The 69,621-nt window shown below is 52.9% G+C and overlaps 2 protein-coding genes across 8 annotated transcripts; both read left to right on the top strand.

Annotated features, from left to right (window-relative positions):
* The first annotated feature begins 27,401 nt into the window (after positions 1 to 27,401).
* Positions 27,402 to 32,112, top strand: SRSF6 (serine and arginine rich splicing factor 6). Its single transcript, XM_036418507.2, has 6 exons — positions 27,402 to 27,664; positions 27,862 to 28,010; positions 29,301 to 29,425; positions 29,568 to 29,776; positions 30,003 to 30,086; positions 30,180 to 32,112. Exons 1-6 carry the CDS (start codon positions 27,558 to 27,560, stop codon positions 30,538 to 30,540), a joined length of 1,035 nt encoding a protein of 344 aa, XP_036274400.1. The 5' UTR covers positions 27,402 to 27,557; the 3' UTR covers positions 30,541 to 32,112.
* Positions 32,113 to 39,982: 7,870 nt separating this feature from the next.
* L3MBTL1 (L3MBTL histone methyl-lysine binding protein 1) lies at positions 39,983 to 68,776 on the top strand. Of its 7 annotated transcripts, XM_045574231.1 has the most exons (22): positions 39,983 to 40,250; positions 47,066 to 47,211; positions 47,370 to 47,590; positions 48,163 to 48,304; positions 48,473 to 48,629; positions 48,757 to 48,886; positions 49,505 to 49,589; positions 50,271 to 50,359; positions 50,856 to 50,960; positions 51,838 to 51,973; positions 52,280 to 52,374; positions 53,573 to 53,724; positions 54,612 to 54,688; positions 55,188 to 55,273; positions 55,466 to 55,576; positions 56,245 to 56,359; positions 57,338 to 57,437; positions 57,563 to 57,754; positions 57,816 to 57,862; positions 60,772 to 60,929; positions 61,339 to 61,401; positions 66,024 to 68,776. In XM_045574231.1, the coding sequence occupies exons 1-22, from the start codon at positions 40,114 to 40,116 to the stop codon at positions 66,156 to 66,158; spliced, it is 2,679 nt and encodes an 892-aa protein (XP_045430187.1). In that variant the 5' UTR covers positions 39,983 to 40,113; the 3' UTR covers positions 66,159 to 68,776. The 7 variants fall into 7 exon arrangements, 6 of the variants coding, with proteins under 6 accessions (XP_045430187.1, XP_045430183.1, XP_045430181.1 ...); XM_045574227.1 differs by having other exon boundaries at positions 53,597 to 53,724; positions 57,563 to 57,862; positions 60,798 to 60,929; positions 66,060 to 68,776; XM_045574225.1 differs by having other exon boundaries at positions 57,563 to 57,862; positions 60,798 to 60,929; positions 66,060 to 68,776.
* Positions 68,777 to 69,621: the final 845 nt, after the last annotated feature.

The raw sequence follows: 69,621 nt of genomic DNA, 5'->3' as shown, positions 1-69,621 counted from the left end.
AAGAGCCAGTGAACCCAGTGGTCAGTGTCAGACCACACCAGATTACAACTGTACACATCCATAAGCAACACACACAAGGGGCAGCTGATCGATGTTTCTCTCTCATTGATATGTCTCTCTATCCCTTTCCTTTCCTTTCTATAAAAAAAAAAAAATCAATAAAATATACTTTAAAACAAACACACACACAAAAAAACCCTAGCCCCTTCTCAGCACTCAGTTGCTAAAGGAATCCTGGGAAATTTGAGAGAAAGAGGATCTTTCCTGGAATAGGGTAGAGGTAGACCAAGGCTACCCTATGTGACCAAGGCCAGTCAGTTCACCCATTGGGCCTCAGCTTCCTCAACTATGAAATGGGGGTAAAAGTGCCCATCCTGAGGAGGGCGGTGAAGATTAAAGGAGATAATCTGAGTAAGGAGCCTGGCTCCTAAGTGGACACAGCACAGGGTCACTGCCGCCCGACCCCCCACCCTGCAGGGTCCGGGGACCCAGAGGGAACCGTGGGAGAGAAGCATGTGTGCAGCAGGACTCGCCCTCCGCTGCCATCTCCACACTTGCGCTGCCCTTCGGGAGATTTTATGGAAGTTGAAGTGCGAAGGCCCCAGCCCTCTCAGCTGTTCTCTTTGTGACTCAGCCCCGGGCAGCGAGTGTGGAAATATCACAGGCAGAGCCTGTTCCGGCGACATTTCAAATCCAGAGCGTCTTTCACGCCCCCTCCCCAGCTGTGTGGTCAACACTCATCGCTCAGAAACCCCACGAGCACTTCTATCTCCTTTCCCGAGTCCTTTCCGCCACTTCACGCGGGGATGGCACTTGGTGTATGGACCACTGGCAATGCCTCGTCTTCCTCAGTCCTCCCAGCCAGACTGCCAAGGAGGAAACAAATGCTCACAAAGGCCAAATCGATGGCCCAAGACTCCCCAGCTGGTTTGTGGCAGAGTCAGGATTGGCACCCAGGACAGCCTGGCTCACAAGCCATGTCTTTTATGCACACTCAGACAGGAACCAGGTAAATCCATGGTTCCTCTTGCTCTTCGGACCTCTCCTTAGCACTGAATTAGGACCAGCCCTAACCAGTTTGGCTCAGTGGATGGAGCATAGGCCTGTGGACTGAAGGGTCCCGGGTTCGATTCTAGTCAAGGGCATGTACCTTGGTTGTGGGCACATCCCCAGTGGGGTTGTGCAGGAGGCAGCTGATGGATGTTTCTCTCTCATTGATGTTTCTAAATCTTTATCCCTCTCCCTTCCTCTCTGTTAAAAAATCAATTAAAAAATATATTTTTTAAAGAAGAGCTGGAGCAGACACTGGACAAGGACCTGGAACTCCCAGCCAGGAAGGCCAGAAGCCCAGAGCATCCCACCCAGATCTCCTCCCAGGCAGGATAGCGGGAACCTCCCGATACCGGCTCTCTATAGAGCCAAGCATCAGCTCCTCAGGTGCCCAGAGTGCTGATCCTCTGGTCCCTGTCCCCTCTGATACCTTCTTCCCACCTGACTCAGACTCGGCTCACCAACAGGCTGAAGATTTTTATCTCTGAATAGTGAGATTTTAGAGGGAATGGTGCTTTCTCTTTTACTTCAGTTTCCCATAATAAGAATATAGTATCCTTTCCAGGCAGAACATTGTATAAATCGTGTTCCCCAAATGGGAAAAGTCACATGATACAGGTTAGGTGGGAAGTACGACGTATTATACAAAGAAGATGCTTACTACACACAGCCCATAGCCCAATTAAAACAACTTTTGAAATTTCATGTGGAAAGTACTAGAAAAAAAGATCAGGGGGAAATCCACCACATTTCAACCGGGGTGATTCTGAGGGTGTGGGAGGAAGGAGTCAGACCTCTTTATCGTTTTCTCCTCTGAGAGAGGACCCGAATGTTTTCATTGATTTTATTCCTTGAAACTGAAATGGGCTCTCCGGCCTGGGGGCTACTGTATTGAGAGCAGAGCGCCAGCGTGGACAAATATCTTATCCACTTAGAAAAAGAGGCCTCGATGTGATTTTTAAATTAATAAGTAATGTGAGATTCTCCTTCCCCCTAACTGGTGGGCAGAGTTATGACCTTACTGGCATCTGCCACAGAGACATGTCCAGGACATTGAACCACCAATCAGTGCGTGCCAAAGTGCCCTGGAGCCCACCCCTTCCTGTTCCCCCTTGGGTCCAACCCTTTCCTGTTCCTCCCCTTAAAAAGATCCCCAGACCAGCCATGTGTTGCTTCTCTCCGTGTCCATCTGGAGGCAGCCTGGCTGGGTTCCCCTCCCCCCTCCCCTCTCCCTTCTTCAATTCTGATTTCTCTACCTCCGTAATGAGTCCCGCTCATTACTGGGGGGTAAACTTTACTTTAATATGTCTTGGTGGTCTCTGACTTCAGTTCCTGTGACTCAGACCTTACAAGTAACAACTCAGAACAGCCTATCCAAATGCTGCCCAGCAAATGCAGTGCTCCGCACCGGTTCAGCGTGAGATCTGAATGCCCCATCCAAACTTTCTTGGCAGCTGTACCATTTTCTTTTCTCCTTTTCAAAAACTAGAGGATGATTCCTTCGTTTCTCATTCAGCTTGTGGAAGTGAAGCGGAGTCGATGAACTCACACGTGTTCCGGAAGCTGACGTCCTCAGACCTTAGCTGGAGTGCCCAGATGGTGGCGGGTTTTAAAAGGAGGCCTTGCCGCGCGGGAAGGAAACAGTCCCCCTGATTTTTTTTTTCTCAATTTGTTTTAAGTTGGTAATGAAATCTGTGAATCTGCGCTCCCTTTCTTCGGGGAAAAATGGGATGTTGATCTCTTTTAAAAATCAGAACGCAAGGGGAGAATGGCAAAATCAGCCTCAATAGCGCATTTCAGAGCTGGGATAGAAACAGGAGCTGCTGCAGGCGTGGGGGTCTGAGGGCTTTGCCACAAGCACAGCCGCTCAGGTGGAGCACTGCCTAATGAGTGCTTCTCCGGTAGACGTGTGCCAGCAAATTGCACGTCTGCTCATTTGAAATGGAATCATGAAGTTGTTAACGTCTTTGCACAAAAACCGCTCCTTACTGCTTGCCCCGGGGAAGGAGACTTTGTACTAATCACCGAATTCTCTTCTGGAGTAAAGAGCTTCAGAAGGAACAAAAAACCCACATGGATTACTCTTACCACGAGCCAACCAGTCACACCCACAGGAGGGCTGAAGACGTGGCTCCTCAGGGGCCACCGTACAGAACAGTGAGGCACTGCGTGGCCTCTGGGCCCTCAAAATAATAATAAAACGCCGGCAACTTGTGTCTTACTCACCACCAGCACGCATGCACTCTGTGGATTCAGCATTCAAAAACGCAGAACAGGCTAATGGGGGGGAAAGTTTCCCCGAATCTCACCGCCTGGAGACGATTACCATCCCCTTTCAGAGAGCATTTGTCCTCCTCTCTCTCCAGCCAGGGGCTCACGGATGGCAATGTTGTCCTCCAGGGGACATTCAGCCATGTCTACAGTCATATGTGGCTGTCACCCTGGGAGGGGGTGCCGCTGGCATCCGGTGGGTGCAAGAAGCCGGAGAAGCTGCTAAACTTTCTGCCATGCGCAGGACAGCCCCCACACATACACAGTGAGTTATCCAGCCCAGGTGTGAGCAGTGCCAAGGCCGAGGGACGCTGCTATATCCACAGGGATGTGAGCATTGCGTCACTGAGTCTACAAGGTGCCGGTGGCGTGTCGTCCTGCAAGACCACATGTATTGCTCATGATCAAGTGCTGCCCATTTCCTAGGAAGGGCCTCATTTAATTTTTAACAGAACTCCGTAAGAGGAGGAAATATTACAGATTTTATTGCTGGAGAGGAGGAGGCTCAGAGAGGTGAGGTGTTCTGCCCAAGGCTGCACAGCGTTGAGTCATGGTGCTAACTCTGAAGTCAGGTCTGTGGGGTTCTAAACCCCACCTTTCCCATCACTCACAGATGTGCTCCTTTCACCCCGGGGCATAGCTTACAAAGAGCAGTGATGGGCCTGGGAGTGAGGCCCTTGACTCCAGAGAGCACCCTTACCCCCTCCACCAGGTAAGGATGCACAAGTTGGCAGTCTGCTACCAGAGGGGCCTTTACCAGAACTTGACCATGCTGGCCCCCTGCTGTTAGACTTCTGGCCTCCAGAACTGTGAGAAATAAACTCCTATTGCCTAGAAGCTACCTAATAGGTGGCATTTTGTTATGCCACACAAACTAATATACTTACTTTGTTCCATCATGGAGAAAATTATGAACATGAATGGAAAAGATAAGTTTCCATTTCCTTAATATAGCTGCAAGTTAGCTTTGGGTCTCATTGCCCTGGGGCAGTGGTCCTGGACCAGCAGCCAGCAGCATGTTGGCATCACCTGGTATCAGTAAGCCTCTCGGCAAACCTACTGAATCAGAACCTCTAGAGGGAGGACCCCATCCATCCCTGTTTGAACAAGTCTTCTAGGGGCGATGCACACTCAAAGTCTTCCAGGTCTGATCCACTTCCCCAACCAGTGACCTCTGGAAAAGTCACACCAGAAAGAAGAAAAAAAAAGAAAAATATAACCTCAACGTTAAAAGGCCAGCGTCCCGCTCTGTCCCAGGAATCCCTTCAGTAGACTACGGCAGACAGTAGCTCCTTTCCCTCTGGTAGACCACTGGATCACCATAGCAACACAGATGCTCTTGGTGGGTCTCAGACATTCACTAGGACATCTTTTCTTCATAAACGGAAAAATCTGCATGTAAAATCAGACTCCTGTGACCTTTGTCTCTTTGCCTGCCTGTGACAACTCGTTCTGTCTCTTCGCCGTTCCCTTCGGCATGCTGAGAACTTATTTTTGTCTAACCCACTTTATCCTCTCAAATCGGTGCAAAGTCCTCCACATTTTGACAACGGATCACCTTGATGGTCCTAGTCGCTGCCTACTGTTGTGGCTCTTGCCCCGATGCTTTCATCAATGCTTCTGATGCCCTCGCTTTGGGGAGGGTCACATCAAACTGTTGACACTAATTGAGCTCGGAATAAACTAAAGGCCCTGGTTTCTTTTCCATCAGTGGTGCTTAGCGACATGGTCTCATCCTGCATCCACCGGACCGAGGTATACGGTATCATAACATCTTGTGAGTGATGGCAAGCCACTGTGTCTTTTATATATATATATATATATATATATATATATATATATATATATATATATATTATTGATTTTTTACAGAGAGGGATAGAGAGTTAGAAACATCAATGAGAGAGAATCATCGGTCAGCTGCCTCTTCACACCCCCTACTGGGGATGTGCCCACAACCAAGGTACATGCCCTTGACCGGAACTGAACCTGGGACCTTTCAGTCTGCAGGCAGACACTCTATTCACTGAGCCAAACCGGTTTCGGCAAGCCATTGTGTCTTGATCAATTGCGCCCAGGTAGCATGTTTTGTTCATACTGAGGTGCCAACTGTTTTAGTTTGCCAGGGGCTAAGGGGTTTCCCAGGAAACAGAACTTTCAGGACTAAAACCAGAAAAGCCCCATAGAAGCAGTTTTCAACCAGCAAACATGGGATCTGGACAAATCAGCAACCTAGTTCCTTGGTGGGTGTGCTAGGCACCCAATGGTCCCACCTCTTGCTATTCATGCTCTTGCATGACCTACTGCCCTTGATGGGGGGCTGGACCTAATGGTTTAATTTTAACCCAGTGAAGGCGCGGGGGGGGGGGGGGGGGGGGTAATCACTTCTGAGACTAGGTACAAGAACATTGAAACTTCTAGGCTGGCTTTCTCTCTCCCGTCTCCCTTGCTGGCTCTGAGGGAAGCCAGTTGCCGTGTCGAGAGGTGCCCCATATACAGGTTCACATGCCAAGGAGCTCACGTCTCCAGAAAACTGTTATGGGTTGAATTGTGTCCCCAAGGAAGATGTTAGAGTTCTAGCCCCCTGTACCAACCCAGCTGCCCTCTTTTCTGGGAATCTTCCCCGCCATTCCCAAGGTTACTGCGTCAACTGCCATTTCCTATGCGGTGACGTCACTCCCCTGGCCACAGCTGGTGGGCCTGGAGTGGGTGCTGGACCTAAGTCGAACCTTTCCCTGGGAGTTGGGACTGGGACAAACAGAATTAGACCTGTCCCTTTTTAGGGGTTGAAACTGCAACATTACAAGTTCTGGAGCGATTGGCCTCCATGTGGTGCTTTTTCTACTATTACCAGCAGGTAAGTCTCTTTCACTTAAAACCAAGGAGACCTAACTCAAACAGGGCTCAGATAAAAATGAGAAAGTCCCCGTCACCACCATAACCAACCCGGAAGTGACAGTAACACTTTCCATAACATTCAGGAGATGAGGGGTAGTAGTGTAGGACTGCCCCCTCACCCATAGCTCTGATTGGTTCTGAGCTCCCTCCAGTCTCCTCTGGGCCTATGGCCTCTGAAGGTAATCTTACCTTCCCTGAAAAACAAGAGCCACACCAGACCCCCTGGCCTCAAAAGTTATCCTTGATCTCCCGCCGATGGCCAGCAACAATACCTCAAACTGGCTGCAAAACTTTACATGGGAAGGAGAAAGGGAAAATATGAATCAAATAGACTGCAAATTACTAAAGGATGGAGATTGGTTCAATAGGTAAGGAAATGCGTGGATATGGAGAAATCAGAGGAGAAATATTTATTGGAACAGCTGTGACTTCAGACCTTCCCTGCCTAAATGGGGGCCCAAATTCACCCCCATAATATTCACTTTTGTATAGCCAACAACAAAAACAGCCTAGGGTAGCCATGAATCAATGCTTTATGGATGTATGGATGGAGGATGGATAGATGGACAAATGCCCAATGAGAACACGGTAGTTCTCTACAAGCAGAATTAGGAGCACCCAGCTGAGGTGGGAGGGGAGGGCTTTGGTTGACTCTGTCCACACTGGCTGACAGGTATCTTAGGTGAGTGGCACAAGTGGTTGTGAGGGGTGTAGGAGACAAAGCCTGCTTTTCCCCTATCCACTGTGTGACTCTGGGCCACTCTCTTTGCCTCTCTGAGCCGGTTTCCCCACCTCCACAAATATAGGGCTGCCCTCACTCTGCCTCTCTCAGATCGGAGGAAACCTTATGGGGCTGGAGTGTTCCCGAGCTGTCCAAGCAGAGCTACGCTCCGGGTCCTCTGCAGAGCGGGTCTCACCGCCCCTCTGCCGGCTCTGTTTACAGAGTGACACCGGGATGGGTGGGCAGTTGGGAGGTCTCCAACTTCTCTGAGAACATCTCTGCAGATGCTTCTGAAAAGGGTGAGACGTGGGCCTTACAGCGAGTGAGAAGTTTGGAATGCTGCCACTCGGTCATGCCTGGCCCCTCACTCACCAGGCAGGCGCCGTCCCCCAAAGACAGGGCTCCCCATGGGGCTCTGCGTCCTTCTGGAGCTGGCAGGGGCTCCATCAGAGATGCCCTCCCCGCCCTGTCCCAGTACCAAAGGAAAGTACCCGGTACCCGGACCGCTGGGAGGATGGCGATGATGGCAATGACGCAACTCTCCAGGCGAGATCATTCGGGGCCACACTCGGCCCACTCTCTGCACCGCAAAGGACACCGTCGAGTCTCTTTTTCAAAGATTTCCTCCGCCTCCAGGTAATTGGTTAATGTCGATGTATACCAGCGAGGGGCTCTCAATTCTACAGACTCAAGCTTTCCTCAAACCCAGCCAGCACCTCTGGGTGCATATCACTCACACAGAAGGCCCTACAGTTAGCGCTCACTGCGTCCTGGGGGCAGTGTTAGGGCAGTGTTAGGCTTCTTTCGTTTAATCCCCAATATGACTATGTGCAGGAGGTAGCTGATCCCCAGTGTAACACTGATGGGGAAACTGAGGCTCAGAGAAACTATTCACTTGCCCAAGGCCACAGAGTGACCCAGTCAGTAGCAGCACTGAGATGGAAATGTGGACCAGTCCATAAGCAGAGCCTGTGCCCTAACCACAGGACTGCACTGCTTCCCAGCACAGCCCAGACCTTAAATACAGAGACTCTGCCAGCCCGGACCACCCGGCCCACACTTGCTTGCTGTGTGGCCGCAGCCTCACTCTACCCACTGCAGCTCCCAGTCTAGCCAGTCTGGCCCCACCTCTGCTCATTCTACTTGCTCGCCCCACAACGCTCCAGGCGCTGGTCCCCTCCTCCACGAAGACTCTGACCCTCCAGACCCGCACGGTAGAAAGAACTCATCCCTCCCGCATGCCCTCGTCCACTCTGTACCTGGAGGTATATCTACTCCAGGAAACATCTCACTGTAGTTTCTATGTGGATCTCAGTGTCTGGCCCCCAGGCTTCGGGGAAATACAGTTCATGCTTTATCCGCTTCTGTTTGCCCAAGGCCTAGCACAGAGCTAGGATCACAGAGGCCCTCGGTAAATTGTGGATGGAGTGACAAGAGCATTTACCCCCAACTAACAGGTATCAGAACCGAATGTAAACAAAGCAAGAAGCGGGGGGGCCAGGCAGCGGAGAAGCTGGAACCTTCCATCTGCCCCTGCTCTCGTTCCCGTGGAGTGTGTATGTCTGCCTGTTGCCTTCCCTCCCTCCCCAGCCTGGGATCCATTTTCCCTCTGTCTGAGTCTTCCTCCCCCTCCCCTGCAGGACTTCCAACCACCGCTCTCATCCCTCGTCTCCTGCCTCTGAAGAGCCTGTAACACAAAAATGAAGGAGCTTACTTGATCTTACTTACATTGGTTTGCTTAGGAACGGTGGGTTTTATGTGCGCTGATCTTAATTAAAATCTCGGGGAGTTTCTGTTTGTGGATGGAGAGTCATTCTGCCCGAGCTGGGGGCCTCTGCAGTCTCTGCACCGTCTTCCCAATGCACCCCCAGCACCTGGAAGGAACCCGGGACTCAGCCTTTCCCTGGGGGCCCGGGAAGCTGTCTGCTCCTGTTCTCAGCAGCCCTGATTAGTGCCTGCCCTCCGGGAGGGTAGCGGGTCTCCTTCTCCAAGTGCAGAGTGCGCCTGTGGCTTCCCCTGGGTGGGCGGCCCGACTGTGGCAGGCAGGGTGTCTGCACTTGGTTTGCACCCCAACCACCGTCTACGGTACTTGCCCTCCCCTGCCATTGAGGGGGGCCCCTCTAAACAACTGTTATAAAAACCAAGTCTTCTCCCCGCCTTCCTCACCCTCCCTCCCTCTCCAATTCATTCTCCCGCGGCTTCCTCAAGAGCACTCACACGCCACCTCCTCTGAGAAGCCTTCCCTGGTCCCTCACGCTGGCAGCACCCTCTCCTCTGGGCTCCTGGACCTTGGGGCCACCTGCTTGTATGGCACACACACACACACACACACACACACACACACACACAGTGCTGTCAGCTCACCAGTCTGTGGGCCCATAGAGGACTGAGTCCCCATGCTGGTTAACTTGTCTCACTGTGGGTTCAGCACAGAGTACAAGCTTGGTAAATAAATGAATGAATGAATGAATGAATGAATGAACACCAGGGCTTCCTAGAGCTTCAGACCAACTTGTAAGAACTCGTGGGCTCTTACAACTTGGTCTGAAGCCGGTGAGAAATGTAAAAAATCCAGAGGTCAGGAAGCCAGTGCTTCCGCCCCGGGTGGTTGTGGGTACCAGAGGAGGCCCACATGACTGAGCTTCTCCCCTATAGAGTCTGGATGCTCCACTCTTGTTGGTTTTATATGTTGTGTTTCCAGAATGAAGCCCCACTTATTCAAAAAGTTAGAAAGCCACCGCTCTATAGTTCCAACCGGGGAGCGCAACTTACTCAAGGGAGGCTTAGGACGTGGGTTCACTGACTCCTGGTCCAGTGCTCACTCGGCTCAATCCGCAGCCAAGCAGGCCCAGAGATCCGGTCTTCCTCCAGACGAGGGCCTTGAACCTGGAGGCCCAGCCGAAATGGGAGTCTGGGTGGGGAGCTGGGGAGCCGCAGCAGCACGATATGGGCAGCGAGGCTGGTACCCCTGACCTGGAGCAGCAGCTTGACCTCCAGGTGTGCGGGGAGGTCACGGGAGACAGGATGGAGCTTAGGAGCCCAGACTGGTTCAGAAGGCCAAGACAAGGCCCCGCCCCCAGCCCAGGCCGATGGACCAGGGGTGGCCACAGCCCTGGAGGATAAAGGTCAGGAGCAGCTTGGAACACGCATTTGAAAGGGCAAATGCCTCCTGGACCCAGGTCCTCCCCAATCATGCCCTCTCCTGCAGAGAAGAGCAAGAAACCCCGGGGGCCTCGGAGAAGCTGGGGATGCTATGGAGCTTCATAGGAGCGCAGAGCTTCTGAGCAGCAGCCAGCGAAGAGGCGGCAGCGCCACCTCCTGGCGCCTTTGGGAAGTGCAGCTCATGCTCAGGGAGCCTCAGGGCTCAGGCCTCAGGCAGTACAGGATGGGGTTGGGGGGTGCGGTGAGGAGCTGGGCCCAGAAGAGCAGATCAGCTGTTGATTACTTTTCCTTTTTCTACATCAACATGGAAAACTTTAAACATACAAAAGCAGCTTGAGTTGTAGTCATGAACCCCCACGTACCCATCGCTCACCAGTTACTAGTTCACGGCTAATTTTGCCTCCTCCCCCCTCCACACTTAGCCCTCCAAATGGCTTCAAAGTACATCCCCGGCATCCCATTACTGTACTCCTAAACTAGAGGCCAAGTGCACGTGTGCACTGCGGGGAGGAGGTCCCTCAGCCCAGCCTGCACCCTCTCACAGTCCGGGAGCCCTCGGGGATGTCTGACAAAGCCGCAGTCCGGCCTCCCTCTGCAGGAGGCAGCCCAAGGGCGCAGGCAAGGGGTCAGCTCCAGTGAGTGGCCAGCCCCACCCCCCCAACCCCATGACCCGCAGCTGGTTGCTGCTATCCAGATTGCCATCTCCTCCCTCTGCCCGCTGGCACCCGCCTTGGCTGGCCTGGCACCCACAGTTCGCTGGCCTGCACCCCCACCCCCACCCCAAACTGCCCCCACCCTTGCCCCGCTGCTGAGCGGTTGGTTGTTCTGCTGTTCGGTCAATTCGCATATTAGGCTTTTATTATGTAGGATGTTTCCTTTGTGTCTCTAAAATCAATATTTTTACAATGTAACTGCAATATCATTATCTCAGAAAAAAATCCTTAATATCAAATATCCAATTGTCTCATGAGTTCATAATTGCTTTTCTACGGTTTGTTCATCAGAATCCTAATAGTATCTACATGTTGCAACTGATTCAATGCCTTTTGAATCATTTTTAATCTATAAGCTTTCCCTCCTTTTTCTTTTTCTTGTTTGTTTTTTTACTTGCAATTCATTTGTTAAGAGAATCTACCGTTTGTCTGGATTTTACTGGTTTTATCCCTGTGGTATCATTTAACATGCTCCTCGGATTCTCTGAGTGTGGGTTCCGTCAGGTGGAGGAAACTAGAGGTCTATTCCGATTTGGGTTTGCTCTTTGTCATGTGGACTTTGTGCTCTCTCAGCTGATGTCAGCAGCCGCCCCTGGTCATTACAGAGACCCATTATTTCATGAGGACTGCACTACGCCAAGAGTCTAATTCCATTGTCAGCTATTTACTTAGAAACCCAAGATTCACTATCGGTTCAGAATTACTTCCCACAACAAAAATGGCGCCATGGGAGAAAATCCTCTTCTGGGCCTGGGACCAGCCTCCCTTTCCGGGAACGGTGTTGTCCAATGGGTGGCCACCACCCACACGTGACTGTTGCACATGGAAAAGAAGCTAGTCCAAATTTGAGACGCGCTACAAATGAAGTCTTTGAATTGCTGATTTCAAAGACCTAATTTGAAAAAGGAGCATTAAATAGCTCAATATGTTTCTACCATTTGCATGTTGAAATATTTGTAGTAGATCGAGTTAAATGAAATATATGATTAAAATCTTAATTTTACCTATTTCTTTTTACTTTTTAAATATAGCTACTAGAAATTTAAAATGTTACGTATATATGCTGCTCACATTTGTGACTCAAATTCTGTTTCTGTTGATGGCTCAGGTCCAGGGCTTGTCTCAATGAATTCATTAACTCCTCCATGAGCTCTGCCTATGTGTCAGGCACCGTTCAGAGAATGTGGCCAGAAACAAAACAGACAAAATGTCTGCCCTCCTGGGCTAGAGACACACAAACAGCAAACCACGAGTACATCCAGAGGTGATAACGTGAGGGGGGAGGGTTAAGGAAGACCCTCTGAAAAGGAGACCTCAGATCAGGAATTTGAAAGAGATAAACAGTGAGTTTAGGACAGAGCTTGGTGAAGGATATGACTATGCAATACAATCAACAAAAGGTGCCTGACAAATTCTCTTATATCTGGAAACTAAATAATACACTATTAAATTATCCATAGATTAAGAAAGAAATGATAAAAACTAAGTACTACAATACCTGGAAGAAAATGTATAGTTTTAAAAGTATCACAAAACCTGAAAAAGTCTAATACACACAACCTAAATGTTCAATTAAGAAGTTGGAAAAGAACAAGAGAGATGACAACTTGAACTATAATAGGGAAAGATTTGGGATTTTTTTTTTTTTTTTTTTTTTTTTTTGAGATTGAGTCGACTGGATGAATGATATGTCTGGAACTCAGTGAAAAGGTCATAACTAGAGATATAAACCTTGAAGTCATCTGCATATAAGTTGTATTTAAGCCACAGCCAGCACAGAAAGCAAGTGCAGACAGAGAAGATTAACTTAGGTGAGCCACCAGCGCCTGAATTCTGAGTCTAAGCTGGCTAACTCTTGTTGGGGTACCAGGATGTATTAGATGCAGAGATGCTGCCTCAGACCAACAAAGTTCACCAGAGTCTGGTGTCTGAACCAGAACATGCAATAAGGAACTTATCTGTCAAGCAGACCAGATATCATATTGTCATCGTCATCGTCATCGTCATCGTCATCACCGTCATCATCACCATCACCGTCACCGTCACCGTCACCGTCACCATCACCATCATCACCACCATCCATCCATCCATCCATGTAGGCCACATGTGTCAAACACAAGGCCCGCAGGCCAAATCCGTCCCGCCAGGCCTTGCAATGTGGCCCGCACCGCGCTGTCATCACTGCACTCCGCTGCGTTTCCATCACAATGACAGTTTATGACTGTTCAGTAAACCATTTGGCCCGCGATTTAGGCTGGATTTTAGATTTTGGCCCCTTCTCTGATTGAGTTCGACACCCCTAATGTAGGCGATCTCTCACACAGATAGTGCTATTACCTCTGTTATATAAAAGGAGACTTGAAGTTCAGCCAGCTTTAGTGACTTGGTCCACAACAGCGGTGGATTCTATCCCAGAATTCTAGCCCTGCATTGCTAGTACAGGATGCTCCCCGTTAGCTGTTTATAACAGCCCGAATCGCTGTCATCAAGGGAGTGTTCACACAATAGGTGTGAGTGACAGACCGACACAGTTAAGGTCTAACCTACAATCCAGGAATAGGTGCAGCAGCAGGAGCACGCACGTGGCGTCACCACGGGGCCTCAAGTTCTGCTCCACCACCTGTGGCACGTCACGTCGCCTCCCTGAGCCTCAGTTTCCCCATCCGTTCAGGGGGAAGGAGACTCCCATTCCTAGAACCACACGGGCCTGCGGTAAGAGATGTGACAGCCGTGCGTTTCAATGGCATGCTGCACACACACGGGGTACTGGCTGCGGCTTCCAGAACCGCAAACAGCCTGGCTCCACTCAGGTCATTCCTGGAACTCCGGGAGGCCCAGCCCTGCCGGCAGCGCGGCAGGGTCAGACTCCGAGGTCCCCGTGCCTCTCTACCCGGCACAGATACCAAGGGAATCACCCTTAGACGCCAGCCTCATGCCATACTTAGAGGGTCCTTCTCTGCCCTTCCCGTGGCCAGTGCCCCTACCCAGACAGCAAGGGGTCTGAATGACCAAAGGATGTGCCCATCTTGGCCCTTAACCCCCTAGACCAGTGGTCAGCAAACCCATTAGTCAACAGAGCTAAATATCAGCAGTATAACGATTGAAATTCTTTTGGAGAGCCAAATTTTTTAAACTTAAACTTCTTCTAACGTCACTTCTTCAACATAGACTTGCCCAGACATTTTGGGGAAGAGCCACACTCGAGGGGCCAAAGAGCCTCAGGTGGCTCTCGAGCCGCAGTTTGCCGACCACGGCCCTAGACCACGCTGCAGTTCCTCGGGATCCCTCCTGCCTAAATGCCTGCTTCCAAGACCTACACTAGTCTTCCTTTGGGTTCTTCCTCCCCAGTGTGGGCCGTGCCCAGTGTGTGCGGCCTCAAAGGGCCAAGTGGGTTAGCTGCAGGGGGGGGGAAGGGGTGCAGGGGGCAGGGAGACGCAGAGCAGAATGACCCTGTGTGCGAAGGACGACCCCTGGTGCTGCAGGACACAGCTGGGGTGGAAAGAGAAAGGATGGCTCCAGACCAGAGCCGCCTGTGTCCACTTGCCCCAGACCTCCCAAACACTGGGGTGATGCCCAGACACCATAGCACTGAGCACACCCCTCCCTCGCCCTGTGAGGCTGGTGATCAAACACGGGGAGCAAAACAATCATCGCTGGAGGCCTAATTATGGCGAGCAGCCTGGCGGTGCTGCATATAGACGACGCTTCGGGGGAAATGTGCTGATTTATGCAGTTCCCAGCATTTAGAGGTGCAGACCAGACTGCGGCTGAGTCAGATCGGCTCGCTCTCAGGGACAAACAAATCCTGAGCTGCCGAGCAAAAACGTGTGAAGAATTGTCTGTCCCTCTTTCCCCCCTCCCCGGGCCGCCCCCCCCCCCCTCCGACCTGCTACTCCCTTCACCTTGGGTTCTCCAGCCGTTCCTCTGTGCCCAGGGTTCGAGCTGGCCCCGGGGGCATGGAGGAGCAGTCAGTGATGACTGAGTACCTCTCTGTTCCAGACTCTGGGAATCGGTGACAGCTCAAGCGAAGGCCTCGGAGGCTCACAGCGCAGGGAGCCAACAGCCCCTCGTGGCATGGAGGCTGCCCAGCTGGGGAAGACTGCAGAAACGGCACCAAACCCCTCCAGCCCCCATTTCTGCAGCCCCTTGCTCTGTGACTCTGAATGTCCTGCTCTGACACTGGGCTCAGTCGGGTGACTTGTCTTGGCCGACAAGATGCCGGCTGCCACGATGCCAGCACAGGTTTGCAAAGCTCCTGGGCGGCGGGGCTTGTCCACTTCGGCAGCTCTTGGGATGCACCACGTGAAGAAACCGGGCCAGCATGCTGGAGGGAGCAGGCCACATGGGGCCACATGGAGCGAGATCCCTGCCCATCGCCTCAGACATCCCCAGTGAGGCCAGCCCAAGACAGCCCGCCCGTCACCCTGCCGATGCGTGGCAGACCCGTGACCCAGCCACACCCAGTACAGATCCACCCAGCTGAGCCCGGCCCAAGTGCCAAACGACAGAATCGTGAGTCCAATGGAGAGTTGCTTTCAGGCCTCCATGGCGATGAGTAGTATGTAGCAGGTACTCCAGCGAAGAGAGGTGAGCCAGACAGAGGGAACAGCATAAGCACAGGCACGTGCACACGGGGCCCTGCCTTCAGGGAATCCCACGCCCCCAGGAGGACCAGGTCACAGGGTCCCTGGGAGAGATGAGGCCGAGGCCTCGCCACAGGGCACCTCGGTGCCCCAAGTGGGACTCACCCAGAAGGCAGTGAGGCGGCACCGGAGGAACCTGAGCAGGTAAAAGCCAGGGTGAGATGCGTAGTTTGCCAAGGGCACTGGCAGCAGCGAAGGGAACCAGGTGCCCACCCTCACCTCCAGCAAGCAGCCAGCGCCTTCCGCCTCTGAAGGATGTCAGGCAGCAGCCCCTCCTGCCACCCCCTCCCCCTGACCTCAGACAGGAGACGCTGCTGTAATCCCAAGACAAATGCACTTTTAAAAAGAACCAAAAGGTTTCCAATGCTGCTTTTCAGAAACCAGTTTCTGTGCCTGAGACAACAGCAGAACTGTATCAAGGGCAGAAGCAGACACGGTGGAGTCTCAGAGTCCGTGACAAGGAGGGACCGGTGTGGACAATGAGAAGATAGCTTCGCAAGATTGTTCCTCTTCAGCTGGAACGGGTTTGGCTCAGTGGATAGAGCATCAGCCTGCGGACTCAAAGGTCCCAGGTTCCATTCCGGTCAAGGGCATGTACCTTGGTTGCGGGCACATCCCCAGTGGGGGGTGTGCAAGAGGCAGCTGATCGATGACTCTCTCTCATCGTGTTTCTAGCTCTCTGTCTCTCTCCCTTCCTCTCTGTACAAAATCATTAAAAAATATATTTTTTTAAAAATTGTTCCTTTTCAGAGTTGGATGGGGCTCCCGGAGCCAGTTGGTCAGCCCCCGCCGACAGAGGTGTCTACCACGCTTCCTTCCTTACATGCCTTCAGTGACGGGTGCTCAGCACTACGCCTGCCCGAAGCTCATCCCAGGCTTATGACGGGCCCACATCTGCTCCTGTCCTCAGAGACCACAAGACGCCGACTGAAACCTCTCGGTGCCTCTTCGCAGCCTGAACGGGGTTCTGAAGTAAGTTGACTTCTGCAGAACGGGAAGGGTTGGCACCTAACTTCACTCCCAAAACCAAATGTGCACCAAGGTTCGCCTACATGCCCTTCCCGGCCATTCCACCAGCCCCACCCCCATCACCTTCAAGATCCCTTCTCTGGCCAAGAGGAAGTTTTGCACACCCTGCTGGTATAGCTGAATTGCAAACTTTTTTCCTACGTGACCAGACTATTCCAACACAAGCCCTAGGGCAAATTCATCTTTGTCCTTTCCCCGCCCCAGCCCAGCACGAGGTCTGGCAAAAAGGAGCAACTCGAGAAATGTCTGTTGAATGAATCTCTTTCCTAAAAGAGGAATGGTTGTCTCTGGATGGGACATACAGAGCAAGACAGCTTACTGCCGAGTTCCAGATTCAGGAGCTGGGTTACTTGGGTTCAAGTCCCTGTTTTCAAGAGCCTCTCCCCTTAGGCCACATCCCCACCGGCCACTGCAGCGGGAAGGCAGGGGGTACCCCGGGTTATCATACACACGCAAGAGAAACACGGCGATACGTGTCAGTACCACAAACCACTGCTCGTGGCGATCACACTTTTAACATTGATGTGGGCTCATTCCTCCTGATGACACCGCATTTTTGCAAAGCTGGGTGTTCAGTGGTTACGGTGATAGAAAGCAAAAAGCATGTCAAATCGAAGAACACAAAACGAGGATGGCAATGTCACATCTGACTCTGTTTTGAGAAGCTGTGCAGTGCCCCATAGGCACACACACATCCTAGAATCGTGTAATTCTGGTTATCGAAGGTGGAATAAATTTTTTTTATTTTAATGTATGTGACTTATTTTTTCAAGTGACTACTAAGTTAGGACATAAATACTTATAAATTGTTTGGACTAACTACCTGATAAACAGAACTACTATTTCTTTAGGCCTTCAGGCATTATGGGAAAAATGCTGAGGTACTAAGGGTGCTGGGACCAGAGAAATTGCGGGAACCTCTGTGTTAGGCATTTTGCTTCCGCTCTCTGGGCCTGTTACCTAAGGATAAACGGGGAGTGACCATATATCATCAGATTGTTGGTAGGAGTCACTGAGTGCGGCTGTGTGCAGTATTTAGGATTGTATCCATGTTGTTATTACACAGAGAGGTGAATCAGAAGATGGCGACATTATAGGGAAATAGACAAGTCTAAATCTCAGCAGAGAACAAGTTGCTAACATTTTCTCCTTTTATTAACACTGTAACTACTACCTTTTTTAAAATATATTTTAATTGATTATTTTACAGAGAGGAAGAGAGAGGGATAGAGAGTTAGAAACATCCATGAGAGAATCATCAATCAGCTGCCTCCTGCACACCCCCTACTGGAAATGTGCCTGCAACCAAGGTACATGCCCTTGTACTGGGATCTTTTAGTCCGTAGGCCGACACTATCCACTGAGCCAAACCAGTTTAGGCTGTAACCACTATCCTATACCTAGTGGTTTGTGAAGAGCACTGGACTGGGAGTCATGAGGTGTTCTAGCCACGGCTCAGCTTTGAAATCTTGAGCAAGGCACCCACCCCCCAACCCCATCTCTCTAGGCCTCAGTTTCCACATCTGCACTATACACGTTCAATTGTGACTCTGGAGCTGGGAGGGAGAGAATGAAGACTTTTCAGATGTGCACAGGCCAACAGGGATGTAACCACAGATAGGACAGTGCCTCCTAACCCAGGCACAGAGCAACAGACAACAGGAAGTGGGTGATTAATATTGTGCAATGGGTATGCTAATTACAAACCATCTCTATCGGCCTGTGGCTGCGAGTTCTCCAGGCTCCGGAGGCCACAATCTGAAAGAATGAGTCTCTGGGCTGAGACTGTGTTGAAGGTAATTAAGCACGTCAGAGCTATTTAATACAAAACCACATGCTTCCAACTGATTCAGACCTTTCGCTAAATTAGAACATCTCGGAATGTGTCGGAATAGTGAGGTTTTGCCAGTTGTATAATCAGTTCCGTATTCAATTCCTTAAATAAAGATTTGTTGATAACCAACCTACTGTTTTTAAAATGTAGTTTTGTCTTGGAAAAGAAAATAATAAATCTTCCCTTTAAAAAGATCTCAGTTTTCATCGAGTCAAATTTCCTTTGCCTTTTGCCTCTGGGGTTCCCAGGGTGTTTTTTTTTTTTTTAATGCTGAGTTATTCCTTTATTAGATAGTCATTGAAATCGACCTCATTCCCATGGAGGGGTGATTATGGGCACAGAAAATGCACTCATTCCTTTTACAAGGCCGATGGCTGACAGAAGTGATTCTGCTGGAAGCTCCAACAGGAGTGTGGCATTTCATACAATGAACACTGGGTTGTTATAAAGCCGATTTTGGCATGTTTTCCTAAATGTAAAGAAAAAAAGAAGAAAAAGGGAAATGGAAAAAATGGTGTCTCTCAGATGAAGGACTCTATCAGTAGAGATAGGACTCCCTGGTCTAAATGCCCTCCTCTCCCTGCCCAGCCAGTGTGGCTCAGTGGTTGAGCATCAATCTTGAACCTGGAGGTCAGGGCTCAATTCTGGGTCAGGACACATGTTGTGGGCTTGATCCCCAGGGTGGGGCCTGCAGGAGGCAGGCGATCAATGATTATCTCTCATCATTGATGTTTATCTCTCTCCCTCTCCCTTCCTCTCTGAAATCAATAAAAATATATATTTTAAAACATAAGTCAATTGCCCTGCCATTGTGGCTCAGTGATTGAGCACTGACCCTCGTTACTAGTTCAATTCCCGGTCAAGGCACATGCTCGGGATGCAGGAACGCTTCCTAGAGAACACTGGGACTCAATTGGGTAACTTCCACATTTACATATAAATTGCTACCTAATGGCTCTGCCCTCCTTTATCTTAGCTCCAGGTTCTAATGAGCTGGAAAATGGTCCTGTGCAGGAAAGATGAAGCTTCCGGGCCGAGGAAGGGAGACCGTGTGGTTTGTCCCTCCCTGTGCCCTGGAGAAGGGAAGGAGAGGGGACACGAAGCCCCTCCCCACGGGACACCTGTCTCAATGTCCCAAAGACGGGGGGAGGGGGGGGGAGACACACATTTTGTAACAGTTTGAAATAGATGGAAAATCAAAGCATTGAAAGTATGTGAAATGCACTACACAGTCTGTGAGAAGTGACTCATAATTCTATTTGTTCTGCCCAGCATACATATGGCACATTTTTCATCCAGACAGACACTAAAAATAAAGATGAACCAGGAGCGCCATCTGGGATGAGAACTGTCACTACCTCTGCTGCTCACACTCAGAGATCTCTGCAGACAGCGGAGGTATGGGATGTGCGCGCGCGCACACACACACACACACACACACACACACACGTGTACACATACACACACATGCACATGCACTCTACTGGCTTCCAGGCCCCTCTTCAAGCATTTTACATCCTCCTATTCAATTTTCACAGCCGGTGATGTTCTGATTCCCGTTTGGGAGCCGAGGAAATTAAGACTTACCAGCTAAGCAGTTGGAAGGTTTGGGATTGAAGCTTAGGTCGCATGCTAAGGCCCAGGCGCATTTACACTGAACCACTGAATATGGCCACGACAGCAGCACTTCCTCACTGAAGCCTGTGGATAGAAGTCAGGAGGGTTGTGAATAGGGGGGAATGCATCTTTATTTTCTCCTAACTTCTTTTTTTTATAGGCACTTAAAAGATGGATGTTGCGATAATATTGCTAAAGAACATACAAAAGAGCCAAAGCCGGTTTGGCTCAGTGGCAGAGCGTCGGCCTGCAGACTGAAAGGTCCCGGGTTCAATTCCGGTCAAGGGCATGTACCTTGGTTGCGGGCACATCCCCTGGTAGGGGGTGTGCAAGAGGCAGCTGGTCGATGTTTCTCTCTCATCGACATTTCTAGCTCTCTCTCTCTCTCCCTTTCTCTCTGTTAAAAATCAATAAAATATATTTTTTTTAAAAAAACATACAAAAGAAATCTTCGAGCTTTGTGTTGTAATCTTTTCATTTACATCCCTCCAGAAAAACTCATTGTCCACTGTTGGTTTTCTAAGGAAAACTTCCACCCAAAGAGGTTATTCTTCCAAGTTCACAGAGCGATCGTGTAGTAAGTTCTCAGGGAAGACCAGTTCCTGCTCCCTAATTTCCCCTCATTGGTTAGAAGAGCTTACTGGTTGCCGGGCCCTGAGGGCCAGTTTTTCGCCTCATTCCTGGGGAAGGCCCTTCCTGGCGGACAGGACCTTCTTGCTGGCATCCAGTCTGGAGACGGGGAGGTGGGGCTTTTGCGTCCACTTGTGACCCTCGTCCTCATTCCCAGGGCCCCAGGGTCTCATCCACCGGACCACTTCCAGCTGTTGATGTGGCCCGACCCAGTACTAGGGTGAGACACGTGACGGACGTACAAAACACATGTGTCAAGAAAGTCAGTATTCAAGACAAAGACTGTGTTAATGCAAGAATACTTTACAAAATAAAAATGAATGCCAAAAAACATCTATGGTGAATAAGATCAATATTACTGCTTTTCCTTTTGCATCTGACGGCTTCAGTCTGGCTCGGCTCACTCTTACTAGTACTGATCCTGTCTTGATGTAAAGCTCCACTGTTTTATTCATCCTGGGCCTTCTGCATGCCCTGTGTTTTTCAGACATGACATCAAGACGGTCCTGGGCTGCGGTGGGTTTCCGTGCCCCATTCATGCTGCCACGGGCAGGAGGGTTCACTCCCCTCTGCCCAGCCCAGTGCTGGGGGGAGGTGTGGGGAGAGGAGGGGCCCTGAAATTCAGCTTGGGCGGTGCCCCCGGTGGTCCGGGATGTGTCTCTGGCTTCACCAGTGTTAGGTCGGAGCCGCCCAGGTACGCCCCTTCTTCCAGCCCCCGGCCTCTCTCCTGTGTCTCATCCAGTCAGCACCTCAGGACCCCTTCAGGACCAGCCAGTACACCAGGTTTGTTTTTCTACCTTAATTCATCGCCAAACAGCCAGGAGCTCCCAAATCCATCGGAATCGTTCCACCCAGGAGGCCGCGGTCACCGCCTGGCCGGCCTGCCTCCGCCGCCGCCTGCACCTCCCTCTCTCTGGGCTTCTGTTTCCATCTGACCTTGTGGCCCTCCAGGGCCAGGGCCACTTCTGCGAGCTGGAGGAGAAGCCCGAGGGCGCTGAGCGTCTCCTAAAGCTGCAAACCAGCGCGGAGGCCGCATTCTCTTCCCGGACGGACGCGCTGAAGCCGCCCGGGATGAGTGGGCGAAACTCAGGGCCACGGCAGCGCCTGGCCTCGGAGAGGAACCTGAACCAGCCCTTCGGGAGCTGCAGGCCCTGGGTTCTCCCCCAGCAGCCCCTCATCCTGTGGCTTCCTGCAGAACCACTTCCGGGCTGAGGAGGGGAAACTCACCAAGAAGACGGGGGACGCCTGACTCCCCTCCGCCCGCAGGCTGCGGGCCCCAGGCTGGGCCGGGCCAGTATCTCATGGAGAGGCTCCCCCTCCAGCAGGACCGGGAGCCTTTGGAGCCCAGAGGCCTTGGGGGGCCCTCTGCATCCCCCTGGTGTCTGGCTTTCACCTGGGCCTCTCCCCAAACTACTAGCCATTCTTCTAACCAGCCGAAGCCCTCTCCTATGCATTGGGCCAAATGAAACAATAAAGCTTTTTGCAGAAAAAAAAAATTTAATTAATTAATTAAATAAAACAAATCCAACCTTGGATATACGCAGAGGGTAAGTGAGATCGCAGATATTAAGTGTGTGAACCAGGGTAGGCCTTCAGTGCGTGTTGTAGTGGCCTCTGAGGAGGCCTGGCTCAAATCCCGCGGCCGACTATCTCAGGGCCTGCCAGCCACCAGGACCTGCATTTCTTGCCTGAGGACTATCTTGGCCACCAAGCTATAGCGGCTGCACCTGCCAGATAATTAATACCCCGAAAGCAGAAAGAAAAAATAATACCCCAGAGCAGCCCTCAGGAGCCAGTGTATAAATACCCCAGCTTCCTACCCTCCGATGGGGCATTTTGAGATGGAGATGTTCACCATCTCCAAGAACTGTAGGGGAGGGTAAGCTCCCTCGCCCACACTGTCACTGGCTTGACAGGACACCTCTAAGCTCCAGCCCTTCCTCATCTCACCTTCTTACCCTCCTCCTGGCGTTTCCCAGGATCACCTTCCAAATTCTTGTCTCAGGCCTGCTGCTGGGGCAACCAAAGCAGGATACCCGTGTGTCCTTTCTGCCCTCGTTCTTGCTCTGCGGACACCCGGAATGTTCCACACACACCTGGAAGCCTGGGCGTGCTGCGGAAGGAGACCCCGGGCCCCGTGCTCTCCCGGGAGGGAAGCCCATAGCGGGTAACTGACAGCCACTCCGGGAAGCGCGGCTCTGTAATGCCTGCACCTCGAGCTGAGAGATCATGGGCAGACACCTTTCCCGGCCGTCAATTCTCTACAGCTGACACGGAGCCCCCGGGGCAAACGCTGATTACTACTGCCAGGCTGGCCCTGAACCCAGAACAGGAAGCATGGCTCTCCCCTCTCCCTCTCTGCTCCTCCTCTGGCTGCCCCTCACCCAACCCAGAGCCCACGGGGCCAGCGAAGGCTGTGTGCGCCGAGTGGAGGAGAGGAGACATGGCCCTCGTTCCAGAGGGACTGCGGATTGAAGGCCATGGGGCTAAAAGTTAGGGAAGGTGGAGCTTTTTCATGCTTTCTTTTTAGAAAATGCTTTTCTTTTTTTTTTTTCTTTTTTGGAAATGGAAACACAGAGCATTTTATTTATTTGTTTGTTTGTTTTTATATTTTATTGATTTTTTTACAGAGAGGAAGAGAGGGATAGAGAGTTAGAAACATCAATGAGAGAATCGTCGATCAGTTGCCTCTCGCACAGCCCCAACCGGGGATGTGTCCACAACCAATGTACACGCCTTTGACCAGAATCGAACCTGGGACCTTTCAGTCCGCAGGCTGACACTCTATCCACTGAGGCAAACCGGTTTTGGCTAGAAAATGCCTCTCTGCACCCACACTTTCCCCCATGAGCTCCAGGAACACCTGCAGAAGCCTTATGCAGCAGGCACACGATCCTGATGCCCGTTTTGCGGGCGGAAGGCACTCAGAAACGGGCAGTGTCAAAGCCGCCCCTGACCAAACGGCACTCAGGCTCCTCGGAACTCCCTTCCCACCCAGGCCCTGACTCTGGGGCTTCTGTGTTCGTCCCTGCTAATACACGCCATTTCAGCAAGCATCCTGCTAAGTTGGTTTGGCCGGAAGACCCCACCCCTAATATCTGATCACCCTCAAGTATCTGCTTTGGTTCCTCATCCTTCACCGTCTCCCAGGTAAAGTCAAAGTTTCCATCCACTGGCTCCTCCCCCCTGCTTTTTGGCTATAAATTACCACTTTTCCTTGTGTTTGAAGCCGAGCTCAATCTCTCTCCCCTACCGCAAAGCCCCATTGCAGGGGTCCCTGCACGTATCGCAGTAGTCCCCTGAGCAAAGGCGGCCTGGCCGTTCTTTTAACAAGCAACGTGATTTTTTAAAAATATATTTTATTGATTTTTCACAGAGAGGAAGGGAGAGGAATATATAGCTAGAAACATCAGTGAGAGAGAATCATCGACCAGCTGCCTCCTGCACACCCCCCACCAGGGATGGGCCCGCAAACGAGATACATGCCCTTGACCGGAATCGAACCTGGGACCTTTCAGTCCGCAGACCGACGCTCTATCCACGGAGCCAAACCGGTTTTGGCATCGTGAGTAATTTTTAACACAGGTCACATACAGAGTAAGTATGTGGACCCAGGTCTGTTTGACTCCGAAGGCCATTCTCTTCCCTATGTTCTCTTCCTTCTGCAAACTTTTCCTGAGCACCTGAGATCCGAGGAGGACGAGGAAGAAACATTTCTTCCCCCTTCAGAGGCAGAAGTAAAATCCTTCCCGTTCTGCTCATTCTCTACACCGGGGGTCAGCACCTATTGTTACAACAGCTGCCTACGTACGGGCTCCGGGGGTTCCAGCGGCAGAACTGAAGAGGTGCGACAGAGACCATCGAGCCGAGACGCCTGGCCCTTTACAGAATAAGTTCGCCGGTGCCATGCCAGGCACCAAAGATGCACCACCTCAGCTACTTCCCAACTTAATGAGGCGCGATCATTTCACGGGTGAGGAATGAGGCTCGGGCATGTGGAAAGGGAGAAAATTCCAAAGCTCTATACCCAAGACCCACTTGTGGGAAACACACAGTGACTTTAACAGCCTTAGGGGTACTACCAGGACCAATGGGTGGACAATTCAAGGTTGTAATGCTTTACTTTCCATAAAGAATTTGCTGCCAAAACCGGTTTGGCTCAGTGGATAGAGCGTCAGCTTGTGGACTGAAGGGTCCCAGGTTCTATTCTGGTTGGGGGTTTGTACCTTGGTTGCGGGCACATCCCCGGTGGAGGGTGTGCAGGAGGCAGCTAATCAATGTTTCTCTCTCATCCATGTTTCTAGCTCTCTATCCCTCTCCCTTCCTCTCTGTAAAAAGTCAATAATATATATATATATTTAAAAATGTACTCACAGAGAGATGTCCAAGAATGGACTTGGTCTGGTTAAGGCAGTGAAGTCTCCCTCAGGGGAGGTGTTCAAGTAAGGGAAAGATAACCTTTGGGTGAAGCAGGGACTGGCAACTCCATCTCGGCATGTCTCTGAGCTTCATTGATGCATGAATGAGGAAGCCAGGGGAAATTTATCTACCGCTGTAATCACACCAACAGCCACCAGATGGCACAACAGAACCACACCTTAGGCAACAAGAGGTAATCCTTAGCTGAGACCGGTTTGGCTTAATGGATAGAGCGTCGGCTTGGGGACTGAAGGGACCTGGGTTCGATTCCGGTCAAGGGCATGTACCTTGGTTGCGGGCATATCCCCAGTAGGGGGTGTGCAAGAGGCAGTTGATCAATGACTCTCTCTCATCGAAGTTTCTAGCCTTCTATCTCTCTCCCTTCCTCTCTGTACAAAATCAATAAAATATATTTTTTTTAAAAAAGAGGTTATGTTTAGCCTACAGAAACTTTATTGGGAAACAACGAAATTAGCAACTTACTGACGGGGACAAATTAGCATTCATAGGCAAAGACTGTGAATCAAGTCCTCAGTAGAGCTTCAGTCCCCAGCACGAACCCGAGGGATCAGGATCGTGTAAGCTACACGTTTTTGAAAGATGTATTACCTTTGAAAAATACTTTTTCCATCAAAATACAACGTACTGGTACACAGCATAGTGGACAAACCACAAATGTACAGCTCAGTGAATTTTCAGAGAGCGCACATCTGTGAAACCAGCATAGCTCAAGAAACAAAATATCACCAGGACCCCACAACCCCCTTTCAAGTCATTCCCTTACCCCTACCTTCTCACACTATAGATTTGCTTTGCTTGTTTTTCACTTTTACATACATGGAATCCTACAGGACTCCTTTGGGGCTTGCTTAAATAGTTACATTGGTGAAATCCATGATTGTCCTGTGGATTGTTATTCATTCTCATTGCTGTGGCAGTGTGTGGTGTGAATAAGCCAGTTGATTTGCTCATTCTCCTGTGGCAGGCACGGGGGTTTCCAGTTTGGAGGCCATTACACATAATGCCTTATGAATTTCTAGTGCATTCCTTATGGAGAGAGAATATACATTTCTGTTAGATATGGAATTGCCGGGCCGTAGGGGTAGACACTTGTAGCTGCTTTTTCAGGAGACAAATCTGCATTCCCACTGCTGAAGAATGAGCCACACCAAAATCCTCTTAATTTTAGACGGGGACAGTGGATAGTCTCCACCACTGGGTGTCAGTGTCAACACCTGCCGGAGCTCAGTGGTGACAACCACAAGCCTCCAGACTTCGTGAAACGTCCCGGGGAGGAGAGGCAGGGGAATCCCCGTCCAGCCAGAAGCTGAAGAACATCCAGGCCGCAGTGCTCTGGAAGAGCTGGAACTTACGGAAATTCCTAACAACAGCCAGCACTGCCTCAGCGGTCTCCTAACTGTGACACCATGCGCTCAGGGCCCCCACCCCATCCCTCTAGGTCCTGCACGTAGATCTCAGAGTTCTCAGGGTCTCGCCTCTCCACTTACACCCACTCCGCTGGGGTCTTCACCTACTAATCCAGCTTCACCTACTAATCCACTGGCACCGCTAGTGGGCGAGGCGCCTTCCACACGAATGGGGGGAAGCCTGGCTCTGGGGGAACGGACCCCCCTATGGGGCGGGGGGGATGCGCGCCTCTGCGGGAGGGCTGCCAGGTCTGGCTCAAGTTTCCTGGGCCCAAGGCCTTGACCGCGTTCCCTCTGTGAACGCCTACGGCCAGCGCTGGACTGCCACGTCCATCGCAATGGACAGGTGCCTCCAGCTGCCAGTGCAAAAAAAAAACACAAAAACACCCAAAAAAGGAACGGAGGAACGTGCAGGGAGGGCGTGAAGACTGGCGATGGCAGCGAACGAAACTGGGCGAAACGCACGACCGGAGCGACGACTGCTCGGATCGCGGCCCCGGCCGACTCCCAACCTGGGATTCTGTTAGATAAGCTCGTTGCCCCGCCCCCTCTCACCTCTCCCCGCCCCCCACATGAGCGGGAACCAATCCCCGGCTCCAACACGCAGCCTCCTTTTAAAGAGCCAATCCCGAGGCCAGACACCTATGATGACAACGACGGGAACCAATGAGAAGCGGGGATCCTCCAGCCTGCCTCCCAAGCGCCAGGCCCGAAAAAGCCACTCGGAGGACGGTATTGGGGAGGTACAAAGCGGGAGGGAAGCCCTCGTCCGGACGACGGGGCGCTGCGTTTACAGAGCCGGGAGGAGGGGACCCTGGGAGCGCGTGAGAGAGCACGTCCCCGCAACCCGCCGACGGCGGGCCGACCCGGTCGTCCCCCTCGAGCCTGGGGCCCCGGCGGGGAAAGGGGCGGGCGGGGACGTGCTGCGCGCTGACGTCACACGCCGGGCCCCGCCCCGCCCGCCCGCCCTTATAGCGTCACCCTGGCGCGCGCGCGCACCATTGTGTGGCTGGACTTGGCCACCGCTGCCGTGAGAGGCGCGCGTCGGGGTTTTCGCCGTCCCCGCAGCCGTACCGCGGCTCCTGCCTTGCGGTTCGCCGTCCGACCGCCTGCCCGCCTTCGGGCCCGTCGCCCGCCACGGACATGCCGCGCGTCTACATAGGGCGCCTCAGCTACCACGTCCGGGAGAAGGACATCCAGCGCTTTTTCAGCGGCTACGGCCGCCTCCTCGAGATAGACCTCAAAAATGGGTGAGTGTGGCCCCGGGCGCCTGCGTCATCCCGCCGCGCTTCGCGGCCCGCGGCGGCGGCGGAGCAGCCCCCCGAAACGAAAAAAGGCGGCCCAGGCCGCGGCGCACGGCCTCCAAGATGGCGGCGGCGCGGCGCGGCGGGGGCGGGGCGGCGTGCGCGTGCGCGGCCGCCCGCCCTGACGCCGCCCGCGCCCCCAGGTACGGCTTCGTGGAGTTCGAGGACTCCCGCGACGCCGACGACGCCGTTTACGAGCTGAACGGCAAGGACCTGTGCGGCGAGCGCGTGATCGTGGAGCACGCCCGCGGCCCGCGCCGCGACCGCGACGGCTACAGCTACGGAAGCCGCAGTGAGTCCCGCCCCCGCGCGCTCCGCGCCCTGGGGGACCGGGGGGCGGGCGCAGGCCTGGGGGGGGCGGGGGGGCCTCCCGAGCCCCGGGCGGGCGCGGCGGGCGGGGTCGCTTGACTCGGGTGGCCCGGGGGCCCGCCGCCGGCCCGCCGGCCCGGTGCCCGGGACGCCGGGGCGCGGAGGCTGGGTGGTGTGGGGCTGGCCTTGGGCAGAGGGTGGGTGCTTGGGGTGTCTTGGCTAAGGGGGGGCGTGGGTGGCTTGCTCTGGGCCCCCGCCAGCACTGTCGTGGGCCCTGCCCGCCGAGGGGGCGAGGGGCGGCTGTATCTGTGGTGCCCCCCTCGCTTACCTGTCAGTGCGTTAGCTAGGAATGTGGGGATGTGTTAGCTTGGAGGGGCGGGGGCGGGGAAGGGATGGGGAAGGGGGAGGGGGGAGGGGCTTTAAGTTTAGGTTTGATAGTCACTAAAATTGGCGGGGGCCAAAGAAAAGACTGTTATCGAGCCAATGTGGTGTATATGCCACCAGTAGCGCTAAATAAGCTTTGTGGCAGTGCTGCATTTGAACTAATGGGGGCATGTTATTGGGTGGAGGTGGGGGGTGGTGATGTTAAATGTTTGATGTTGAAATTGTTGCATGTTGAATTCAAACTTTTTAACAAGTCCTTGATGTTTCAATTTAAAAGTGACCAATGGGGCTGAGGCTGTGTCCACTGAGGCTAAGATGACTGCCTTTCCTGATTGGCCTTGGCTTTTCCATACATTGTGTGACCCTTGCCCTATGACCCTTTGGCTGACCTTACCGGAAGCCATGACGACAGCAGCCTTTTGCCATTAGACGCAGGGTGATGGTGAGGATTCCAAGGGTTAGACAAAACTGGTTAATCTGAACTAGGTGACTGTTACCTTGCGTGTTTTGTGGCCAAACCACCACCAAAAACCTCACACTGTGATGTAAGTACTTAGTGTAACTAGTAAACATTTTTGTAAAATGTAGAAATGCATGTAATCAGTTAAGTTTTATATTTTACAATGTTCTGTAAAATAAAACTTAGCGAGGTAAATTGAATAAAGGAGCAGTCACTCTCTAACAGATTGTAGGAGAAGTTTAGTTGGATTTAGTCTATTTGGCTTGCCCTTAATTTAATTTGTGGCAAATCACAACTGTATCAAAGGATTAGCAGTATAATAGCAAAGTCCTACTCCAGTAAATAAAAGTTGATATGTTTGTACTAACTTTCAGAAACTTGCGTCCCTATCATTACGAACCATCTAATCGTTTTCTTCGTGTGATAAAGGTGGTGGAGGTGGATACAGCAGTCGGAGAACTTCTGGCAGAGACAAATATGGACCACCTGTTCGTACAGAATTCAGGCTTATTGTAGAAAATCTTTCTAGTCGCTGCAGTTGGCAAGATTTAAAGGTATGTGCTATAATTAGAAATAAAAGTGATAGGGGTGCTTAAAGGATAGGTAGGCTCTTGTTTAACTTTATTCCTGAAAGTCAGATATAGTATGTAGGTCTTTAGATTTCTGGGTCTGACCTATCTTGTTGCTTTTTTATAGGATTTCATGAGACAAGCAGGTGAAGTAACCTATGCGGATGCTCACAAAGAACGCACAAATGAAGGAGTTATTGAGTTTCGCTCCTACTCTGACATGAAACGGGCATTGGATAAACTAGATGGTACAGAAATAAATGGCAGAAATATTAGGCTCATTGAAGATAAAGCACGATCGAGCCATAGGCGGTCTTACTCTGGAAGCAGATCAAGGTAACTTGAAGAATAATGGAGAGGGGAGGATATAATATTTCCTAAGAACAAAGAAAAATTCAAATGAGAGTATCTTAATTGATTCTTAATTGAAATTAGGTCGGTTTTTGGCTACTTGATTGGGTTCTTTTCCAGATGTCTTGGCAGTGGCTTTGAATGTTGTTGGTCTTTCTGTTGTTCTTTTAAGAGATGTGCTGAGATTAAGTTTTTGTCACGGCTCTTACAGGTCACGTTCTAGGAGGAGATCACGAAGTAGGAGTCGCAGGAGCAGCCGCAGTAGATCTCGAAGTGTCTCAAAAAGCCGCTCCCGGTAAATGATAATCTGGATGACACTGTATTTGTTTGTGGAGTATTTGTGTGTTCTGGCGAGGTACTAAAAGAAAATCTGGCTTTTCTTGTTCAGATCCAGGTCTCGGAGCAAAGGTCGATCGCGTTCTCGGTCCAAAGGCAGGAAATCTAGATCAAAGAGCAAATCAAAGCCCAAGTCTGATCGAGGCTCCCGTTCACGCTCTCGGAGCAGGTCTAAGGAATACGAGAAATCTCGAAGCAGGTCTCGTTCTCGATCTCGTTCCCCCAAAGAAAATGGAAAAGGTGATATAAAGTCAAAGTCTAGATCGAGGAGCCAGTCTCGTTCCAAATCTCCCCCACCTGCTCCTCCCTCAAAGGCTCATTCTGTGTCCCCTCCACCAAAAAGAGCTTCAAGATCTCGTTCTAGATCTCACTCAAAGTCAAGGTCACGGTCCAGATCAAGTTCCAGAGATTAACCCAGAACTCTATGTTCTTTGCACACTATTATGGAACACTTTCCTACTTGCTTAGGCAGTTACTCTTCCATGTTTGTACTTGGCCTCTTTTGTAAGAGGAATCTCCTGAAAACAAGGGCACACAGAAATTTGATTTGTGGCCAAATTTGATGAGAAAGATGGGGTTCTAAAATGGTGGCATGAAGACCTCCTCCCTTCTTTGTAGAATTAAGATAACTTTGATTTTATAGCTTTTGAGCTAAAATAACTTTTGTAAAGATTAAGCTCATTTAGATTTTTTTTTTTATTATTTTTTTTTTAGTATTTCAGCAGGATCTGCTGCAGGAGTTTTGTTTTGTTTGCAGACTTTTAAATTTAAACAGTTTCAAGCTTTGGATACTTAAGGCTTTAGAGGGAGAACCCATTTTTCAATTATGTTGGCTTTTTATAAAGCCTGAGTTATGTAAGATTTCAATAAAAGTTTGCTACCAAGATGATTGCCTTATTGAATAGGTTGCTATTAATTCCTTTTAATATTGATAATCTGTTTGTGGAAACAATGTAAATTCTACTCAAATGTAAAACAAGGCAAGCCTCAGACCAGCAATAAATTATTCAATTTCGATAAAGAAAATTTTTGTTCTGTTAAATCAAATTTGCCAAAGGTATTGCATCTGCCCATTTAACAAGTTAGGTTAAAAATAAAATATTTTATAGTCAACCTGTTATGCAATTTTGCCTAAATTAATGAGTCTTAAATAATGAAACCTTACTTTCTTTGGTACTTTTTAATTTAGGTTTTTATAAGGAATGGTTGGGTTGTTTGTTTTTTCAATATATACTGCAGAATTTCAGAGAAGAAACTGGTGCCTGTAATCATAGTTCATTATTTTGCCTATTTGGAAGAACAAAAGTTACTGATTTATTAAGAGGCAAGCCTCCACTGCTTTTCAGAATTCGGTGTGTAAAAGACAAGTTCAAGACTTGTCTTTGACCAAAGTTCTCTTGTTTTTAGAGAAAGAACAAATACTTTCAGAAGGAGAGGGAGGGGGGTGCTATATGGTGAAATTTGACTCTTAAGAGTATGCAACATCCTCATGTTAATATTACATCACATGGTATAATAGGCAGCTTTGTCCACATTGTTAGCTGGCCCACAGTGGATATAGGTAAATTCCTGCACTCGTAAGTTTTTATAGTAATGGCAAAGACCAGCTTATTAAAAATCTAGTCTTATTCCATACCTTATGGACCTCCCATCATTAGATAGCTGCGCCACTATAGCATTGGTCCACTTGAGGACAGAGTTGACTGATAAGATGATTAGTTTCTTGCCAGCTTGTAAGTTGAGTCCAACAGTCTACATCATGCCATATAGTGATCTGTGGCTATTAAGCTGTTAGCAAAAGAGAAGTGGGCAACATCTTGATTCCCCTTTATTTTACCAGACTGTTTATTGACACACCATAGTGCCTTTATGGCCAGTTTGAGTCTTACCTGCTCCTGTGTTACCATCTTTCATCTTTGGTATCTTCCACTTTTGTTAACCTATTTTATGCTTAATCTCCTCAATAAAATGCTTACCGAGGGAAAGGTTTGTTTTGGCTTTCTTGTGTATTCCCACTTAGTGCCAAATTCGCCCCTAGAATTAGAGTTGCTATTTCTGACTTGACCATGATAGAAAGGATCTGGTTTTCAGTTCCCCAAAAATGATTTGGGATCAGCTGAGTCATTGGCCTATTTTGTGCTTAAGTGTCATCCTTGAAGTGGTAAGGATAAACATTTGCTAGCTATTGGGAGGGATTAAAATTACTAAATTTTTGTATTAGTCCTGTCTTATTTTTACAGTTTTACCCATTTTTATATTGTAGCAGTTAGAACATTTCCCATGACCGTTCAGATATATAAAAGCCTAAGCCACCAACAGGTAGCTATGACACAAGCTGTCATAGCTCATGACACACAACTACCAAGGGACAGGCGCTGTGGTTCAGAACCAGAGAGGAAGGAGCCCAGTTCTGGCGTGTCACCTGAGAACTGCCCTTGCAATACGGGATCCCTTGGGGGATGTCACAGTCTGATGCTGATACCTGTACGTGACCTGCACAGTCATACCTGTATCTCAGGTTACAGAGGCGAGAATGCGCGAGTATGAATGTTTACAGCTGTTACCATCTCGAGTTGTGTGTGAATATATTTTTTTGCTTTTGTTGCTTATTTTCATTTTTTTACTGAACATTTCACTTGCTTTTTAGTTAAATTTTCATTTATACTTGGTATCCTTTTTGTTGTAGTGTGTTTCTTTACAGATTAAACAATACATCAGATCTGTACTGTATATAAGGGAGGTTAAACAGCAGAGGTGTGACGGGGATGTCGCCTTCCCCTGATCCCTGCATCGCCTCCCACCCCTGAGGGTGATGTCCCTAGCACAGGGCCAAGAAGGGAGCTGGAAGCAGCTTTACTTAGATGTGAGGGATATGCAATAGAAAGGAAGCCGTGTCCTCAATCTGTAAAACAGTACCTTCTAATGTTGTGGAGTGAGTTCTATTATCAAAGGGCTTGGCACAGCCGCTAGTTAATTAGTAGCTGCCTTTATTAAAATACAGATGGAACAGTCAAATGCTTTGGCCCATTGAGAAAAAGGCGAAGAGGTAGAGTATGGTGCCCAGGTCTTAGTATCCACTGCTACAGTGGAAACTCACTTCACCAACTTAATTCATTCCGGAAGGCTTTTTGAAAACCATTAGAAATAATGTAAATTGAATTAACCCATTGTAGACCCCTAAATTATGCACCTTTTTTTTTTTTTTTTTTTTTTTTTTTTTTTTTTTTTACATTTTATTGAATTTTTACAGAGAGGAAGGGAGAGGGATACAGAGCTAGAAACATCGATGAGAGAAACATCGACCAGCTGCCTCTTGCACACACACACACACACACACCCCCCACTGGAGATGTGCCCGCAACCAAGGTACATGCTCTTGACCAGGATCGAACCTGGGACCTTTCAGTCCCCAGACCTATGCTCTATCCACTGAGCAAAACCGGTTTCAGCATGATGCCCTTTTTTAACCTTCCTTAATACAGTACATATCAGGTGTATTGTTTAATCTGTAAAACACACTACAACAAGAAGGATATTAAGTATAAATGAAAATTTTAAAAGCAAGTGAAATGTTCAGTAAAAAATGAAAATTTAATAACAAGAGCAAAAAAAAATATTCACACACAATAACTTGAGATGGTAACAGCTGTAAACGCTAATACTCGCCCATTCTCGCCTTCGTAGCCTGAGATACACGTGACTGACCATACAGGTATCAGCATGAAAGATTTGTCCAGTTAGAAAGTGAATTGTTTTGAGATGGGAGATGTTTGGGAAATGAGGTTTGACTGTACTGTAGTCATTCATAAATAGCCTTGAGTGTAATGTTTAATACATTATTGTTACTACTAACAACAAATTTAAAACACCAGCTAGAGAATAGTACAAACTTGCCCTGTACTCATGTAGCTTTAACTATCTACGTTCCTGCCCACTTCGCCAGAAAACTGGGAAAGAAATCCTAGACGTTACAGCTGAAGATAGTTCATTAGTTAACTATAAAAGACATCTTAAACCTCCTTAATTTATAGGGTTTCTATTTAGGGGTCTGGTTTTGTCATAGTGGCAGCCATTGATCTTTGTCTACATCCACTGAGCTGTTCAGCCAAAATCTTTCAATCCATTGCAGTTCTTACTGATCGGATCTTTTGGATCTTTGGTCAGTGGGTTGCCTCCTGAGTTCTGAAACAGCCCTAATAATCTTTGCAGCTTTCTTGACTCCTTCTATGGTAAGATTTCCAGGTTCATCATTTTATTGTGTTTTTGTTGTTGTTGTTTGTTATTTAGAGTTTAAAGTGAGTTTATTAATGCAGTCCAGGCTCATCTTTTTAGTCCCATACCTGGAATTTCCATTTCTCTAAGGAGCCCTGCTGACTTTCATTTGGAAATGACATTTAGCAACCACAATCTGGGCCCTGGAGGTGTTCATTGCTACTAGTTTGGTCATAGGCCTTTTCAGTGGACAGAGCCAGGGAAACCATTGCCTGAATCTTCGGACGGTAGAGATCATGTAACTTCCTGCTCTTGTGAAGGTCCTCTTCAGGCTAACGGTCCTTTGACCCTGTCTCAGTGCAGCAGTTTTCAGTCAGTTGTCCTGTACTCTGATTTGTGAGTATCCCCCTTACCGAGTGTGGCCCACTAGTCGACACAGCGCACTCCCAGTTTGCCTAACCAGCTCAGAGCAGAGTGGTTGTATATGGCCTCCCTGCCCTAATGTTTCCTCATTTGAATTCTGGGCCAGTTCTGGCAAAAGGGTGAGGAAACTATTTTTTAAAAAATATTCCTGCAGAATCTCTTATGTACCTACAGAACGTTTAAAGCAGATAGTGTGCCGTCTTGCTCTGGATAATAGGAGTAGAGAAGAAAGGAAATTCAGAGCCTAAATTTAAATGTGACAACAGCATTATAATTGGAATAAGCAAATAACATCTTAAATTATAGCTTTCATCCACCTTTGCTAAGATGACTTTGCCCATGCAGACCTAGCAGGAATTGAAGCCCAGATAGCTGTGATGGTAATAAGATGATCGATGCTCATAGGTCTGTTCAGGAAGCCCTCAAAGAGTGTATCACCTTGAATCACCAGGATCCAAAGTCCCATTCCGTAAACACTTATTGAAGGCCTTACTGAGTGTATGATAGATTGCTGAAAAAGTTCATTTTATATATATATATATATATATATACATATACATTTTATATATATATATATATATATATATATATATATATATATATACACTTTTAATATTTTTTCTACATATCCCCATTTTTCTTCCATAAGCAGAGTATTTCCCATGCCTTGATTCCATGTCATTTTAGTAGGCATGACAAATTTGGTAGATGAAATATCTAACCCCTGAAACCTGGGAATGGTAAAAGGGACATTGCAGGTGATTAAAGTCTGGGAGTGAGATTATTCTGGTGGGCGCAGTGTAATCACAAGGGTCCTTATAAATTGAGATGCTGGGAGGTCGAAAGTCAGGAAAAGTGTGAATTCAGAAACAGAAATTGGAAGATGGCTTTGAAGGTTGGAAATTGGAAAGGGCCACAAGGCAGAAAACAATTCTGTCTTGGAGCCTCCGGAGCGAGCACGGCTCTGTCTACACCTTGGTCTTGTCCCAGTGAAACCCATTTTGGATTCTGATCTCCAGAAATATCTTAAGCCTCCAAATTTGCAGTAATTTGTTACTACAGCTAGCTGTAGGAAACACGACATGACTAAAGGCTTAACGGTGCACAATTGGGTTCAGTCTTTTCATCTCCACCAACTCTTTATAAGAGGATCAGTTACTTGAGCCATTTTACTATTTTTGTGGCAGGCAGAATGATGGTCCCCAAAGATGTCCATATCATAATTACCGGAACCTGTAAATATGTTATATGGCTAGGGGGATTAAGGTTGCAAATAGAACTACATTTGCTGATTGGCTGACCTTGAAATGGGTTATCCTGGATTATTTGGGTGGGCCGATGCAATCACAAGGGCCCCTAAAAGGTGGGAAAAGAAGGCAAAAGTCAGCCACAGTGATGTGACATGAAAAAGCTGTCACTGTCCATTTCTGGTTTTGATGGCAGAGGAAGGAGCCATCAATCAATGGAGGTAGAAAGCCTATAGAAACTGGAAAAAGACAAGAAAACAAATCCTAGTGCCTCCAGAAAGGAAGGCATTTCTGCTTATACCGTGAGACCTAGTGAGACCCATTTTGGACTTCTGGCCTCCAAACTACGAGATAATAAAGTGATATTGTTTTAAGCCAGCAACCTTGTGGTCAGTGGTCGGCAAACTCATTAGTCCACAGAGCCAAATATCAACAGTACAACGATTGCAATTTCTTTTGAGAGCCACATTTTTTAAACTTCTAATGCCACTTCAAAATAGACTCGCCCAGGCCGTGGTATTTTGTGGAAGAGCCACACTCAAGGGGCCAGAGAGCCCTGTGTGGCTCGCAAGCTACAGTTTGCCGACCACAGCTTGTGGTGATGTGTATTCAGAAGCAATAAAAGTTGATACTTTTTGTTGTTATTGTTAATCCTTACTGGAAGACATTTTTCTATTGATTTTTTTTTTTTAAGAGAGTGGAAGGGAGGAGAGACAGAGAAACATTGATGTGAGAGAGACACATCAATTGGTGGCCTCCTGCACATGCCCCGGTATCAAGCCTGCAACCGAGAGGTATGTGCGCTTGACCAGAATCATATCTCAACCCTTCAGTCTGCGGGCCGACCCTCTATCCATTGTGCCAAACTGGCTAGGCAAAACTAATGCAATTTGATCAATTGATTCTTTTTCATAGGGTGCCTCAGCATCATCGTAAAATATGAATTCTAATATTTAGTTGAGAAAGAGATCCAGCTATTTCCCTTACTGTGGGGGTAAGGGAAACAGCTGGGGCTCTGGCCCTCACTGAGACAAATTTTTCTAGTGGTTACACATATAGGTATCAATTCCCAAAGCCAAACAAATTTTGTCAGCCTTTGATGTGCTGGACCAGGGGTGAGCGGTACCGTAAGCTAGCCACCTTTAATGGAAATGTGGCTCTCCCCTGCCTTCCCCACCCTGGGCTCTCAAGTATATGGTCTGAGGGTGGCGAGAGTCCAGTCTTTATACAGGGGATTCAGTTCCAACTCCCATTGTCACATGCTCCAAGATTCCATCATTGGTCATGTGTGTGATCCAACAGTTCCCTGGCAGCTGGTTCCTGCCTCTATCCAATAGCTACCTCTAGGACAAGGGAGACAGCAGGCTTCCTTGCTCTGTTCGCCCCAGTTTCCGGCTCCTGCTGGTTTTCCCTTCTTACAAGTTCAGCAGTGAATTTACTTTGCTCCTGTATTGGCTTGCTGGCTTGCTTCCTTTCTTGTAATATTTTATCCAGGATTTGGGGGTGTTTGTGTTAGAAAGCTCGCTATTAGCAAAGTCTGCCATGTTGCTGAAACCAGGAGTGTTTTCACACTTACATAGAAGGCACATCCTGATGATTTTCCTAAAACACAAGGATTGCCTCAATGGTGAATTAAAATCTGTAGGAACAGAAAGGTGTTACAAATAAGTTTTCTCGGTGTTTCTAATCATCAATATATATATTTTTCCCATTGATTTTTAGAAAGAGTGGAAAGGGAGGGAGGAGGTGGAGAGAGGAAGAAACATCAATTGGCTGTCTCCTGTTCATGCCCCAACTGGGCTGCAGCTGAGGCATGTGCCCTTGACCAGGAACCAAACCCGTGACCCTTTGGTCCACAGGCTGGTGCTCTAACCACTGGACAAACTGACCAGGGTTCGAATCATCAGTGTTTTAAATGTTGGGGGTCCATTCCTGGTTAGGGGGTTAACTTAGAGAAGACACTGGGGCCAAGGGGTTGGACTCGTTCACTTGCTCCCTGAGGACATTCTGGACCAGCAGAGCAAATTCTGGCTGTAGGAGACAGAACCTTCCCCAAATCCATCAACGTGGGCAGGGCTCTCCCTCCCTGAAGGTGTTCCAGCAAGCAGGCCACCGAAGGTATGAAAACCAACATGAACAGAAAAAGTGTCCCAGCAACTCCAAACCATGTTCATTCCAGGGTCTCCCAGCTCATCCTGGCCTGTCTGAATCATTACCTCACGGACGCATGTTGTTGAGAAGCCATACGTTTGTGTAGCTCCATACCCCCCCCCCTTTTTTTTAAATCTGAAAACCTAAAATAAACCCTTTGGAATCTAGAACAAGCACAGTCTGCATAGAGATGAAAGAAAAATGAGCTGGTGGCTGTGTGTGTATTGATGTGTAAAAAGAAACCTATTGTTATGGCAACCAGCATCCTCAATGGATGCAGCCCTGTTCCCAATAACATATGATTAAACATTGACATTGCAGTGAAGAGGAGCACAGGCAGTGCATTGGCATAGCAACCAGAATAGTTACATGCCGCATACATTAAACCTGATGACCACAACCATTTGGGGGATTTTGCCTACAATCAATAAGGAACAATTTCCTCATCTGAACTTGAAGTCAGGAACCTGTAGGTCCGACCTGTGGCCACCATCTTAATAGATTCGATTAAATCATTGGTGTAGGAGAGGGGGCTGGAACTCCAGAATGTGCATGCAAGTGCTGTGTTTTCACCTGCATGTGCACTGTTTAGTCAACATACTTATTGAGTACCCACTCAGCATCCAGCTCTGTGCTGGGTGCTAGGGGTACAGAAACGGGTGTTTCCTTCCTTTCTTTTTGGAGCCCGCAGTTTCTTTTATATATGTATATATGTATTTTTTAATTGATTATTTTTACAGAGAGGAAGAGAGAGGAATAGAGAGTTAGAAACATCGATGAGAGAGAATCATTGATCAGCTGCCTCTTGCACACCCCCTACTGGGGATGTGCCCGCAACCAAGGTATGTGCCCTTGACAGGAACCTGGGACTTTTCAGGCCAACTCTCTATCCACTGAGCCAAACCAGTTTCGGCAGCTTGCAGTTTCTTAACCTCTTGCATTACACAAATCTATGTATAATAAATGCCACAGGCACCAGTAAAGGGAGCATTGACCAGTTAGATCTGTGGAAGCGGAGAGAGCAGCCAAGGAAATTGAAGCACAGAGTAGGGGTGACTTGCTCGAAGCAGCACGACAGGAATGATGACTGAGGACAACCTTGTGCCAGGAAGTGGGGGACAGTTTTTACCAATGGAGGCCTGGAGGACACAGTGTGGTGCCCCAGGCCACCCTCTCAGCCAAAGGCAGGGGAGTCCTCCAAACGCAGGAGCGGCTCAAGGCCGCCTGTCACCCAGGCAAGGCCGCCTGTCACCCGCTCAGAACCCAGGGTGCGCGGCCTCCTTCCCTTAGATCGCACAGCCCTTCGCCTCTCCGGGGCCTGTCCTCTCCGGGCCTGTCCTCTCCGGGGCCTGTCCTCTCCGGGCCTGTCCTCTCCGGGGCCTGTCCTCTCCGGGCCTGTCCTCTCCGGGCCTGTCCTCTCCGGGGGGGGGGGGGGGGGCCTGTCCTCTCCGGGGCCTGTCCTCTCCGGGGCCTGTCCTCTCCCCGGGGGCCTGTCCTCTCCGGGGCCTGTCCTCTCCGGGCCTGTCCTCTCCCCGGGGGCCTGTCCTCTCCGGGGCCTGTCCTCTCCGGGGCCTGTCCTCTCCCAGGGTCTCCACGGAAGCTCCTGGCTCCCCCTCTGCAGGGGGTGGGGTGGGGGCAGGGGCGGTGGAAAGGCGTTGGACAGCGCAGCGGCCGGGGTGCTCTGGGTGCAGCCTCGGCTTCCTTCACCCCCGCTAGGCCTGGGCTCTCTCCCAGCTCAGGGTGCGTGCACCCTCCACCCCCGCACGCGCGCGCGCGCACACACACGCACACACACACACACACACACACACACACACACGCACACACGCGCACACAGCTCCCGGGCTGCGGGGACGGAGACTCCAGCCGCCTCGCCCACGCAGCCGGCGCCGGGGGAAGGGCGCGGGCCGCGGGGCCTGGGCGCGGAAGGCACGCAGAGGCGGGCGCTGCCCAATGCGGGGCCCCCGCCCCCCAGACCCGCGCCGCGCGGCCCGCACCCCGGCCTGCAGGCGGCGGGCGGCCCGGTGCGCAGGCGCCAGCCGGCGGGGCTCCGGCCGGGGTGCGGCGCGGGGGCGCTGCGGGCCTCGCAGGTAGGAGACCGCGGCCGGGGGCTCGGACCCGGGGCCCGGCCGCCCGCACAACGGCCGCCCGATCTGCGGCCCGGCGGGCGAGGGCGGCCCGGAGGGGCTGCGGGGTGCGGGCGGGCGGCGCGGTGGGCCGGGGCCCCTGCGGGGGTGCGGGGTCCCGGCTGCGGGGTGCGGACGGCGGGCTGCGGGGTGCGGGGTCCCGGCTGCGGGCGGCGGGGTGCGGGGTCCCGGCTGCGGGCTGCGGGGTGGAGCGGGCGGCGGCGCGGCGGCCGGGGCCCCTGCGGGCGGGCTGCGGAGTGGGGCGGGCCGGGGCCCCTGCGGGCGGCGGGGAGCGGGCTCGGCCCCGGCGCGGTGGATGGAGCTCAGTCATGGAGGCGGTGGGGGGGGCGGGGTTTGCTTTTCCGGGAAACGGGCCATCCGGCAAACTTTCCCCTCGGTCTCCACAGCGGAAAACCGGGTGGTGGTGTCCTCTGCAGAGGGAGGGAATAAAGGAACTCCGCCATTGTGGCGTTTTAAACGGGAATCGTCCTGCGGGGCTCCCGGACCGGACCGCCCGGCCGCCGCCGGCTTCGCTGAGCCCGGGGGACGCGGGTGGAAGGCGGCCGGCTCCCCCGGCTCCCCCCGGCTCCATCCGGCTCCCCCCGGCTTCCCCCGGCTCCATCCGGCTCCCCCCGGCTCCCCCGGCTCCCCCCGGCTTCCCCCCGGCTTCCCCCCGGCTTCCCCCCGGCTCCCCCCGGCTCCCCCCGGCTTCCCCCCGGCTCCCCCCGGCCCCCCCCCCGGCTCCCCCGGCTTCCCCCCGGCTCCCCCGGCTCCCCCCGGCTCCCCCCGGCTCCCCCGGCTTTCCCCCGGCTCCATCCGGCTCCCCCCGGCCCCCCCCCCCGGCTCCCCCCGGCTCCATCCGGCTCCATCCGGATCCCCCCGGCTCCATCCGGATCCCCCCCCCCCCCCGGCTCCCCCGGCTCCCCCCCGCCTCCGCTCCCCCCGGCTCCCTGCCCTGGAACCCGCTCCAGCCCCATCCCGTACCCCCCCCAAAACCTTCCCCCTACCCCCAAATCCTCCCCAAACCTCCACCCCCAAATATCCCCTCAAACCTCCCCCCCATCCCGGCGTCCGGCCGTGTGTGAGAGTGTGTGTGTGTGTGTCTGTCTGTCTGAGTGTGTCTGAGTGTGTGTGTGAGTGTTGAGTGTGTGAGTGTGTGTGTATGTGTGTGAGTGTGTGTGTGAGTGTGTGTGGGTGTGGGTGTGTGTGTGTGTGTGTGTGAGTGTGTGTGTGAGTGTGTGTATGGGATGGGGAGGGTATAGGTTCTAGCTCCCAACACCCAGAGCGAGGGCATCTATTGAGCGTCTGAGGCCTTGAAAGGCACGATGTGGGGAACCTTGGCGGCAGAGACCAGAAAAAGCAGACAGCCCATTCTTCAGGAAGTATTTCTGAGCATCTGCTATGTGCCAGACAGCTCTGCGCTGGGGATCCGGGGTTGTTTCAGGTCAGGTTCCCTGGAGACAGACTCTGGGAGGGAGGCCGGATGTAGGTTTGTTGGGGTGCCCTTGGGGGTGTTTGGGCAAAAAGGCTGAACTGCCTGTGTCGTCTCAACAGAGGCCCCAGCCTGTCTGCCCCAAGGGCCGCTCCGGAGCGGAGATGGCCTTGCAAAGGCGCTCCGATGAGGTAGGGGGTCCGGGCCTCTATGACTGATATCAGCTAACTCCTGGAGAGCCGCTTCCAGGACAAGGCCGCGGCCGTAGCTCCCCTGGCGAGGGCAATGCCCAGAGAAGCTGACAGCTGAGGGCAGCTGGGACCGCCCACTGTACCCCTCCTCCCCCAGCCTCTGAGCTGCACAGAAGGAGGAAATGGTATTCTAGTCCCTAAGGTGAGAATGCCTAAGCCATGTATGTATTTCAGGACCATTTGTTTCTTACATTGTTGACCAGCCTGTACTCCCACCTCTGTGACTCAGCCACTCGGTGACTGTGCGGAGTGCCATCTCCGGAGCAAGCTCTCTGCACACCAGGTGCTTTGCTCTGTGTCCGGGGGAGACGGGAACTTAACGCTTAGACTGTGGTGGAGCAGAACACAGGAGAGAGGGGGTGATTAACTTTGTTTTGGGGGTGGATGCTGGGAGGCACTCAAGCTGCATCTTGAAGGATGATTAGGAATTTTCCAGAAAGCTGGGAAAGGTACCGAGCAGAAGGAATCAGAAGTGAGGTTCTGAGCGTGTGACCCAGCTGAAGGGGTAGGCGTGGACGGATTCTCTGCCCCTGGCTCAGGCCCAGGAGCCACACCAGACCGGCTGTGCTGCCTGTGGGTCTGGTGGGGCATTGCCTATGGAAATGTGGTGTAAGCTTCCAATGGAGGGGTGGCAGCGGTAAAGGAGGGGTGAATCCAAGTAACAGAGAAGGCAGATCCAGGCTTCAGGAAAGCCAGCTGCCTAGTTGGGGAGAAAGACTGTAGACGTAGTAGGTGCTCCTAGCCAAGAGCCCACACCCACCTGCAATGGGTCCCAACACACAGGGTGACCCTCTCCCTCCTGCACACGCAAGGGCTTGGCTTCTAGAATTATTCTTTCCCTCCCACACTGTCCATTTCTTCTTCTCTGTAGGTTCATTCTCGTCAGCTACACACATGCTGTAACATTTCCTGTTTTTAAAAGCAAAACCAACAAAACCTCTTCCTTGAGACCACATCACCCTCCAAATGCCATTCCCATGCTCTCCCTCACAGTCCAACCCCTGGAAGAGTTCTTAGACCCATTGTCTCCGTTTCCGTACAGGACCGATCCTTACTGCCAGTTTCCCCGCTAGAACGTAGACTGGAACATAGAACATAGGCTGAGGTGTCTGTTTTGTTCACTGGTGAATCTGCATTGTCTAGAAGAGTGTCTGGCGCATAGTAGGTGGTCAATAAATATTGAACTGATCAATGATTTCTTCTTTTGTCCTGTATTTTTTTTTTTCATTAAAAAAAAATTTTCTCTTTAAAACCCCCTCCGGTCAGGTTTTTGTGTCCACAGCTCTTCTGAAGTGGTTCTCGAGGTGTCTGATGACCCCCTTCCTGCTGACATGGCCAGCTCTTAGCCCGAATCTGACTTGATCTGTCAGTGGCATCCGACACCACTGAGCAGTCGCACCTTCCTGAAAGATTGCCTCACGTGTCCTCCAGAAGCCCAGACTCTTCTGCATCCCTCATCACCACATGGCAGATCCCTCCTAAGTCTCTTCTGCTAGAGCATCCACTTCCCATCCTTTCCATCTTGGCATGCCCCGAGACTCCCACCTTTTCCTGTATTCTCTGTCCTAAGGTTCTCAAGGCCATCTCTCTTCATGATGATTTTCAGATGTTATCCTCAGCCTCACCTCTATCCCTTATTTCTAGAATATAAGCTTCGCGAGAGCAGTTAGTCTTGTGGGAGATTGTGTTCCCAGAGCACAGAATGGGGCTGACACCCAGCTGGCCCTGCAGTGTGCGCTGGGTGAAAAGGCAGCAAGCCTGAATGGAAGGGCGGTCCTCTCAGTCCCGCCCCTGGATAGACCCGAAGCACGTGATAGGCTGGAAACGGAACGGAATTCTTTCAAGAGTAACCACAGTCACTCTGAATGACTGACAATGTTTTGCATAAACAAATTGACTCTGTTGAAAAGAACTTACATGGTACAAATAGCATGTCAGCTGTGCAAAGCAAAATAATTGGAATTCAGGGAATTCTACTTTATGAATATAAACGGGGAATCAGACCTTGGTTTGTTGCCTTACTTAGTCAGGTGACATATCTTGCCTTTGCCTACCTGCGTATACACTTTATAATGTGGAGGATGGACTCTATTTTAGGAAGGAAATACTGGAAAATAAATTCAAAAGAACATCAAGAGGGAGGGGGAAGAGAGACAGCAACCTTTGCAAGCTGATTTTGCATGCAAGCAGCTTCCGTGTTAAGAGCCAGAAGCTACCAAGTTCCCTGGAATTCCTGTTAAAAGGGAGTGGATTGGTATTTGTTGAAGGCCTTCTGCTCTCAAGATTTCACAGATTTTTTTTCCCCATTTAATCTTAATCAAAGCCCTTTAGATACTATTACCAGGTTCGTTTTACACACTAGGCAACTGAGCTTACAGAAGGAAAGCTACTTACTCTTACGTAGTGGAACTGAGATTCAAACTGTCTTAACTCTGTCTTAAGACTAGGCGCAGCCCTCGCCAGTTTGGCTCAGCGGATAAAGCATGGGCCTGTGGACTGATTCCGGTCCTGGGTTCGATTCCAGTCAAGAGCATGTACCTCGGTTGCCAGCTCCTCCCTGGCCCTGGCCCTGGTCAGGACTCATGCAGGAGGCAACCAATTGATGTGTCTCTCTCACATCAATATTTCTCTCTGTCTTTCCCTCTCTTCCACTCTCTCTAAAAATCAATGAAAAAAATATCCTCGGGTGAGAATTAAAAATAAATAAATAAAAGTAAAGTAGCTGTATCATTTTAAAAAAATAAATAAGTGCTACATTATTTAAAAAAGAAAAGAAAAAAGACTAGGCTCACATTCTTTCCTTTAATTTGTATGCCAGAAGCCACTGTCAAGTACTGCTAACACCTTAAAGCAACCAAGTTATCAACACTGTGTTTTTTGTTTTTTTAATCCTCACCCAAGGATATTTTCCCCATTGATTTCTAAAGAGAGTGGAAGGGAGAGATAGAGACAGAGAGACATCAGTGTGAGAGAGAGAGATTGGTTGGTTGCCTCCCTCGCATGCCCCAACCAGGACTGGGGATGGAGCCTGAAACAGGTGTGCTCCCTTGAACAGAATGGAATCTGCTATCCTTCCATCCGAAGGCGGATGCTCTAACCACTGTGTGCTTTTTATTAACAAATTGAAATTATCGGAATCCAGCACACATACTTGTTGAGTACCTGATGTGTGCCAGGAACCATTCCAAGTGCCAGGGAAGCCGAAGTGAACAAGACAGATAACATCTTTGCCCTCATGGAGCTTACACGTAAGTGGGGATGACTGATCGAACATAAAGAAGTAAGTGAAGGTAGATCATTATTGATTCTAATGAAGGAAATAAACACAGTAATGAGATAAGCAGGCAAAAAGGGTGAGGGTGGGCTGCCTCTTTGAGAGGTCAGGAAAGACCCCGGAACTGAGGCCTGGAGGAGGGGAAGAAGGCAGCCGAGCAGACATCTTTGGGAAGAGCATTCCAGGTGGAGGGAACAGCTGAGGCAAAGGCTTGGAAGTGGTATGTCAGGCAATGCAAGGAGCCCAGATCCTGTCTAGGGTGGAGACACGAGGAAGAGGGTGGAGGAGGAAGGTGGAGAGGAAGACGGGTTAGATTCTATAGGGGAAAGCATTTTGGTTTGATTTTAAGGGCAATGAAGAGCCATTGAGGAATTTTGGATAATACATGTGGTCTACGCTTTAATATATATATATATATTATTGATTTTTTACAGAGAGGAAGGGAGAGAGATAGAGAGTTAGAAACATCGATGAGAGAGAAACATCGACCAGCTGCCTCTTGCACACCCCCTACTGGGGATGTGCCCGCAACCAATGTACATGCCCTTGACCGGAATCGAACCTGGGACCTTTCAGTCCACAGACCGATGGTTACGCTTTAAAAGCTCTCACTTCCTGGAGAATAGACTACAGGGGGCAGGAGAGAAAGAACAGGAAATGGGTTAGGAGGCAATTTCTAAAACCAAGGAGAGCTGATGGTGGGTGGGACTCGCATGGTGGTGATGGACATGGAGAAAAGTGATTGGACTGTGAGATGTGGTTTGAGGACAGAACCAACAGTTCTGCTTTTCAATACAATAAATATGGCCACTTATTTAAATTTAAATAAGATTAAAAATTCTATTTCTCAAGTCACACCAGCCACTTTTCAATAGCTCAGTAACCGCATGTAACTAGTGCCTACTATGTTGGCCATTTCCATCATCATCACAGAAAATTCCCTTGGACAGAGTTGGTAAGACATCTAGGACAGTGGCCAACACATTTTAGGAGTTAAGTAATGATTGATATTAAGTATATTTATGTCACTAGGTCTTTTGTTCCCCTATATTTACCTGTTCAACCACCTCTTTATGTTTTTTTTTAAATATCTTTTTATTGATTCCAGAGAGGAAGGGAGAGGGAAAGATGGAAACATCCATGATGAGAGAACATCATCTATTGACTACCTCCTGTGTGCCCCCCACTGGGGATCAAGCCCACAACTGGGGCATGTGCCCTGATGGGAAATCAACAGGCCACCTTTTTGGGTACATGGGACGACCCCCAACCAACTGAGCCTTACTGGCCAGGGCTACGCAACAAATGTTTGAGTGCCCACTGTGCTTGGGGCGGACAGGTGGCATAAAAGAACATGATCAGCAGACCACCTCCTGTACGAATGAGGGAGAACCTGGTCCTTGAGGGCTCCAAGATCCCAGACGGAGAAGGGAGCGATTCTGTTGGGGATGGAGAGAGGTGGGGGTTGAGAAAGATGGAGTGTGGACTTGGCCTGGGCTCTGTCGTGAAGGGTCAGTTCTGTATGTCACCGTTTTCGAAGCACCGTCACACATGCCCGTCTTCCGACATGAGGAGACTTGCAGGGCTGGCCGGAGCCCTCACCCGGGGGACCTGGTTACAGCCAGGTGTCAGACTTGATGTTATATGTTCCTAAAGCACCCTACGCCCCTGGGGGCTCCCCCTTTTCTCTGAGGCCGGGCCTCCTCCTCCAAGAAGCGCTCTCCCTCCCTGACCGCCCCTGGGGCTGTGTTCTGGTTGTAGGCCCGCCAGGATGAAGGGGCCTCCCTCCCTGACCGCCCCTGGGGCTGTGTTCTGGTTGTAGGCCCGCCAGGATGAAGGGGCGTGCTGAAGTGGAGATGCTGAGAACCCTGAAGGGGCCCTCCACAGGGGAGGTCAGCGTGCACCTGGTGCCCAGGGGCAGCCCGGGGCCTGGCCCTCACCTGCCCACCGCCGCCTTCATCATTCCAGGTGGGCCCAGCCAGGGGTTTGGGGAGGAGCGCCCCCATGCCTGCCCAAGCAGGTGTGGGTCCCGGGGAGGAGATGGGTCCTGCCGGCACAGGCACGGCCATCTGGGGGTGGAGCCACAGGCTCGCCTGTGTGGGGTCTGACCGGGTATCTGTCCACAGCCAGCTCTGCCACCCTGGGCCTGCCCAGCGGTCCCCTGGAGGTGTCCTGCTCCCCGCGGGAGCCCATCCACGTGGGCGCCCCGCAGCGAGTTCCCGTCACGGCCACCGTTCGGCCGCAGCGGAGCGCAGGGCCGGCGGCCCGCTCCGGCGCCCGCACCGCGCGGCTTCGGGGCCGGACCGAGGCCGAGGCGCCGGCCCCGCGTCCTGGGGGCCGCCTGCGGGTCAGTGTCTCCGGGGACGGGCGGGGTCCAGCCTCCCCGCGGAGGGGGCTTGCGGGGACCAGAGGTGGGAAGAGGGGGGAGCTGGCAGGGGGTGCAGGGCTCGGTGGGCGGGGCTTTGAGTGAAGGACTGGGGGGTTCTAGAGACGTGATTCGTGGGAGTGGGCTCTGGGGGCGTGGTTTGGTGGGCGGAGCCCGGCGGGATGCCGGGGGCGGGGCTGGGCGGTATGCCGGGGGCGGGGCTGGTGGGATGCCGGGGGCGGGGCTGAGCGGGATGCCGGGGGCGGGGCTGGGCGGGATGCCGGGGGCGGGGCTGGTGGGATGCCGGGGGCGGGGCGGGGTGGGATGCTGGGGGCGGGGCTGGGTGGGGTGCTGGGGGCGGGGCGGGGCGGGGTGGGATGCCGGGGGCGGGGCGGGGTGGGATGCCGGGGGCGGGGCTGGGTGGGATGCCGGGGGCGGGGCCGGGCGGGATGCTGGGGGCGGGGCGGGGTGGGAGAGGGACCGCGAGGCTGGCGGTGGGTCCAGGGCTGGTACCGAACCGCCGGTCGCCGCCCTGAGACCCTCCCGCGCTCCAGAGCCGGCGAAGGGAGCCCGCGCCGCGGACCATGGTGGGAGCCGAGCAGCCCCCGAGCCCCGAGCTGCGCCGGGAAGCCGTGGCCGAGTACGGAGCCGGCCAGGCGCCCGCGGGAGGCGGCGATGCGGGCGCCCAGCAGCGGGGTAGGAGCCCAGGCCGGCGCCCCGGGGCGGGTCGCAGGGGGGAAGGCTGGAGGGGGCGCGGGGCGGTGGCCGGGAGAGGAGCCCGGGGAGGTAGGACCCAGGGCAAGGCCAGGGCCTGGGTGTGGCTGGGAGGGTGGAGGGCCTGAGGCCCCTTTGGCACCCCCGCAGCGGACCTCCCCCAGGACCCTCCCGGAGATGCCCCGCGAGACCGCCCGGAGAGCGGTGCCACCTGCCAGTGCCAGGCGTGCGAGCCCCCGCCGGGCTCCCGTCCGGATGCCGGCGCCTCCAGGGATGGCTGCCCCTGCCCGCCGCGGCTCCCGGAGCGGTAAGGCCGGGCTCACCCTCCAGCGGCTCCGTGGCCCCGGGGCCCGCTGCTGCGTGCGGCCTCGGGGAGGGGCCGGGCGGGCCGGGGCCGGGGCCGCGGTCCCCCCCTCAGGCCGCCCCTCCCGCAGGCCGGCCACGGTGGAGAGCCCATCCGGCCAGAAGCCGCACAGCAGCACCTCGGAGCTGCTCAAGCCCGTGAAGAAGAGGAAGTACCGGGAGTACCACAGCCCCTCCGAGGAGTCCGAGCCAGATGCCCTGGTAGGAGGAGGGCAGGGGCGGGGCGGGAGGCCACAGGCTGTCCCCATCCCACCGTCCTCTCCGTCCTCTGTCCTCTCCGTCAGTCCGGGCCGGGCTGGGCCAGAGAAGACACTTGATCCCTCCCCATCGTGTTTCAGGGGCTCACCCCGAGGCAGGGCCTGTGCCTGGCGGGAGGGGAATGAGGTCGCTCCGCTGCTTGCTGGAGCTCCCACCTCAGTCCAGGGCCAGGGCTCACCCCACTCCACACACCGGCCCCGGGAGAGCGGCGTGGACAGGCTCGGAGCTCCGTCCGGGAGCCCGGCCCCGGGCCAGAGGCCGGGGAGGGAGCACAGAGAAGCTGGGAGAAACGGCATGAGCGGCCGGCGGGCATTTGTGCCCGTTCCCCTCCCCGGGCAGGAGGCGGGTGGGTTATAGGCCCGCTGTGGAGCTGCTGGCGGTGGGGGGGTGTCGGTGGGCTTCTGTGTCCCCGTGGCAGGAGGTTGTCTGCTGGGCCGCCTTCCTCTGGCGGGCTGGGAGCTATTGCCCCAGCACCCTGTGGCCAGAGAGCCAGGCGGGCCGGGAGTAGCTTCTCTCGAGTGCATGAGGACAGGAAGCTGGGGTCCGGCTCGCCTTCCACAGGAGAAGCGAGAAGAAAGGAAGGACCCGGAGGGACAGCCCGCGGCCAGCATTCCGGAAAGTGAGGAGTGGACCGGCGGCCAGCCTGGTACGCGGCCTGTGGACGTAGCTATTCATGTGCAGTGTGGACGCCATTGGGAGGCGGGAGGCCGGGAGTGCAGGCTACGGCTGTGATGGGTGCTGTACGTCTATAGGGAAGCATCAGTATGGGTGAGAGTATGAGAGAGAAAAAAACAATGTTTGTGGTGTGTGAGTCAGAGTATGTGTGTTCTCTGTGTGCTCAGCCTTTCTCCGGTTGTGAGCAGGCCTCCCTGCCAGGCTCCGTCTCCAAAGACTGAGTATCACGTGGCATTGCTTCCCTTTGGTGGCATGAGCAAGCCTGTACCGCCATCGGTCTGACCCCGCATTCTTTTTTTCTTTTTAAAAAAATATATTTTATTGATTTTTTTTACAGAGAGGAAGGGAGAGAGATAGAGAGCTAGAAACATCGATGAGAGAGAAACATCGACCAGCTGCCTCCTGCACACCCCCAACCGGGGATGTGCCCGCCACCAAGGTACATGCCCTTGACCGGAATCGAATCTGGGACCCTTCAGTCCTCAGACCGACGCTCTATCCACTGAGCCAACCCGGTTTCAGCTTGGCCCCCATTCTGACCCTTTGGTTCTAAGAAAAATGGAACCAGGTCTGCTCGTAGCCCGCTCTGGCCCTTAGGCCTCCTCCGTCCCCATCCCCGCTGCCCCATGTCAGCGGTGTGTCCTGCCCACAGCGTCCGGGGAGAAGGAGGAGGGCTGGTCCTGGGAGTCGTACCTCAAGGAGCAGAAGGCCATCACCGCCCCGGTCAGCCTCTTCCAGGACGTGAGTGGGACTTCCGCCCGGGAAATGCTTGCATTCCCAGCCGAGCACTCGCCGTCCAGCTCGGGCCTTCCGGTGTTTTCTGTGTCTGCCGTCGGAATGGAAAGGGGAGAGGCTGGTCGGGGACCCAGCGTAGAGAAGAGCCCACGATGAGGGATGCCCAGGGTGGGGAGAAATTGGGAGGTGGAACCAGGCTCACCCACCCACTCCTGGGCCTGCAGCCTTTTGAATTCCGGTGCCTTCTACTCAGTTCTCTGTGTTGATATTTAATGGCTTGGACGAGAGAGAACCCTTCAGTCCAGCCCTGAGTCAACACGCATTTTCCAAGCGGCCTGGGCGCTGTTCTGCCCCCCTCTGGACCCCTGCACTAAGACCCCAAATAAGCTGTCCCTTTGGTAGTGCCGGCGGGCGGGGCCCAAGGCCGCTCCCTCACCCCAATCCCGCTGGGCAAGGCCAAGGCCGGATGGAAGCGGGTCCTCTCCCATCTGTGCGTTGACAGTACCAGACGGTCCCTCAGAACAAGAACGGCTTCCGGTCGGGCATGAAGCTGGAAGGCATCGACCCTCAGCACCCGTCCCTGTACTTCATCCTCACGGTGGCCGAGGTGAGCGCGGCTCGCACTGCCGTTCTGCGGGGTCTGTCCGGATGGAGAACGCCTGCCGGGGGCATCGGGGGCTCGGGCTCCGAGGAGGGAGGCCTCTCCTGCCCTCAGAAAGCACACCGGCTGGGGGGGGTTAGGGTGGCGCACACAGAAAGTCGGAAAGCGGACAAACACCAGGTGGAGCGTGGGGCGGTGATGGCACGGAGCGGGCGTGTGCTTCAGCCCAGGGGCAGGGGCGCTGGCGGGAGCCCAGCGAGGTGCTCGTTGTCCCAGAGCCCCCGGCTGTGCGGGAAGCAGCCAGGCAGACATGCCAGTGACCCCACAGGCGCGGGGTGGCGTGAGCGGAGAGGCTAGGGGGCAGGAGAAGCGTCCCCGGGGAAGGGGCCCTCCGCGGCTGGGAGAGGCGGGCTGTGAATGGCCGGGTGCCGGGCAGAGGGGGCAAAGGCGGCAAAGGGGGCAAGGGCTGTGGGTGTGGCACAGGCCGTGTGCTCAGGGCGCTGCCGTTTGCTCAGTGCGGCCAGAGCAGAGCGCGGCTGGGGAACAGCGAGGGAAGAGACAGAAAGACAGGGCGGGGGGGTGGGGGGGGCGGGGGGGGACCCTGAGCCAGCCTGAGCCCTGGCAGGTGCCCGTAGGGTTCTGTCTAGGTCTTAAAGGGCCGGAGGATGCCACCAGATGTGCCTGTCTCATGCCCAGAACTCAGAGCTCACAAGCACATGAGCTTTCCTCATGGCAGGAGGGCGTGGCACAAGGTTCGGGAAGCCTGGGAGGGAAGGGAGGTGGGGAGCCCCCGGGGTGATCAGGCTGGGCAGGAGGGGTGAAGGCAGGAGTGGGTGTCCGCCGGCCTCAGGGTCCCTGTGATCCCCCTCCCCCCCGGGGCCAGGTGTGTGGCTACCGTCTCCGACTGCACTTTGACGGGTATTCCGAGTGCCATGACTTCTGGGTCAATGCCAACTCCCCCGACATCCACCCGGCAGGCTGGTTTGAGAAGACGGGGCACACGCTGCAGCTCCCCACAGGTACGGCCCGCCCGGCAAGGCTGGTTGCAGGGAGGCTGTGGCCCTCAGGCCCGTCCCTTCACCCCCGGGGGCTCCCTCCCCTCCCCCTCTCCACCTCCCCTCTCCACCCCTCCTGCTCTGACGTGGCCCCAGGGCTCTGCTGAGCCCTCCCCCTCGGAGTGTCCACGCTTCTGCCATGGGTCCCGGGCAGGTCCTGGAGGGCGGTGGGGGCTGCAGGCCTGCCCGATTCTGCTGCCTCGGCGTGGGGCGCCCTGGCCGCGGCCGGCCTGGTCTGCACGGCGCTCTGTCCGCCCCGCGCGGGCCTAGGTTACGAGGACGAGGACGAGTTCAGCTGGAGCGAGTACCTGCGCTGCACGAGGGCCCAGGCCGCCCCCAAGCACCTGTTCGTGAGCCAGAGACACGTGAGTGCCCCGAGCCAGGGCGGGCACCTGCCCCCGGACGGCGTCACGGCCGCTGGCCCTGGGGTCTGACTGCCCCGAGGAGAGCTCACCTCCCGGCCTCTCCGCTCCCTCTGGTCTCTCCTGCCGGACGGGAGGGGCACAGGCAGCCGAGGCCGGAGGGAGGAGCTGGACATAGGTTCTCCCCGTCCCCTCTGCAGAAAGCTCTTCTCCCTACGTCCCCCCGGAGGCCCCGCACTGCCTCTGCCTGGGCTCTGAGGTGCCACTGTGCATGTCTCTTTTTAATTTATTTTTATATACCTCTCGCTACTTAAAGAATATTTCTATTGATTTCAGAGAGGAAGGGAAAGGGAGAGAAAGATAGAAACATCCAGGATGAGAGAGAATCATGGATCAGCTGCCTCCGACACATTCCCCCCACTGAGGCTCCAGCCCACAGCCCAGGCCTGTGCCCTTTCAGGGAATCGAACCGTGACCTCCTGGTTCAACCCCTGAGCCACGCGGGCCAGGCTCCGTGCTTGTTTCTCGCTTTGGTTCGCTCTGTGGTTTTTGGTGTGCAGTCCGAGCCTCCGTGCTGGGAGCTGCCCCACATCCAGGCCCCCCAATTTAGTCTCAGCAGCTCGGCCCTGTCTTTTCTCTGTTCAGGGCAGCTGGTAGCTTTTCCCAGCAGGTCACGTACCTCCTCATCCCAAGCAAATGGTCTGAGAGACACAGGGACCCCGTTAAAAATGCCACCCTATCGAAAGCCAGGGTTCCCATTCGGGCAGTCACCCCGCACCGCCAGGCCAGCCCACAGACCACACCTGCAGGTGCCCACGGGCCTGCTGGGGATCTGCCCGCTCTTGTGAGAGGGGATACGGGCTTGTAAGTCAGACTTTTTCCGTCCTGGCCCCGCCATTGCTTGGCATTGTGGTCCCGGGCAGGCTATCTGACTTATCAAAGGGGTGATGACAGCTGTCTCGCCACCTGGTACCTTCCCGCCAGTCACCCTCTTCTGCCGTTATGAGGCGTCCTCTGACGGCACCTCGGGGGCCGGGAGTCCCCGAGCGGCTCTGGGCTGGGGATTCCGATTCTGCCCGTTTATCCCACCCCCTCACCCCAGCAAGGCTCTGAGGGAACCCACTCCCTGCCTTGCCAGTGGCCTCCAGGCTGGCACTGGCCTGCCTGGCCTGGCCGTGGCAGCCCCTCTTCTTGCCCCCAGAGTTCCCTACCCCTGGGCTTCCAGGTGGGCAGGAAGCTGGAGGCTGTGGACCGCATGAACCCATCCCTCGTCTGCGTGGCCAGCGTGAGCGACGTGGTGGGCAGCCGCTTCCTGGTGCACTTCGACAACTGGGACGACACTTATGACTACTGGTAGCGGGAGGGCCCGGGCGTGGCCGGGGTGGGGAGGGGATGGCAGCGGGTGGGAGGCAAGACTTGGAAAACTCAGACACCGTGCAGGCCCTGCTCAGCCCTAGCATTCACATTCATTTAGGGCCGTGGTCGGCAAACTGCGGCTCTTTGGCCCCTTGAGTGTGGCTCTTCCACAAAATGCCACGGCCTGGGTGAGTCTGTGTTGAAGAAGTGGCGTTAGAAGACGTTTGAGTTTTAAAAATGTGGCTCTCCAAAGAAATGTCAGTCCTTGTACTGTTGATGTTTGGCTCTGTGGACTAATGAGTTTGCCGACCACTGGTTTAGGGAGATAATTGGTTGACCTGTGGATCTGATCTGTGCATATCATAAGAAACACAATGCAATATATACATAATCCTCATTCGAAGGTATGGTCTTTTGTTGTTGTGAATACTTTAGAAAATAGTAAGTGCATGTTTCATAAAGTTGCTCTCTTCTAAGAATGCTAGAATGCCTCTTAGATATGTTTTTTTTATTAACTTTTTAGAGAGAGAGCAAGGGAGAGGGAGAGAGGGGGAAACATTGGTCAGTTGCCTTCTGTATGTGCCCTGTCTGGGAACTGAACCCATGACCCTATAATCACTGAACCACATTGGCCATAGCCACAATGCAATATGAGATGCACCATCTAGACATACCAACGTTAGGATTCATGATTTGCTCTTGGATAAGATGGTAGTGTTAGAGCCTTCAGTGAATGCTGCAGTTGTCTGGCTTGCTCACCAGCCATCTGTCTAACTCTCACTAAGGAGCACAATCAGGGTGCACCCTGGCGCCATGCTGTTGGAGGCTGCAGGCTCGGGCCTCCAGTTCCACTTGGGACAGCGAAGTATGTGCTTGGGTTTCAGGTGTGATGCCAGCAGCCCCTACATCCACCCGGTCGGCTGGTGCCAGAAGCACGGAAAGCCGCTCACGCCTCCACAAGGTGACCGTGCAGCCTGGGCACACCCCCTCTCCCAGGTCCTGTACCAGTACCCCCAAGAGCCTCAGCTTGTATGCCTGGAAGCAGAGAACCCATTAATTTTAGGAGAGTCCTGTCAAACCCCGACTGGGTGAAGGTGAAAGGGAAGAGAGTGAAGTGACACCCCCTCCCCAACAAGGGGGCAGGATTCCAGACTGAAGAAGGTGTTCCCTTCCCCTTCGGAGAACCGCCTGGGCCCACATACCACAGGCTCCGAGGGGGCTGGGCTGGCGCCACAGGGCCGTGGAGAGGAAGGGAGCCAGGTTCCCAGGCAGCCCTGCGAACGGGGAGGTGGGGAGGTGCTTGCGAGCATCCCTCTGCCTCCGGAGCTCCCGCAAGGAGCCGGCCGTGGGGATGCGGGGTAGATCGTCCTCCATAGGCCGCTGCCCCTGCTTCTCCTTGGGGGCAGAGAGCTCTCCCAGCGCGCCTGGGCGCCTAGACGTTGCTGTCTTCCTCTCTCCAGACTACCCAGACCCTGATAGCTTCTGTTGGGAGAAATACCTGGAGGAAACGAGAACCACTGCTGTGCCCTCCTGGGCCTTCAAGGTGGTGAGTTGGCTCTCCTGCCCCCAGCGCTGAGCTCAGGAAGTCCTGGAGCCCTTTGGGCAGCTAGGCTGTGCCTCTGCACCCCTCCCGCCCTGCCCCCCGCCCATTTTCCAGGCACGGCATTTGGGCTCTCTTTTCGGGGGTCTCGGCCCGGCTGTGCTGGGCCTCGGCCTGAAGGCTGCTGTCCCCTTGCAGCGACCCCCGCACGGCTTCCTTGTTAACATGAAGCTGGAGGCCGTGGACCGCAGGAACCCATCCCTGATCCGCGTGGCCAGCGTGGAGGACGTGGAGGACCATCGGATAAAGGTGGCTCGGGGGCCCGGGGGCTGGGGGAGGGGCAGGCCGATCGGGGTCCAGGACATGGCATGAGCGGACACAGGGGAGGCTGCACGCTGTGGGGAAGAGAGCTCTGGATTCGAGGCTGCCGACCTTGGGCCTCATTTTGTGTGTCTGAGCAAGTCGTTTCCCCTCTCTGAGCCTCGGCACTCTCATCTGTACAATGGGCCTAATAATCCTAGATCTATGGAAGGGTGGATGGGAGAGGCCCATAACTCAATGACAAAGCCCTTGGGACACATGACGGCCAAGACGGATTATTATTTTTTTAAATATATTTTGTCGATTTTTTTTACAGAGAGGAAGAGAGAGAGAGTTAGAAACATCAGTGAGAGAGGGACATTGTTCAGCTGCCTCTTGTACACCCCCTACCGGGGATGTGCCCGCACCCAAGGTACATGCCCTTGACCGGAATCAAACCGAGGACCTTTCAGTCCGCAGGCCGATGCTCTGTTCACTGAGCCACACCGGTTTCGGCCAAGACGGATTATTGTGGGTCGGCCCCTTGGCTCTTCCAGTCCGGGATCTTGCTTCTGACAGGCTCCGGGATGGGGAGAGCCTCATGGAGCCTGCAGGGCGCCCCGGCTGAGCCGGGCTCCGAGAGGCATGCCTGACTTCCGAGGGCCTTTCCTCCCCAGCTCCACTTTGACGGCTGGAGTCACGCCTTTGACTTCTGGATTGATGCCGACCACCCGGACATCCATCCTGCCGGCTGGTGCTCCAAGACAGGGCACCCCCTGCAGCCTCCTCTCCGTGTGTACCCCCAGGACCCGCCGACCCCTTCCTGCTGACGTCCCGCCCCCCCCCCCCCCCCCACCGAGCTCCTACACCCCCCGCTTTGGTAGCACGCCCGGGCCTGACACCCAGGACGCTGGAGGCCTCGCACCCTCCCTGCCCCAGGGCTTGCTGCTGTACCCAGCAGTCCTCTGGCCTCCCCAGCTGTTGGGTTTGGGATATGAGGTGTGAAGGGAACCTCACTGGGAGATGTGCTTAGGGGCCACACAGACATGCATGGCGTTTGCTAAGGAAATGCTGGCCCTGTTCAACAAAATGTGGGCCCTTCCAGGCAGGGCTTAGAGGTCAGTTCTCACCCCCAGGTTCCCCCCGTTTCCCTGCTGCTGCCACATGTGTCTCACATGGGGTGCTGATCCTTCTCGATTGCTCTCCACGCACGGGCGGAGCCTTAAAAACGTTACCAAAGTCTAGGGCACATGTGTCAAACACAAGGCCCGCGGGCCAAATCCGTCCCGCCAGGCCTTGCAATGTGGCCCGCACCGCGCTGTCATCACTGCACTCCGCTGCGTTTCCATCACAATGACAGTTTATGACCGTTCAGTAAACCATTCGGCCCGCGATTTAGGCTGGATTTTAGATTTTGGCCCCTTCTCTGATTGAGTTCGACACCCCTAGTCTAGGGGATGAAACGGGGAAACGGAAGGATGTCAGTCTGCCTGACATGGCTCTGAAGGTGCCCAGCCAGCTCTGCGCTGGATACTCCCCGCGGAGACAGAGGGCAGGGCCTGCAGGTTTCACCAAAGTATGTGAGAGCCAAACCCTCATTCCCTGCAGAGAGGTAGATAGCCAGCAGCAGCAAGTGGTGGCACAGCCTAGCTCGGGGCCTTCTACCTGGGGACCTAGTGCCCAGGGCTGACTTCCCTGCTCTCCCTTCATCCCACCCCCACCCTTCCCCCCACCCCAGGGCCTTATGGACTCTTCCTCCTGCCCCTCCAGATCCCAGAGAGCTCGGCTCTGCCTCCCCTGAGAGCTGTCTCCCTCTCAGCTACTGGGGCCTGCCGCACACGAGGACCTCCAAGTACAGCTTCCACCACCGGTGAGACCTCAGGCCCTGCTCCGCGAGGTCCGGGCGGCCAGTCAGAGCTCGCTACAGACGCTCGGAATGGGGCCGGGCTTGGGAACAAGCGGCTTCAGCCCAACTTACGCCTTCTCCTTCTCCAGGAAGTGCCCCACGCCTGGCTGTGACGGCTCCGGCCACATCACAGGCAAGTTCACGGCTCACCACTGCCTCTCGGGGTGCTCCCTGGCTGAGAGAAACCAGACCCCGCTGAGAGCAGAGCTGTCCCACTCAGAGGCCTCGGCCCACGCCTCACCACCATGGCCGGTGCGGAGGGCGAGGGTGCAGGGCCTCTGGTCCTCTCGGGCAAGGCCGGGCGCCGGTTCCCTGCCACGGACCTGGCCCCTCTCTCCCCAGGCCTGGGCGCCCTCCCAAGTATCAGATCACACCGGGAGATCTCGCGAGTGGGTCCAGGGTCATTTACCCCTGCGTCCTCCACGGAGGGTTTACAAAGGGTGGGCTGCTTACAGAGAAGGAGAAGCTGGTCTGGCCGGTGTGGCTCAGTGGTTGAGCATCGGCCCACGAACCAGGAGGTCCTGGTTCCATTCTCAAGTGGCTTGATCCCCATTGCGGGGTGTGTGTGTGTGTGTGTGTGTGTGTAGGAGGCAGCAAATCAATGATTCTCTCTCATCATTGATGTTTCTGTCTCCCTCTCCCTCTCCGTCCCTCTCTCTGAAATCAATAAAAACATATTTAAAAAAATAATAAATAGTCCTTTGAGAGAGAGAGAGAGAGGAGAAGCTGGAGAGGCGGTTGTGGCTCTTCGTTGGAGATGCTCGGGGAGCACAGAGCAGTGGCAGGAGTACAGGACGGGGCCTCGAATGACCAGTGGTTCCAGGCCATCTCACCCACGGCCTTGTGGGAATCTGTGGGAAAGGCACAGACCCCTCTGGGCCGCTGGTTCTCCACCGGGAGGTCAGGTGATGCCCCAGCGCTGTTGTTCTGGGCTCCCTGGAAGGGAGGCCCTGGCTGTCACTGTCTAGCTGTGTGACCTTGAGCAAGTCACTGAACGTCTCTGAGCCTCAGTGTCCTCATCTGGAAACATGAATATAACTGCCTGGCAGGGTTTTGCTCTTAGTTAGAACATCATCCCAATATGCCACGGTTTGGGGTTCGATCCTCAGTCAGGGCACATACAAGAAGCAACCAATGAATGCATGGTTGGAACAATAAATCCATCTCTCTCTCTCTCTCAAAATAAATTCATGTTTAAAAGAAAAAAACAACAACAACGAAACACAAAAAGTGCCTCTCCCATGCCAGCTGCCTGCAATAACAGTGGTTACTGTCAGGGTTCACTGAGCACTCCAGCCGAGCACTGTTTCAGGCGCTTCCATACACTGTGGCCGCTGACTGTGCTGTGGACAGGATTCTCTCCTGAGAAAGGAGAGATGAGAGGCTCAGAGAGAACAGTCGTTTGCCTGAGGTCACTCGCCTTGTCCGGAGCAGAGCTGGGATTCGAACGCGGGTCTTAGTTCTGCTGTGCTGCTGATGTGATAGACACTGAGCACCTAACCTAATGCCAGTCCCCTTCCCACCCCCCTTTGCTTTAGCGCCACAGAGGGGCGGCTTAAACAACGGAAATGTATTTTCTCACATTTCTGGGCGCTAAAAGTCAAAGAGTGGAGGATCTATCTGGTTTCTTCGGAGGCCTCGCCTTGCCTTGAAGATGTCTGCCTTCTCTCTGTGTCCTCACATGGTCTTTCCTCTGTGCCTGTATCCTCTTCCCCCCACCCCCCGCCATCTCTCTGTGTGTCCAAAATTCTTTTTTTTATAAGAGCCCTACTCAGATTGGATTAGCGTCCAGCCTACCTAATCCCCTCTCTAAAGGCCCTTTCCCCAAATACAGCCACATCCTGGTGGCCAGAGTGTTAACATGAATTTGGGGAGACGCAGTTCAGCCCATGGCATGCTCCAAGGGGAGGCACAAAGGGACTCCCTCCATTGTAATATGATGAATTCGTGTCACAGCTTTGGCCAGTAGCAAGGGCTGGTACACAACAGGGGCACTGGGATCTGGCCTCAGCTGAGTTGCACGTGGATTTAAATCCAGAGGAGACCATGAACCCGTTCATCACACCATGTCTGGGCAGGACCCAGCCTTTCGAGCGCTTCAGGGACAGTCTCTGATCTGTTGCGAAGCCTTGAGCAGGTGATGCCACCTCTCTGAGCCTCAGTTGCCTCACCTGTGAAATGCTGATGACCACAGAGCCCATCTCAAAAGGCGGTGGGAGACTTAAACCAGATGGTCGCATACCCTGCTGGGATTCTTGTGTGTCCTGATCTCCTGCCTGACTCCCTCCCGGTGTTGTTCCCCGCTGTTTCCTCTGGGTGAAGACAGAAGGCCTGAGGGAGGGGGTCTCAGAGGGAGGACTTTTGCCGGTGGGACTGCAGCGGTGCCTCTTCCACCTTCAGTGGTAAACCCGGTCGGCTTCCATTGCAGGGCCTCGTTCTGACCACCGGGGGGCGGGTGCCTATGTGCCTTCCAGAGGAGTCCTGAGGACTGGGGAAGCTCAGTCTGCCCCGAGCCTGAGGCTATGGCCCTCCGGGACAGAACCGGGGGCCGGGCGCAGGCCCCGGACCTCTGTGCAGGACTCCCTTGTCCTGCCAGCTGGCCGTCTCTCAGACGGGACACAGGTCGCTCTGGATCTCGTCCCGGAGACTTCTCACACATCCACGGGCGTAAGCCTCTGCAGGGTGGGCTCCAGGGTTCGCTGGCAAACAGCTCCGAGGTGCAGGCTGCCTGCCACGGATGGGACTCGGCTGTGCTCTCCCTGCTGGCAGGGCCCTCCCAGCCCCGTGAGTGTCAGTGTTTGCGAGAACAAGAGGAGATCACCGAGATTTCCTGGCCCAGCCTGTCCACTGACAGGCTGGGAAACTGAGGCCCACGTTATGTGACTTGCCCAGGATTCAAGAGCAACTTAGTGAGGGCCCGAAGGGACTTAGGGAAAGGAGGACAGGCAGACGGACTTCTTCTTGCTGGGATGTCCGCCCCTTGGATGCAGGGCATCTGTAGAAATGGACCGGGATGCTGCAGCCGCTCTGAGAAAGCCTTTTAGCAGAGCCCCGGGGTGCAGCTAGGGGTGGGGCTGGGAGGAGGTCGTTCCAGACAGCTGCCCTGGGAGTCTGTAAAGCAAGGAACCCACTTTCCCGGGAGGAGCGAGCCCACAGGAGTCAGATCTGGAGCCCCCTCTTGGCTCTGCCAGGCTGTCAGAAAGGGCCCGGTCCTCTTGAGTGGCGTGGGCACAGGCCGGCTCCCGGGGCCAGGTTAGTCTTCAGCGCCGGCCTGCCAGTCTCTGCCTCTGCTTTCCAGCACTAACGCCCGATGTCATCCACCAGTCCTTCTTCATGTCGTCCCTGTCGGCCCACCCTGACCGGTACCTCTCGGTGTGCTGGGAGCAGCACTGCAAGCTCCTGCCGGGAGTGGCGGGCATCTCGGCCTCCACAGTGGCCAAGTGGACCATCGACGAGGTGAGGAGCTCCGCCCCTTCTTCCCCTCCCCTCCTCCGCCCTCTCACCTCGTCCAGGAGGCCTTCCTGGGCAGAGCTGGAAGCTGCCCCTGCCACTGCCTCCTGCTCATCCCTCAATCTGAAGGCCCTCCTAGCTGCTCAGCAGGCACTGACAGAGAGACTGTTGCATGGCCCATCCTGGTGGCTGGGGAGAGGGGCCGGTGACTAGCTCACCGGGAAATCTAGTGGGAGAGGCAGACTGAGCCTCACATGCTCAGTAGCACAGAGATGCAAGGACCCTCTTAGGTGGATAAGAAAAAGCAGCACAGTCACAGGGCACAAGGGGCCAAGGCCATATAAGCCACCTCCCCGCTGTCTCCCAAGCCCCCGTCTCCTTGGCAACAGGCAACATGTCTCCTTTGATTTCCAAGGTCTTCGGCTTCGTTCAGACCCTGACAGGCTGTGAGGACCAAGCACAAGTCTTCAAGGATGAGGTAAGGAAGGTGCAGGTGCAGCGTGGGGACAGAGAGAGAGCGCCCGCTGAGAGGCAGGAGGTGGGGTCCCCCAGTGCTGCCCCGGATAGGGAGGGTCCTCTGGTCACGCCTGCGGGAGAGCAGTCACAGCCACCCCTCTGGGGACAATCTGGTGCGGCCCTGGCCCAGCGGGGACCCCCCTGTCTGCAGACCGTCCCAGGAGGGAAGGAGCATCCCGGAGGCCAGGCTCCATCCGCCCCTCTGCCCTCTGCCCCATCTTTTGTTCTCCAAATGCATCATCAGCCGGTTAATTCAAGTGCATTTCAATACCTGATGGCACAGGTATGGCCATTACTGCAGGGATCCTAACATACACTTAAAACCAAGACCCCAAAGCTCCCCAGAGGCGAGAAGCAGCGAGCTGTAGATAAAAGAGTGCTAGCTTTGCTGACAGTTGGGTTTGAATCCCAGTCCTGCTGATTGGAGCTTTTCACTGTCCCTGAGCCTGCATCTTCTCCTGTGTAAAACTGAGATAAAATAGCTATAGAAAGGCCACTGTGAGCATTGGAAATGACTAGTGGATCGCTGTATCAGAATGTCTAGTATAGTTATACCCTAGTATATATGCTATTATATATATTGTAAGGGTCATATATATTAATATTACACATAATATTATAGAGTAATATGTAAATCATATCACTCTACAAGAATATTAAATATATATATTGTAAGGGTCATATATATTAATATTATACATAATATTATAGAGTAATATGTAAATCATATCACTCTATAAGAATATTATATATATATATTGTAAGGGTCATATATATTAATATTATACATAATATTATAGAGTAATATGTAAATCATATCACTCTATAAGAATATTATATATATATATTGTAAGGGTCATATATATTAATATTACACATAATATTATAGAGTAATATGTAAGTCATATCACTCTATAAGAATATTATATATATATATTGTAAGGGTCATATATATTAATATTACACATAATATTATAGAGTAATATGTAAATCATATCACTCTACAAGAATATTATATAGATATTGTAAGGGTCATATATATTAATATTACACATAATATTATAGAGTAATATGTAAGTCATATCACTCTACAAGAATGACTGACACAGTGGGGCTTCAGGCAGTGGTTGTGCTGACTTTGAATGTGCAGTCATCCTTAAATGAGAACTTTATCATGTCTCCAGTCTGTAGAGTTTGAAGCCGGAAGGGGCCTTTGAGCTTGTTTCGGGCTTCCTCCCAAAGAATGCACACACCCCTTCCCCCAAGTGCCTCTGCTCCCCTGGTGCCTCCTCCAGGCGAGCCCAGGAGAGAGGAGACTGCCCCTTTCCGGGAGAACCTCTCTCCAGCCCACCAGCCGCGCTCTTCCTCTGAACCTGGTTTGGTGGGCTCCCTCCTCCTCCCCATTCTGGCCCTTCCCTTCTGGGCTGTGACCTTCTTACCGTAATCGGAGTGTCCAGGGCGGCACCTGGGCTTCAGACGCTCTCTGAACAGCACAACACCTGGGCTGCCCCTCCAGATGGCTCTGGTTTCTGTTTTTAAGTAGACTTCCTTTCTTTAGAGCAGTTTCAAGTTCACAACAAAATTGAGAAAACAGTACAGAGATTACCCACATGCCCCCCGCCCACCTGCACAGCCTCCGCTCCATTGGCATGCTCCTCAGAGCAGGGCATCTGTCACAGCAGATGAACTGACACTAGGTGTGTGTGCATGGACATCAGATGTACACGGAGAGAAAGGCACCCACCGCCAGAGTGCTCAGCCACAGCCTTGTGAGATGTGTGCACTCTGACCCCCACACTTCAGTCAAGACATGGAGCATTCCCGTCTCACCAGAGAGTTCTCTCTCGGCCCCTTTCTCCAGCCCCAGCCTCACAGCAACTGCTGTTCACACCCGGCACCGCAGACTAGCTCTGCCTGCCCTTGAACGCCATGTGAATGGAATCATACAGCGTACTCTTTTTTGTCTGTCTCTTTTCGCTCAGAGTGATGCTTTTGAGGCTCATTCATGTCCTTGTGTAGACCCTTAGTTTGTTCATTTTTATTGCCACGCAGTGCTCCATTTTATGAATATCCCACCGTTAGCGGACATTTTTTCTCCCCCTTGATTTGAACCCTATATTTTTGTGAGAAAAACTTTAAGATTGCACTAGCTTTAGTATAGCCACATCACACCAGATTTTAGTTCATGAAAGTCCCCAACTGCTTTTATATCAATTATCCATTATAATCAAACCAAAGTTTCCAGTGGGTTACTTGTACCACTGGTTTTTTAAAATTAATATAACGAAAGACTTTACATTTCTCCCTATTAAACGTTATCATGTTGGTTTCATGATCTCACTGTTTTAAATCTTAACTCTATCATCTCTGATATTAATAAGCCTTCCCAGCCTCATACAACTTGCACATTTTTTAAATATATGTTTATTGATTTTAGAGCGAGAGAGCGAGAGAAGGAGAGGGAGCAAGATAGAAACATCAATGAGAGAGAAACATCAACATCAATGGGCTGCCTCCTGTACGCCCTGACTATGGATTGAACCGGAAAGCTCCTGGTGCATGGGTTGACGCTCAATCATTGAGTCACCCCAGCTGGGCTACAACTTGTACATTTGATAACTAAGCTTTCTGTGTTCATTAAGGCAAGTCTTCACCACACATGCTGATAAAACAGAGCAGAACCACGTGGCGTCCATTAGAGCTCTCCCATTAGGTGACAGCCGATCATAAACGAACGCTCTCTGAGTACAGCTGTTCAGCCAGCTGAGCCACCCGGGAATGCTATCCTCTGGCTCATGCTGGGCTCCGCATAGTTCCCTTGTTGGGACAAAGCTTATCTGTCCAGGAACATCTGCTGCATGTCTCGGTCCAGCGTGTTCTGTGATACAGCACAGCAATGGCCAGAGCAGGGAGGTGTGCTGGTGGACCGAGTACCCAGTACCGTCTCAGTGCAGAGCTTTGTGGGGGCTGAGGACCGCCTTCTCCAAGGTCTGGTCCACGGCATCGGTCTCCCCAGGGAGTGGGTTCTCTCTGGCCGAACGGAAGCAGCCGGGACATGCAGGGACACTGGTCCAGATGAATGGTAAATGGCTGCTTCTGGTAGCCTGTGGTTAGGACTCTGGGGGAGGTGTGTGCCAGGTGTAATGGGTGCTCAGAGGAGAAGGCAGGGCAGAGAGGGGTCAACAGCCTCTGCTGACTGTGCAGCTGGATAAACGAGCAGCTTCCTGCTCCCCGAGCACCCCTCTTTCTTGGAGTCCTGGGGGCCATGCCTCTGTGATGACAGCATAGAAGTCTCTCATCAGCTGATTGGACTTTAGCTTGGCCTCTGTTGAACATCCCATGTGTGGCTCTCTACGGATCTTTCCAGGTTACCCCCACCTGGGGAAATTCCCTGGTCCTAGCCACAGCTCCGGGGCTATTGCTTAGGGTGGATCATTGCATTTGGCTCATTTTATTCATTTTCCTGTTGAATTCCTCTACCTCCACGGTCAAATATGGCCATTTCCGAGATTATGGCTGAAAACTCTCCGTATACATCAGCACACATACAACATCTTGTATGTTCTTGAGTCATCCCTTTGTCCCCTGGCATAGTCCCAAACTACTGGTCACCAAGCTCCAGTCTTTGCTTTGAAGTACCTAGAGTGAACCTCAGCAGTCACAGCAGTGAGAAGTCTCCACAGGAGGCACAGGAACCCCGGGGAAACGTCTGGCAGACGGTTCCCTGGGTTTGTCTCATTGCTTCCTTACAGTGTCATTCAACAGCCCGTGTATTTCCTACAAACTGGAAGTTAGAAACAAAGGCTTGGTGAGATTTAGATGAAATCTCAAGCTCGCTCTCTCTCTCAGAGCTCGTAGGTAATACTGTGATGCATTCATCGGAATGCCCCATGTCTATTAGCGGCTCTGAGACTGACCAGTGGGCTCATGTGGGGACAGCAACAGCAGGTTTTTGTTGTTGCTGCCGTTTTAATCTCTACCTGAGGATATTTTTGCATTGACTTTTAGAGAGAGTGGAAGAGAGAAGGAAAGACAGAAATATCGATGTGATGGAAACACATGGATTGGTTGCCTCCTGCATGAGCCCGGACCAGGGCCTGGGCTGGGGAGGAGCCTGCAACCGAGGCCCATGCCCTTGACTGGAATCGAACCCGGGACCCTTTGGTCTGCAGGCCTGCGCTTTAACCACTGAACCAAACTGACTGGGGCAGCAATAGCAGTTTTTTGAAGCCACTGTCAGTGAAGACTCAGAAAACATTATGCAAATACACACTGAAGTCCAGCAGAAAGAGTGTGTGTGTGTGTGTGTGTGTGTGTGTGTGTGTGTGAACATGGGAACACCAGTGGATATTTCTTTCCTTCTCTGTCCCCATTGCTGTCTTCCTTTTTTCCTCTCTCCCTCCCTTGTCCTCTCTCCTTTTCCTTCTTCTCTCCCTCTCCCTTCTCCTTCCCTTCCCCCCATATATCCTTTACTCCAATTTTCCTTCTCCCCTTCCCTCGCCATGCACACGCCCACCTCCCTTCACTCCTTCCCCACGACCCTCTCCGCCTTCTCCAATGTCCACTTCCTTCCCCAACCCTCAGATGATTGATGGCGAGGCCTTCCTTCTCCTGACACAGGCGGACATTGTGAAGATCATGAGCGTCAAGCTGGGTCCGGCCTTGAAGATCTATAACGCCATTCTCATGTTCAAAAACGCCGATGACACCTTAAAGTGACTGGCCCGGGGCTGGGCCCTCCCCCAGCCCCGGCCGGGCCCCCCTCGGCACCGATGCTTCCTTCCTAACCTGAGCTCCTTCTTCCCCACCTGGGCCCCCACCGCGCTCCGCGTCTGACCAGGGCTGGTTGCTCTTCTCTCCGGGGCTGCTTCCTCCACGGGGCCTGGGAGCAGAGGAGCCCGGGGCGGGAAGGAGTCCTGGAACTCATCTGCCACCAGGCACAGCAGCGAGGGTGTGACGCTGCTGGGGGGGGGGCGTTACCGACGGAGCGGGTCGGGGGTGCCCTGCCTGTCGCAGCCACATCTCCAGCCAACTTGTTTGATCACCAAAGCTGCTTTTTGTTTGCAAGTAAGAACAGTCCGGGAGAGTCAGAGGCCCTTCTCAGCCTCTCTGTGCTTTTCTTTCCTGGTCTGCTTTCCTCATACCAAGCGACCCTGCCACAAACATATTCACTCAGAAGGCACCTCCCCCTCTGTCTTTGCCGCCCCCACTGTGCTGCCCGGTTTTCTGGTCAGTGGCCCCACCCTGGCACAGCCAGACCCCATTGGCTCCTCCCTTAGAGTGGGTGCGCCTCAGACACATGTTTTCATAGGACCCAATGGGAGTCTGGGCTGCCTTTCTCCATTTTACCCAGAAGCAAGGGGTTCTGAGCCCAGATGCCTTCTCAAATGTGTCCAGCTCTGGACCGCTTGGCATTGTGAGTGTCCCACGTCCAGTCCTGTTTCCAGCAGAGCGGGTGGGCGGAGCATCTGCCTCTGCAGCAGGGGTTAAGGTTCCATGGGCGGGCGTTCCCCACGCCCTCTCAGTGTGTCAGGTGTGGGAGGAGGCAGCCTGAATGTCTAGGTAGCCATGGCCAGCCCAAGAGTGCGTCAGACAGTCTCAGTCAGTGGGGCAGCTCCACCAGGCATAGTGGCTCCCAAAGCTGGCAGCAATGGGTCTCAGCCAAGGTGTTGCCCATGGAAGGAGTCAGGGGAGCATGCGTGCCAGGCCTCCTGGCATGGGCATGTAGCACTCTGTCTAGTACACACACACACACACACACACGCTGTAACATCACCTCAACCTGTCCCTCACATGCCCTGCTCTTGAGTTTTACGAAGGACTTGAAGTTGGGAGTTGGAAAAGTGAATTCTGTCTTGGAGCTCTCTGAGTCCGTGAAGCCTTTCTTCCCCTCTCCATCCGTGTTGCGGTGGTGGTGGAGCGGAGGGGGGGTGGTGCCTGCTGGACTCTGGGACTTCGCTCTTTCTGTACAAGTGGGGGGCCTAGCCCCACTGAGCCACTGCCAAACCGGAAGCCTGGGAGCAGGCCCCACATGGAGGCGGGGAGCGGGGGCTGAGCTGGGCCTTCCCCAGACTGCTCAGGCAGCCATGGGAGGTGTGCGTGTGCGTGTGCGTGTGCATGTGAGCGTGCGCATGCCTGTGTGCGTGCGTGTGTGTGCGCGTGTGTGTGTGTGTGTGTGTGTGTGTAGTGCACTCAGAAGTGTTTGACGGGGAGATGTGAGGCTCAGTGTTGGGGAAATGTCAAGGGCTATTCGTGTTAGAATCTGAAGCTTATGGCTCCCATAAAAGAGAGAACCCCAAAGTTCAGTTGCTTTCCTGTCCCTGCCCAGCAGGGGACCCTCTCTCACAAGGGACCAGACGCTTTGCTTGGCAGCCATTCAGCGTCCCAGCTGAGCTCCCTTGGGACTTACGTGCTCTGAGCATGACCTCCCAGGGAGGAAAGCGGGCGGGCAGGCCTGAGGGTTGGGCAGGCCTGAGAGGTTGCATTGGTGTCCCCATTGGCCAAGAGTCTATCTTGGTTGCTTAAGTGGTGGCAAAACTCCCCAGTTCTTTGGCAGAGATGCTCGCTGGCTTTGTGGTGTGAGGAGAAGGCAGCCAGTCCGCACAGTTGAGTGGGGCTGGCATGGCTTTGCCATGTGGATTTACTAACCACACTCTGAACACCTGCCCACCAGGAAGGCAGGAGGGACCAAGGGCCTCGAGGAAAAGGGCCCCAGGCCTCCGAACATGGAGGCCCCAGCGCTTTGTGCACCAATGTCAAACTCTTTGCAAAGAAACCAAATCATAAAAAAGGAGAGAGAAACCTGCCTCCTGTCCACCCTGCTACCTCCCTCTCACCCCCGTCCTGTCCCCAAATGAGATCAGCGCACCTTGACCTGGGAGGGCAGTGAGGGGAGGGCGTTGGCGCCGGTGCCCAGTGCCATGTGCCCTCTGCCCGGCTCTCCAGCAGAGGTGCCGCTTACACTTTGGCCCAGCAGCCTCGCCCAGCTCTGGCCTAGGCCAGGGTGGACCTTTCTGTTTGGCTTCTGAAACAGAAAGAATGCTCCCAGAGTTTGAAAATGAAACTTGTTTGCACTTCATTCACACGCACTTTGGTGGAGTTAGGTTTTTGTATTTGCTGTGTGTGAGAGTGTGTGTGCGTGCATGTGTGTGTGTGTGTGTGTGTGTGTGTGTGTACACGTGAGCGCGCCTGAGTAGGTGTGCATGTGTGCACACACGTGTATGTGTTCTTTAAGAGAATCTTTTGTCTTAAGATAAAGTGACTCTTGAGGGAGAAAAAGTTACAAAATGTGGTGTGCTTCATCCATCTATTGAAACAAATAAACTTGAACCACTGAATGATATGCACTCAGAATGTGTTCTGTTTTCATGGTGAAATATCCAGAAATCAGAAAGGGAATATCAATAATACCTTGTCATTACTGCAGAGAATAAAGCATTCTCTCTGCTTATAGGGGTCCTGACTAATCTGGTTTTTATTCCCTTTTAATGATAAGAAACAGAATAAAGATAAATGGGTTATACTGTCTACATGGAGAAATATACACAAGGGGACCCTTTGAGAACAATGTGAAAAGGCCTGATCCTTGACAGCTTGTGAATGGTAAGGGTAGAAAATTCAATAAAGGCTTCAATTTAAAAAAAAACAAAACAAAAACACAACAACATGAAACTTTCACGTGGAAAAATGTCAAGCTGAACAGTTAGGATTTGTTAAGGTTCCCAGAGACTGTGCGAGCAGATAAGAACGTAACAGAAATGCCACACTCAGTCACATCAATCCCTTGTCAATATCCTTAATTCCTTTGACCTTGTGCTCTTCTGGACCTCTTGGCTAGAAGAATATCAGCCACGGAGCTGTCCAAGAGCCTGTCTCCTCCACACCTTGACCAGGAACTTTTCTGACTGAGCAGATAGGTTGCTATGCTTGACTGATAGTCTCTGGCTCTGGTGTGAACCCTCAGGGCTGCTCAGGAAGCAGCCGGGTTTCTGAGGTAGTTAGCTTTGACTTCTCTTTTACCTCCTACCCCATTACCTTCCCTATTATCTCAAGAGATGTCTTCCCCATCTGTGTCACGGAGAAAATAGAAGTTATCAGGAGGAATACCTCACCTTCCTTCCATCTCCACCCATTCTTCCTTTCTTAACTATCACAGAAGAGTTTGTTTTTCCACTTGTCGAAA

The sequence above is a fragment of the Pipistrellus kuhlii genome, unplaced genomic scaffold (genome assembly GCF_014108245.1).
Source record: "Pipistrellus kuhlii isolate mPipKuh1 unplaced genomic scaffold, mPipKuh1.p scaffold_m20_p_6, whole genome shotgun sequence".
In the NCBI taxonomy this organism is placed as follows: Eukaryota; Metazoa; Chordata; class Mammalia; order Chiroptera; family Vespertilionidae; genus Pipistrellus; species Pipistrellus kuhlii.
Note: the sequence above shows the minus strand (reverse complement) of the source record. Positions and strands in the feature narration are given on the sequence as shown.

What these genes read in the sequence shown, in the direction of transcription:
- SRSF6 (XM_036418507.2), top strand. Translation starts at nt 27,558, where the DNA reads ATGCCGCGCGTCTACATAGGGCGCCTCAGCTACCACGTCCGGGAGAAG. An exon ending in CTACAGCTACGGAAGCCGCA is followed by an intron (nt 28,011 to 29,300) that starts GTGAGTCCCGCC and finishes CGTGTGATAAAG; the next exon opens with GTGGTGGAGGTGGATACAGC. An exon ending in GTCTCAAAAAGCCGCTCCCG is followed by an intron (nt 30,087 to 30,179) that starts GTAAATGATAAT and finishes TTTCTTGTTCAG; the next exon opens with ATCCAGGTCTCGGAGCAAAG.
- L3MBTL1 (XM_045574231.1), top strand. Translation starts at nt 40,114, where the DNA reads ATGCGGGGCCCCCGCCCCCCAGACCCGCGCCGCGCGGCCCGCACCCCG. An exon ending in GGGCGCTGCGGGCCTCGCAG is followed by an intron (nt 40,251 to 47,065) that starts GTAGGAGACCGC and finishes TTCTGGTTGTAG; the next exon opens with GCCCGCCAGGATGAAGGGGC. An exon ending in GCGAGGGTGCAGGGCCTCTG is followed by an intron (nt 57,755 to 57,815) that starts GTCCTCTCGGGC and finishes CTCTCTCCCCAG; the next exon opens with GCCTGGGCGCCCTCCCAAGT.